The following is a 72,089-nucleotide window of genomic DNA, read 5'->3' as shown; positions in this document are numbered from 1 at the left end:
CTGAGACAGGAGGAAGAGCAGGTCTACAAACCACAGTCTGTGGGGCCACCTGGGGACCACCAGCAGAGCTGTGACTTGTTCTTACCTGATCTTCCCCAGGACCACTGGGAGAAGGGGAAATGGCGGGAAGGTGTAGAGGAGACAGCACAGCCACCTGTGGTCTAGCAAGTCAATCCCCAGCATTCTGGATTGGTCTAGGATGGAGAACCAAAATGGGCCATGAGTGGACTCTTCTGAGGCAAAGAGGTCCACTTCTGCCCTGCTGAAGAAGTTCCACCAGCGAGTGAAGGTGACAATGGCGGGGGGATGTGAAAGTAAGCATCTTTCAGATGCACCATGGTGAACCAGTTTCCAGGCTTGAGTGCCTGCAACATGGTGCGCATGTTGAGCATCTGAGGTGCAACACTTTGAGGTGTCAGTTCAAGTGTCTCAGATCCAAGATGGGGCTGAAACTGATGTCTTACTTGGGCACTAAGAAGTATTGGGAATAGAATCCCTTGTGCTGCTCCCGATAACGACTCAAAGCACCGCACCCTGGAACAGGTCCCTCACTCCACCCCTCTGAAGTGGGTTGGATGGGTCTAGAACTGTAGGGAGTAGCCAGCTGTTATATTTTGGAGCACCCAGGAGTCTTGGGTGAAGCCTTAACAATTGTCGAGTTGCTGGGGGGTGTAGGGGTGGGCTAGAGACTTTTGGAATGTGTCAGGGTCAGGGCATGGCAGGCAGAGTGGTCCACAGCCTGTCTGTCTCACCCATTGCTGACTGCAGTGGTCCTCGGTAGGTGCCTGCTTACCAGTGATCCGGTGGTCGGCAAGGGGGTGGAACTGCTGTCTCCTGAAAGCAGCTAGCCTCACTCTTGCATTCTGCCTATGAGGCTGAGCCTGAGGCGTGACATGGGAGTAAGCCTGTGCCAGCTGCTGTGAGTGCTCCCTCTCCTCAATAGAATGGCTCTGCATCATCTCCACCGAAGGGCCAAAGGTGAACCTGGAGGATATGAGGGCATCCTTCAGATGGTCCCTACCTGCTCTGAGACCCACCTCACTTGTGAGAGCCATAGTTGATGGCATGCTACCACTATGGCTGCCTGGGTTTGACCTGTGGCACACGCAACATGGTGCATGACAGTCACCAGCTGTTCAGCCGCCACCCCTATCTCCCGGATAGGTGACGGGGACTCTGGCGTCACGAGACTTGCAGGGGGGTTCTCATGTTAATTAATGCATTCTTACTATATTCTTATGAGTAACGAACATGTAGTTACTGAGTTCCTACTATGTTAATACAGTGTAACTAGGGAGACTTAGAGATTTGTAAAGTGTTACCCAACCCCACCTATAAATCTACCTCAGCTCCATGGACATACCACCCCCCACAATGTAACACTTGTTACAGTTCCAGATGTAAAAAGATGCATTGATTGGTGCCACATTTACTTCCTCCTGTTTATCACTGTTAGTTAGGCTACCCAGGAACTGTGTTGGCTGTAACAAAGGTCAAAAGATACTTCGTCCCCCTACTGAGGAGCACACATGGGCTCCCCATGGTTGCTTCTGCTCCCTAAACAGCACAGAGCATGAGGGCAGTCTATGAACGCCCATGATATTGTGTCAGTGTTGTGTTTGCAGTTCAGCAACAAAGAACTGGATCTATCCTGAGTTGACTCGGTGTGACTGAACTGGAGTTTCTGTGCATTCGCGTGAAAGGGGCACGTCCAGCAATGCAGGCTCAGTTTGTGCGCACGTCTGTGTGCCGTATTGTCCCCGGATCAATGCATGTTAATAATGTCAGGATTTGAGGAGATTAAAGAAAGGTTAGCGGCTAAATCTAACACCGTGGCAACAATGCCAGGGAGGATTGTTGGCAGTGCATTGCCGTCAGTAAATTCATAAGAACAGTATTCTTGTCATATGTTCTCTATTTTGTCTCACGGATTCTTCGTTTATTTGTTATATGATTGAGATGTAAGGACATGTAAAACAGTCTATCTAAATATGTGAAAACAATTAGGATAATTTAATTATACCATACACATGGGCTACATCTCTGAAATTGTCCCGTTACCCACTGTTATTATCTGTGTTATTATCACACAGACACTCACACAGACACATGTAAAACCAAGGTCAATATTATTAATGCCCTCAGATGAAGAGGTAGCACTTATGCACCTGTCGTACCACCCCCACTTCTCAGTGTGTGATTATTATCATGAAACTCCAAGAACACCCCCCCCCCCCCCCAAACCCAAGACCATTTGTTTTCGCCTCTACCGGCACAAACTCAGATGGACCTTGAACAGCACATTCCTAGCAATGAAAGTCTTGCTGGTGACCTGATCCACTCCATCTCAGCTCTGATCTACTAAGAATCAAATCCTAGCATCAAGGCACAGAGGTCACACAAAGTTATTGCTAAACAGGCTTCAGCAGGAAGCTTGGCGAATTTACCTTGAAGAAAGCCATGGCCAAACTGTAGAGCTTTACAACACATCTGTAGTTTGTCACAAACCTGGTACTCTTGGGATTGACTGTTTCCATTTACAGACATACATATACACATATAGAGAAACTGGTGTATATTATTATTATTATTATTATTATTATTATTATTATTATTATTATTATTATATTTAAAGCAACTCTTGATATAATCAGTGAGTGTATAAATTGTTGACTTGTTCTCTCCAGCAGGCGGACATGGACCCGCGGACGTAACAACTGAGCTCTGCCAAGTACCAGTTGTTTACTTTATTTAATTGTATTTTTACTGCACCTATATTCGTAAGGGCACCTAGCGTATGTTAGTTACGGTCTTACTTAGTGCAGTTTGGACTACATATTGAAACAGTTTCTCTAACCATAAACGGCTGCATTGCATATACTATTGTAGAGAGAGATAGTACAGTGTTGTGTGCTTAGCTTCGTGTTTCCTGCAATCAGAACAGGCAGTTATGTAGAGTTTGGCATTCCAGACATTGCAAGCACTTAGTTCGGCTGACGCTGTACTAGGACATGACTTGCAAGCTCTGGACAGAGCAGTGTAATCCAACGCAATTCAGGTGTGCTCTCTCCTAATTAGTTATAAGTGGGCTATTTAACAGCCCCCCAGGACCTCCACGCCAGCAGTCAGCACCAGCAACCTCAGTGCCCCCCTTCCGAAGGGCCACGTTTACAAAGGACAGGGACTTTAGCTGTGGGACACAAAAGGGCCACACTTACAAAGGGCAGGGACTCTAGCTGTGGGACTCCAGTGAGGAGAAGACTGCGAGGAGACACTGCACATCGTCACCAGGCAGCCATGACTATCGCTCCGATTCCTGTTCTGCTCTCTCCTTCCTCTCGGCATGCACCTGCATGCCATTGCCCCCCTAATCCCTCTAACCTCATATCCCTGCCTCTCCCCTCCTCCTCCCTCCCCTCTATTCCACTCTCTTGAGGTCTGTGGAACTGCCACACAGCTTTCAACAAGGCTGACTTCATCTCCACCTTTGCCTCCTACCTCTCTCTCAATTTCCTCGCTCTCACTGAGACATAGATCTCCCCGGAGAACTCAACCACCCCTGCCACCCTATCTTCTCTGTTTGTCCTGTCCCACTCTCCTCATCTTACCGGATGGGGAGGAGGAACAGGGCTCCAGCTCTCCCCTTCTCTCCTCTTCTCTGTCCCCACATTTCTCTTCTCTATCACGGATAACAGCTTTGAATTCCATGCAGTAGAACTCACCTCTCCCTCTCACGTCTTCCTTCTAGTTCTCTATCGCCCTCCTGGTCCACTCACCTCCTTCCTGGATGAACTCGACTTTCTTCTCTCCTCCCTCAGCTCGCTGTCCTCATCTACCATCCTCCTGGGAGACGTCAACATCCACCTCTCCAACCCCTCCCACTCTGCCAGATTTCTTCCCCTCCTCCACTCTTTCAACCTCTCTCCCCGTCTCCCCCCACTCACAGGGCAGGCTGCCAGCTAGACCTCATCTTCTCTAGAGGCTGCTCCCACCACTTCATCTCTTTCTCCCTTTCTCGCCCCTCCCCCTCCTCTCTCTCTGCTGATGATTCGTTCTTCTCCTCCAAGATCACAGACATCCACAAACTCTTCAACAGTTCCCCCTCCTCTTCCATCCCACCCAAGTCTCCCACAGATCAAGCTTCCTTTTCTTCATTCTCACCTCTCTCGGACTCTGAACTTTCCTCTCTCCTCCTATGTCACAAACCTACAACGTGTGCCCTGGACCCTCTCCCCACTTGCCTCCACCAAGCTACTGCTCCTGATCTATTCCCCTTCATCTCCTCCCTCCTCAACTCCTCACTCCTCTCTGGCTGTTTCCCCTCTGCTTTTAAACAAGCTGCTGTCATCCCATTCCTCAAGAAACCAACCCTTGACCCCACCTTTCCTCAGAACTACCACCCCGTCTCCCTACTCCCCTTCCTCTCAAAGACCCTCGAGTGTGCTGTCCACCGTCAGCCCTCTGCATTTCTTTCCTATCACTCACTCCTTGATCCTCTGCAATCCGGTTTCTGCACAGCTCACTCCACTGAGACTGCTCTCCTGGCAGTCACTGACTCCCTCAGCTGTGCTTGAGTGGCCTCCCTCTCCTCAGTGCTCATCCTCCTTGATCTCACTGCAGCATTTGACCTTGGAATCTCTGGGACTGCTCTCACCTGGTTCACCTCAGTGACCGGACCTATCAAGTGACATGGCAAGGTTCCTCATCCACGCCCCAACCTCTCCTCACAGGCATACCTCCTGTTCTCTCTCTACACTCGCTCACTGGGCCCCCTCATTGCATCCCATGGTTTCTCTTACCATTTTTATGCAGATGATGCCCTGTCTTTTCCCTCCTCTGACACTCTCACCCCCTCTAACATCTCTTCCTGCTTGTCTGCTATCTCTGCCTGGATGCACTCGCACCACCTCAAGCTACAACACTCTCTCCCTCTTCTTCCCATAATAACCTAGGAGTCACCCTCAATCCTGCGCTCTCCTACACTCAGCACATCACCACGCTGACACGCACCTGCAGATTGGTCCTGAGCAACATAGGCCGAATCCGTCCCTTCCTCACCGACTACTCGACTCAGCTGCTCTTCCAGTCAGTGGTCGTCTCCCACCTGGACTACTGCAACTCCCTCCTGGCCGGCCTGCCTGCAAATACTATGCATCTGAAGTCCTTGACCTCCTTCCGGCGCTTACTCAAAACACATCTTACACATAACACATATTACTTGTAATATTAGTCCTTTACTCTCCAGTAAGATAGCACTTCACAACATTTTATCATACTTCTTGCGTTACTAGTACTCTAATTGTTATTTTGATTTCCCATATGTTCCCTTTCTCTTGGCCCTTGACTGTGACCTAACATCTTGTCTGCACTTAGCTTTTACAATCCAGGATGTAAGATCTCATTTATTGTATTCAATTGTGTAAATTCAATTTGTAAAATGTATTTTGCTTTGAATTGGACTTTATTATGTACATTTGAATTTGTAATGTTTTATGCCTTGTACTGAACTGTATTTTTGCACTTTGTATTTCACTTATATTCTGTAAGTCACCCTGGATGATGATGATAATAATAATAATAATAATAATAATAATAATAATAATAATAATAATAATAATAATAATACCTGCCCTTTCCAGCTCATCCAGAACACTGCGGCTCGCCTGGTATTCTCTCTGCCAGATTCACACACACTACTCCACTCCAGGTAACAAAAATGTCCACTATAATTACATTATGTGAGGAATAGAACTAGATGAAGAAATGTATGAGAAAGACCTACTAAGTCTACCTACTCCTAAGTCTACGTGGACTCCTTACTTTCTCCATCCAAACAATGTGGGGAAGCAATAAAAAAGGAAAACAGAATGCTAGGGTATATTGTCAAAAGTGTAGAGTTTAAAACAAGGGCAGTGATGTTCAGACTGTACAATGCGCTAGTTAGAGCTCATCTGGATACTGTGGACAGTTCTGGGCTCCACACTTCAAGAAAGATATCGCTGCTCTAGAGGCAGTTCAGAGGAGAGCAACCAGACTTATTCCAGGTCTGAAGGGAATGTCCTACTGAGAGACTGAGGGACCTGAACCTTTTCACCCTGGAACAGAGGAGACTACGTGGGGGATCCAAGTCTTCAAAATCATGAAAGGCATCGACCACATCAAACCAGAGGAGCTTTTCCAGATCAGCAGGGACACACGCACCCAGGGAACACAAATAGAAATTGGGCTTCAAGGCATTCAAGACAGAAAACAGGAGACACTTCTTTACACAGAGAGTTGTCACAATCTGGAACAAACTCCCCAGCGATGTGGTTGAAGCTGAAAATTTGGGAACAATTAAAATCCTCCCATACCTCTCGCTGACCCCTGCACCCCCAGACTCCAGCCAATCAGAGCTAAAGAAATACCCAAAGAATGCCCAGAAACCACACTCACAAGCACAGTCCTGTGGTTTTGAGAGGCACATTTTGGGCATGGCTACTATTGCCTATTGGGTGTCTGTCTGTTTGTCTAAGTGACTGAGTGAGTGAAACTGTTGGATTGCAACTTGAGTCTTCTAGTGCACTTTTTCTATAGCCCCCTTTTGTAATTGGATTACTGTACTGTAATTGTTCTATATTCGTATTCTAACATGACAATTGCAAATTGTATAGAGAGGTAGGTTTGACAGATCCTGTTCTTAGAAATAAAACAGAGAAAAAACAGGCCCGGCGGCAGGATTAACTCAGCATGGGGGCATTAGAAATAAGTGAGCACAATTATTTTCACTAGATAATAACACAGGATGGATAATAATCGATAGTAGAATTACACACAATATACACTCACCTAAAGGATTATTAGGAACACCATACTAATACTGTTTGACCCCCTTTCGCCTTCAGAACTGCCTTAATTCTACGTGGCATTGATTCAACAAGGTGCTGAAAGCATTCTTTAGAAATGTTGGCCCATATTGATAGGATAGCATCTTGCAGTTGATGGAGATTTGTGGGATGCACATCCAGGGCACGAAGCTCCCGTTCCACCACATCCCAAAGATGCTCTATTGGGTTGAGATCTGGTGACTGTGGGGGCCAGTTTAGTACAGTGAACTCATTGTCATGTTCAAGAAACCAATTTGAAATGATTCGACCTTTGTGACATGGTGCATTATCCTGCTGGAAGTAGCCATCAGAGGATGGGTACATGGTGGTCATAAAGGGATGGACATGGTCAGAAACAATGCTCAGGTAGGCCGTGGCATTTAAACGATGCCCAATTGGCACTAAGGGGCCTACAGTGTGCCAAGAAAACATTCCCCACACCATTACACCACCACCACCAGCCTGCACAGTTGTAAGAAGGCATGATGGATCCATGTTCTCATTCTGTTTACTCCAAATTCTGACTCTACCATCTGAATGTCTCAACAGAAATCGAGACTCATCAGACCAGGCAACATTTTTCCAGTCTTCAACTGCCCAATTTTGGTGAGCTTGTGCAAATTGTAGCCTCTTTTTCCTATTTGTAGTGGAGATGAGTGGTACCCGGTGGGGTCTTCTGCTGTTGTAGCCCATCCGCCTCAAGGTTGTACGTGTTGTGGCTTCACAAATGCTTTGCTGCATACCTCGGTTGTAACGAGTGCTTATTTCAGTCAAAGTTGCTCTTCTATCAGCTTGAATCAGTCGGCCCATTGTCCTCTGACCTCTAGCATCAACAAGGCATTTTCGCCCACAGGACTGCCGCATACTGGATGTTTTTCCCTTTTCACACCATTCTTTGTAAACCCTAGAAATGGTTGTGCGTGAAAATCCCAGTAACTGAGCAGATTGTGAAATACTCAGACCGGCCCGTCTGGCACCAACAACCATGCCACGCTCAAAATTGCTTAAATCACCTTTCTTTCCCATTCAGACATTCAGTTTGGAGTTCAGGAGATTGTCTTGACCAGGACCACACCCCTAAATGCATTGAAGCAACTGCCATGTGATTGGTTGATTAGATAATTGCATTAATGAGAAATTGAACAGGTGTTCCTAATAATCCTTTAGGTGAGTGTATTTGCAGCAACGCACAGCTGTCTTGCCAGAAGAATACAGGCTACTGCACCACTTTACAGCATGGACAAATTCATAACTGGGTCAAAAAAATTGAAGTTATGACAACACTACACTAAAGCCCTGCACGGGCCTCAAATCTAGGCCCTAGCCCGGCCCTTGTCCGACAGCTGATCACAATCTCAGCCCGAGTCCGACTGGAGCCTATTTTTTTTTTTCCCCCATTAAACAGCCCAGTTTTGTTTGTAATGGCAAAGTATTTATATTTATTTTTGTTTCTTTATTAAGTTAATTTAGAAAAATGTTTGGAGCATTTTATGTTTGTTAAATGAAAGTTTTCGTTTTTTAAAGTGATGACCAAGCGGCCAGCGGCCGACAGTGAGTTGATCACATTTGATCAATTTAGACTCTCAAATCAACACTTGACTTGCCTACAATAAAATCCATAGATATAAAACACTTCAAGCATATCACACAATGTTAGTTTAAATGTTTAGCACCACCACAGTAAAAAGGCATTTTTGATAAGCTGACCAGGCTGCTCTGCTGCTCACAACGGCATGTGGAAAAACAAGTGAACTAGATAGATCTAAACACATAAAAAAACACGCAGGTTATCTGACCTCAAAAATCAAGGCGTCGCCACAGAACATGGCCATTCTTATTTACAATAGTTTCCAACAGTTAGACTAATGAAAATAAAGTCCAATCAAATGAAAAAATAGACAGCCTCCTGCTGCCGCTGGCGGGGACACTAAACACCGTGTGAGCAGGTCTGTGCAGGCACGGTAGCATGTTCTCCGTGGGAAAACTGTGTGCGTGTGTGCGTGAGCAGACTGTCATGTGTTATAAAACATCTTTATATGTTTGTCTTACCATCATCAACTTCTCATAGTTTCATTTAATTAATTAATGTCTAAAATATAAAAAGGAGGAGGAGCCTAAAACAGGCCCGATGCCCGGCCCACGTGTGAACTATGATGTGAAAATTGCCCCGAAGCCCAGCCCGAGGGGCGTAAATAAGTCAGGGCCCGTCGGGCTCGGGCTGAAATGCAGGGCTCTACACTACACAGCTACATGCACAAAAATACCCATCTATGCAATATACAACAGCTGCTAATTAACATAACTGTCACGGCTGTCTGCGCACAGCCAAAGCAGAGATGGACTCAGGTGCGGGAAGAAGCAAGTGTGTAACAGGCTAGGTCAAAAAGCCAGCAAATAAGGCAACAGGGGCAAGGCAATAGCAGTGGTAGAGGTCACAGGCAGTAGATCGGTCAATCGATCAGGCATACAAACAGTCAGAGGGCAATCCAGGAGTCAAACACGGGGAGTAAACAAAGGTCAGGTAAACAGGAGACCGGTAAACTGAAGGGACACTTAGAAATGCAGGATAACTGACCAGACTTAGCATATAATGAAACTAATTGAGGGTTTAAATACAGAACAGGGGAAGGCAGGGAACAGGGAGGTGTGGTGCTGAACCAATGTCAGTTGAGTGTTGATGGTGAATGCACATGGTGCTGAGGAATGTTAATTGAGTGATTGATCATTGTGCTGGGGACCTCTGTAGGTGAACTGGGGAAGTGTGGAGAGCTGATGTAACAATAACACTTCCCCATGCCGACACAATGCATTTCTAATCACGGAAAGCAAACAATACTGTACAATGCAGTTTGGACAGAGCTCCACAATTGTTTTTGTTGTGGACATATGTAACTTTGAAAGTGGTCACATTCTCTGTGTGAAGGCCAATCCAAATTAGTTTTTATGCAACAGGTAAAATGTGTGTGAATATAAATACACACAAACAAATGCATACGAACCCCCAAGCAGTACCCACTGACTCACTGAGCATGCTAGATGTGATTATGTAAAAAAAAATCATAGTGCATAAGTATTACAAACAGCCCCAGACACAGAATCCAGGAGAGAGCAGTACAGAACCATTATCATTACACATCAGAATCCCGTCTATGATCTCACAAACAGACCACCTCTGGGATCAACAGGTCGAGTGAATATGAAAAGGCGTCAACAGGAGCCAAATACTGGAATGCACTGGAAACCTGTATTCCACCATATTCCAAACCATATTCCTCCGGCTGTCCATCAAATTCACTGCAGTACAGAATAACACAGTACAGTACAGTCATTAAGGCAAGGGGAGGAGCTAGACTCTATTAAATACATGTGAAAAGCTGAACACTGTTATTAACATTGTGTCTGTTGTTGTCCTGCAGTTTTAAACTGCAGTGTTATATCAGTTATATTACTATTATTGTACTGCAATTTTTTTCTGCAGTAAAAATCTCCATAGAAAATAATTTTCAAATAAAATTGTGTTGTATCCCTGAGTACTCACAGATCATAATACCAAGCATCCTAGTTCTTTGTCAGTACTGTGGGCTCTATTGGTGTCTGTCTGTCTGCCTGTTTTCCTCTCTGTCCAATGCAGTGGTTGCTACCCTGGCCTTTGAGAACCACAGTTCTGCGCTGTGTGGTAGAAGATGACCAACTTGATTACTTCAGTCAGCAGGTGCCTATTCTGGCTCCTGGAAGGCTGCAGGATGGTGATTGTGAGGGGTCTTCAGAATGGCCTAATGGAGTGTTAGGCTCCCAAAGTGAGTCCACTGCCCTTTGTCATTTTCTTTCTGGCATACTGTAAGCTTTGTGTATTTTAAAGAGCCACTTACACTGGTGCTCTTCAAAGGACAGGGCTGGATATAACATGTCTATCTATGTCTATGTGGTCCACCTCCACACTACAATACAGTGCATCCCTCTCGGGAAGTTGCACTGAAGAATGCATCAACCCCCCTGCTCGTTCTCTTTTAAATCAGGAATGGGCCACTTCAGTCCCTAAGGGCTGGACTCTTGCAGGTTTTCAATGTACATTTGTATGACCATCTGATTAACACCTGGCGATGACAGGTGATTGGAGTTCTTGAAACAATTGGCTCAATTGAGGAATTAAGTTGTGGGGATGAACTGAAATACTAGATGACATTGCAGTCACTGAAACCCCCAAGCTGTCCATGCCTGTGGTTAGACCTGGAAAGAGCTAATGTATTTGATGGTCAGTGTCTTGGTACCAACTACCACAGTAAGCATCACAGTGAGCAGTCTGCCATTCCCTGCAGCCTGCCAAGCTGTCCCATTGCATGAGTCACGGTCAGTGCTGATGGAGGTGAAGGTGATGAACCCCGGCTTGGAGGTGGCAGAGGTCAGCTGAGAGTTGATCCAGTCCTGGTACTGTGACACCCGTGTGTACACGCCTGGATAGGGGGGTACACGCAGCGCACCCCGAAACTCACAATCCCAGCCAGGGTCCATACAGAGTTCTGCTTGCATACCAGGGGCCCCCCTGAGTCACCCTGGACAGGCAGGGAGGGAGGGACATAGCGAGAGAGAGAGACAGACAGTTTTTGTTGTAAACACAGCCTTCATGGAGCAGGAACAGGATAATTAGTTAGACACAACTACCATGGAGAGATTACCACATCTCCTAATTTATAGCTTGGAGGCACATCTAAAACAGATTGATTAATATAGATCAGGACTGGGCTTGGAGGTCATTGCTTGCAATAGGGTCTATTTCAATATCTCTGTTTTAGAAGTGCCTTTTGTGTCCATATTAAGCTGTGTATTGGACTGTACAGTACATGCACACTGAACTGTGTCAGCAAGAAATAGGGAGACAGAGAGAGTGGATCAGTGTTAGCTGGCATGAACCTTTGCCCCCCAGCGCATTCCAGCACAGATCATGTTGTTGGTGATGTTGCTGATCATTGTATAGAGATAGCTGCAGTGCTTGTTCCTTATAATGGGCAGCTTCACCTCCTGCATGGTCCTGTTCCCAGAGATAGGGACTTCAAGAGAACATGGTGTTTCCCAGGTCACCTCTGGAACACTTATGCCTCAATTCCGCTGGTTTAAGCCTCCGTGTCGCACCTGAGTCCAGAGCTGTTTGTAAAGCAGCCGCTGAGATCCGTCCTGACTAGCAGCAGCGACTGTGGGTTTGATTTGTGTTCGTGTTAAAAACAGACAGAAACACTGCAACTCACCTGACGAGAGAGGACTTTGTGTCTGTTTTATTATTTGTGATTTACAGGATTGGAAACAATGCCATAAATACACGTTTCTGTTAGAGATATTAGGAAGAGCTAAACGTGTAGAGACAACATTATATTCTCACAAGCATGTTCACATAAGAATACTGTCACAGTTCCCTAGCCCTGACCCTCTTCCTCCACTAGAGGCCGCCAATGTTCCCTTGCCTTTTCCTGCTCCCTTCACTGCTTTCCTTTTTTCATTCTATCAATTAACATTCCTCCTCACCCTTCTGCACTTCTGCTTCTGTCCTTTGTTCTCATTGGTCCTGCTCTTGTCTTCCTAGTTTCTGCTCTCCTTTATAAACTCCTCACTGCCCTCACTCTTGGCAAAGTGTTGTCCTGGGCTCCTTGTTGTCCTGGGCTCCTTGTTGTCCTGGGCTCCTTGTTGTCCTGGGCTCCTTGTTGTCCTGTATCTGTTTCTCTTGACCTCCTAGATTTTGACCTTTTGTCTGTGACCTCGACCTCACCTTTGGATTCTCCTTGGTTTCTGTCTGCTCATTGCAGTAGCTCTGCACTTGGGTCCTTTCTCTATCAGCTTAACGGTCCTCTCACGAGGTAACCGTGACAAATACGTTTCCATGTGCAAAAATAATACTAAATAGCAAATATGTATTGTTATTATTATCATCTGTGCTGGTATATATGTATTTTAAACGCACAGTGTGACTCCCTTCACTTATTACTCTTACTACAGATTTGTAATGCAAACGATACTTTTTGCCGTATTATTTATAATTTACTTAACAGATCCTTAACCAGGGCAAGTTACAGTTGAGACAAAATCCACACGTTTCACATTAATCAGATACAATATAGCAGCTTTAACTGAACTAAAGTGCGCGTCTCAGTCATGGTGTTTATGGACGCATTTATTAAACCCGTCCTTAATGTTTTAGAGGAAACCCAGATCTGCTGTATTAATTTATTAATTAATTAATCTTGTAAATGGGCACGTTAACTGAATCGTGTTTGCCTTCCCAGCAGGCAAAATACATTAGAAACAACGTTTCTGTTAATCTGGGGGGAGAAGAAAAGAAAACAACTAAAATACACTTTCTTGGTGTTAACTATACAAAAACAGTAGAGGAAAAAATGAAAACTCCAAACATCGTTTTTGTGGCTGAAATTACTTTATTTTCATGTGTTAGAAGAAAGACAGAACCCTGCACATATTGTGTAGAAAATAACACAAAATGTGTCATAGGACTATTAACACATTATTTGTGTAGAATTTCTACACATGTATATTAAACCTGAAAAACAGATTTTAAAAATGCTAGCACTTTTATACACACCCACAGTTTTTCCAATATGTTTTATACAGGTTTCCAGCTGAATTAAAGTTGAAGTAAAAAAAAATATATATATGCACCGACATTTTTCAAATTTCAAATATCATCAACAAATATCATCATCACTCATAAAATATTTTAATTGTAGTTACTATTTTGATAATGAATTTGATTAATGCACACATAATACAGTTTTGTTACCCTGTACTGAAATATTTTGCTAATAAAACTAGCCATTAATTACTTATTTGCATTAACGAAACTCACTCATATTTTTCCTTTAGAAGAATGTGCTTAAATTGTAATTATATACCTTCATCATTTTCTACAGTATATAGCAGTTAAACATTTAAGCAGCAAATACCCTTTCAATAGCCTACACAAAATATATATATATATATATATATACACTTTTACTTGAGAAAAACTTCCTCCATACAGCCGCTTCAGTTACAATGGAGGCTCTTCCCAGGCTGTTCAAGTGTGTGTGTGTGTGTGTGTTTTATTTATGAGTGGGAATTTTGCGAATTTTTTACCATGTCACTCAAAATACACCCATGAAAAAAGTACGGACTGGGGAAATACATGTGTTTGAGAGGATATTGTGTTTGTTATCTGGGGTCTGTTTGATTGTTTTGACTGTCACAACGTCTATTCAACCTGAAAGCAACGTATATTTTGACGTTGATGAATCTTTGCCATAACCACGTTGAAGAGTGGTTGTATTCTTGTTGATCCACGTCAAAACTACATTTCAAAATGACGTCGAGTGCCTGCTGGGACCGGACGCGTCCGCCAGTGGAAACGGGGCACTAGGTGACAGATAATCCATGCAGAGAGCAATTCCGATAGTCATATATAGATACAGAGATACAGACAAACTGAGAGGGTGACACATAGACACAGAGTTACAGACAGACTGAAAGAGTAATACAGACATACAGAGGCACAGAGGCACAGAGATACAGATATTCAAACCCACCCTGTAACACCTACTCCCACATTATTTACTCTCCCATCCCAGTAATTCTTACTCCTTGTTTTATCCAATCCCACCCCCCTAACCCTCATTCATCCCATCATTGAGGCTTCCAGGGGTTTCCAGTCAAAAAATGTATGGTTTCACACTCGTAAAAATATTAATCAGACGGAGGCAGATTTTTATACTTTTTGCGTAGGATAAGCAAGAGCAGCAGAGTTTACATGGTCAAGTAAGCAGCGCTAACCACCGCACCACCGTGCCACCATCTCAATAAACCAACTACACTTATTTAATGTAAATATATCCATTTTAAATCAGATAGTTATAATTAAAATAGCTCTGGTATACTATTAGATTAGTAAATACTTTATGCTTTGTTTGTGTACTGGTTTAAAACACAAACAAACAAACTTAAAAACTTTAAATAGCTTACAACTGCTGCAAAGTTTAAATTTGCAGTTATATTCTAAATCAGTGTTTCATTTGGTTGTCACAGTGATTAATGATGTGTGCGTTATATATATTTACAGCTAGAAAAACAAAGCATATCACTAAGTGGAAAATAGCTAATTTTAATGTTATTATACTGCCATTTAAATGTCTTGGAATGGCCTAGTCAAAGCTCAGACCTCAATCCAATTGAGAACCTGTGGTATGACTTGCTGTACACCAGTGGAACCCATCCAACTTGGAGGAGCTGGAGTAGTTTTGCCTTGAAGAATGGGCAAAAATCCCAGTGGCTAGATGTGCCAAGAGACGTACCCCAAGAGACTTGCAGTTGTGATTGCAGCAAAAGGTGGCTCTACAAAGTATTGACTTGGGGGGGGGGTTAATAGTTCATGTTCAAGTTTTCTTTTTCTTTTTTTGTGTTATTTTTTGTTTCACAATAAAACATATATTGCATCTTCAAAGTGGTAGGCATGTTGTGTAAATCAGATGATACAAACCCCCAAACAATCAATTTTAATTCCAGGTTGTAAGGCAACAAAATAGGAAAAATGCCAAGCGGGGTGAATACACAGTACCCCAGTATTATGTATTCCAAGCCAGGGGACAGAGAGGGAAAGTAAACGAAAGAAGCAGAGAGGCAATGGCCACATTTCTTGCCAAGCATGAAGCACCAGGTATGACAGGCGAAGCTGAACGTAGCGAAAGTGAGGAGCTGGTAGACTTGTAGCAAATAAAACTTCAACTCGCTGGTGTAACCTTTATATAACATTAGCACGGTCAGTTCACCAGATAAGAAAAAAAGCACTGCTTCACTGCCCTTATAAGTAGGGATGGGTACCAAAACCCGGTATTAAACGGGCCCCGGTGCTAAATTCATAAAGACCATTGTATTGATGAGCGACGGTTATTTTTAACATTTTGGTGTAATTGATAATCACGCAGCCCCAGCCTCTCTGCTCTGTGTCGGGGCTGAGCTCCACACACACACACACACACACACACACACACACACACTAGGGTGACCAGAGCCCAACAAACCAAATGTGCGACAAAGAGTATGTTTGTGTGGACAATGTGCGACACGTTACCAATGCTGATAAGTAGTATAGATAGTTTTTGCCATTTGCGTTTGACTGGAGGGGTCATGTGGGGTGTGTTTATGTCACTTCCTGTGTGGTTATGCAACTTGCTTAGTTAGTTCCGGGGGTCAGGGGTTGGCCCAGCGCGGGAACACAGGCCGCGCTGTGATTGGGGGAGCCAGTCACGGGGTGTAAACTAATAAATAGGGGTGCCCGGTTCCCGCCTGGCAGTTGGTGTTGAGTAGAGATGCAGTAGATTAGGTGTGTAATTACAGTCGAGCTTCAGATTTGAAGTCAGACAGAAGTCGCTCCAGCCTAAAAAGCCTGTTCCAAATAAAGTTCCTGTTTGGTTTGCATCCTGCACCTCGTGGTGGATCCGCAAAGACAGCCGGGGAAAAGCGGTGATCGTTACAGTATATATAATATATATTTTTTAAATTTAATACTGATCCTTGTTGTATGCATTTCTCTTTTGTATACTCGAGAAGGTTTTTGTATTAAACGATGATTCTTTTGCACTGTTTTGGTGCCACAACTAGTATAACCTCTATGGGCTGCATGTACTGTGCAGTCGCAAGGCTAGTAACCTATGGATTGTTTTCATACGGGTAATACAAGATTGATTTGCCACTTCAAATTTGTGTTTTGTACTTGGGGTGTTTTGCTGTTCTTTATTTCTTTTTTTTCACTTCATTCTATTTATATTGGGTTTTGCTCACTTGCCCTGCGTCTGTGCTTCATGCTTTCTGTGGAGTGGTTAATTTTATTTAGATTATTGCTAACATTTTTTTTTTTTCCAACCTCAATTCCATCTGAAACTGCTGAAATTTAATTCGCTCAAAGCCAATCTGAGAACTACTTTAACAGTCTTTTTGTACTTTGTTTTGGGATGGTCTGGGACTGTGGACATGTCCATCAGGTGTTGGGAGTGGGAGTGGTCTGTAGCCCATGCATGTTTTGGTGCTAGTACTTGCTGTTGCATTCTTAAACTGCATTCAACAGAGTTCATCATGATGTTCATGCCACCCTATCCCCCATATCTATAATTTCTAGCTGGAGGGGAAGGTGTCCAACTGCCACCCTTACCAGCCAATCAACCTCCTCCAGGCAAGAGATTCACGGGGTTAAGACATTAAAACAGTTTTTTGTTTGTTTTTCAATCTCCCCACTGTGCCTTGCTAATGAGTACATCGGCATGAAGTGGGCTTTCAGGCACCTCCCCTCTGAAGAGAGACTCGATCAAGGATGATTTAAATGGTGTGTAAAACTACACAAACATTTTACCTTATTTGGTTTATTTAAAATGTTTTCATTATTTTGTTGTCATTTATATCACTGTATGATAAAGCTGTATCTTGAGTTTATATTGCGATTTTGTTCTTAAGAATATTTGTGGCAGATTCCATTGCCATTTTGCTTAAATTATTAAAATAACTATTTGTACTGGTGCTATTACTTGCTTTTGCATTATGTATTGATCATATTTCATTTAACAAACCTGCCCTTTCAACTGGTTACAAGGGTTCTGAAGCTGGAGTGAGTAATTAGCATTTTTGTGTAAAACAAAAATAATATTGGAACTGGGCATAATGAGTCAAAAAGGTGATGTGATTTAGAGGAGACGGAGGAAAAAAGTAGGAACAGGATAGTCGACCACTGGTTTCGTGGTTTGTTCATAATACACAATGCAGGCGATCTGCTTGGGATGAATAATACATTTTATTTATAGCCGCCTTTCATGACACTCAAGGTCACCTTACATAAGGAACACAAAACAGTCATCCATAACAGCATGAACAATAACATTAAGCAAACAATACTATGATATACACTCACCTAAAGGATTATTAGGAACACCATACTAATACTGTTTGACCCCCTTTCGCCTTCAGAACTGCCTTAATTCTACATGGCATTGATTCAACAAGGTGCTGAAAGCATTCTTTAGAAATGTTGGCCCATATTGATAGGATAGCATCTTGCAGTTGATGGAGATTTGTGGGATGCACATCCAGGGCACGAAGCTCCCGTTCCACCACATCCCAAAGATGCTCTATTGGGTTGAGATCTGGTGACTGTGGGGGCCAATTTAGTACAGTGAACTCATTGTCATGTTCAAGAAACCAATTTGAAATGATTCGACCTTTGTGACATGGTGCATTATCCTGCTGGAAGTAGCCATCAGAGGATGGGTACATGGTGGTCATAAAGGGATGGACATGGTCAGAAACAATGCTCAGTATGCCATGGCATTTAAACGATGCCCAATTGGCACTAAGGGGCCTAAAGTGTGCCAAGAAAACATCCCCCACACCATTACACCACCACCACCAGCCTGCACAGTGGTAACAAGGCATGATGGATCCATGTTCTCATTCTGTTTACGCCAAATTCTGACTCTACCATCTGAATGTCTCAACAGAAATCGAGACTCATCAGACCAGGCAACATTTTTCCCGTCTTCAACTGACCAATTTTGGTGAGCTTGTGCAAATTGTAGCCTCTTTTTCCTATTTGTAGTGGAGATGAGTGGTACCCGGTGGGGTCTTCTGCTGTTGTAGCCCATCCGCCTCAAGGTTGTACGTGTTGTGGCTTCACAAATGCTTTGCTGCATACCTCGGTTGTAACGAGTGGTTATTTCAGTCAAAGTTGCTCTTCTATCAGCTTGAATCAGTCGGCCCATTCTCCTCTGACCTCTAGCATCAACAAGGCACTTTCGCCCACAGGACTGCCGCATACTGGATGTTTTTCCCTTTTCACACCATTCTTTGTAAACCCTAGAAATGGTTGTGCGTGAAAATCCCAGTAACTGAGCAGATTGTGAAATACTCAGACTGGCCCATCTGGCACCAACAACCATGCCACGCTCAAAATTGCTTAAATCACCTTTCTTTCCCATTCAGACATTCAGTTTGGAGTTCAGGAGATTGTCTTGACCAGGACCACACCCCTAAATGCATTGAAGCAACTGCCATGTGATTGGTTGGTTAGATAATTGCATTCATGAGAAATTGAACAGGTGTTCCTAATAATCCTTAAGGTGAGTGTACAATAAAACATTGGAAGATACAAAATATGAACTCCATGCATACACAATCATAAAAAAGCCAATTTAGATTTTTTTTTAATCAGTTCGGTACTTAACCAGAAGACCAGGTGAAATGTGTTCGATAGAGGGAGTTCTAGAAATGATTCGTGCAGCGGAGTTCTGGACCAGCTGGAGTTTATGAAGAAGTTTGGATTAAAGACCAAAAAGAAGAGCATTGCTGTAATCAATACGGGATGTAACCAGTGCATGAATAAGAATGGCAGTACTGTTCAATGTGAGAGAGGGATGAAGATGATTAATATTACATTAGTGAAAATATGCAGAGCGAGTTATGTTATTAACATGGGCTTCAAAAGATAAGGTGCTATCAAGGACGACACCCAGACTCTTAACCTGTACAAGGAGATTTTCAGTTTTAGCACAATTTAATTTAAGAAAATTAAATTGGAACCAGTTTTTAATTTCAGATAAACAGCTGGACAGAGAGGGCAGAGGAAGGGAAGAAGTGTGCTTGGAAGACAGGTAGAGCTGGGTGTCGTCGGCATAGCAGTGAAAATTGACACTATGTTCCTGAATATATGACCAAGGGGCAGTAAATAAATAATAAATAGAACAGATTGGCTGCTTCCACTCACTCCAACATATATATATATCTAGAAACCTATTATCATATATTCAAGGCAACTGTTGATATAATCAATACATGATGCTACTCCACATTATACTATATTCCCAAAGAGCAAAAAAAAAGAATAATAATAATACATACAAATATAGCTCCAGTCCTTACCTGACAGTGATAGCAAAAGTCCAGCAATGACCCACACAGGGCTCCTCATTGTACTGCAGTTGACCTGCGTGCTTCTGTGTCTCAGTGGAGCAGGAATTTGTCTTTATAGTGTCTCAGTCAGTCTGTGTCAGCTGTGTTACTGTCTTCCTGTTTCACTTTGTATTAAACTGCCACCTGCTCTCTATCTCTTTTGGTTTCACTACTTTCTTAGTGTGGTGTTGAGATGTATGTGTGCTATTATGCAAAGGCAAATTACAGCTCTGTCACATACAGGGGACTTTACCACATAAACCACCTCAGTAAGTTTAACTGGCATGGTGGCATGGTGACATGGAGGCAAAAAGGGAAGTTAAAATTCACTAGTTATTCCATTTTAGTCCTGTAAACATACATTGTGTCTTGTCCACACACACACACACGCATATCCAGGGTGCTAACACAAGCACAAGTAAACACACTCACACACACTCTCTCTGTCACCTCTCTTATTGTTTATTGCTGCAGTATCCATCCCCTACAGTAAGCACAACTGCAGTAAAAATCTACTACTAAAGACAGACAGATATACTTTGTAATCACTGCAGCTATGTAGGCAATTACTGCAGTCATTGGCACTGGTGTATGGACACTTATTGGGATCAGTTTACTGTTTCTTTATAACTGCTGTACAGATCGGTATAAAAGCCATTGTCTTCATACAGCCTATGTAAAGACTTTTACAGTGAGAGCACAGTTTCCAAAAGTTTATACATTTTACTTCATAATCAACTACATTCAAATGATTTGTTGGATTGTTTTGTGCATCCATCACACAAATTAAAAACAAATAATGTGATTTGGAGAGATTGACCCACTTACCAAATTTGCTTTTATTATTATTATTTTATTTATTTATTGTGCAACATTTTGCAGCTCAGGCTATTGTGCGTGTGTTGTAACAGTATGTATATGCTGTGTGTGTGGGTGCTGGTGTGATCTCCTTTTTCAACTAGCTGTCAGGATGTAAACATGGTAGAGTGGTCTCAAGCAAGATGTGACACAAGTCCCAAATGAGAGTTCATAGCCTTTTGGCAAGGTACTTTATTGCAAGCACATCAAGTGTAGCTAACACCTAAATCATCAAACAGCATCAAACAACTCCCCTGCTATTTCAGATTAACAGTTCTTTACCTTCCTAAAACCCTCCAAAAAGACTCACCACCTAGGTCTCATTTTAAGTCAAACCCTTCTCCTGGTTACCAACATACTAACCCATTTATAGCTGTGGCAATATCCACCTCCTCCCCAGCTAAACCAATAATCAGATCCAGTTAGACTGTTGCATAATTATTAAATGAAATAATAAACAGTTCAGTTTTGTTATTGCACTAGAAACTATTAATACATAATTTAATAAACAAATACATATATATGGAATCACAGTATCAAATACCTTAACAAATAGCAGCATATACACAAATAATCAGTCAATTGTAACACCTCCCGCAACCAGAATGCACTCTTCCCAGCTCGTATATGCACGGGTGAAAGCCGTCATTTCAAGATATCTTTAAATCATTTATAGATATCTGCAAATCATTTAAAGATATCTTAATAAGGTGCTTTTTAAAGATATATCTAAATGATTTGCAGATATCTCTAAATGTTAATTTGGCAAACCAAATCTGCCAAACTGTCATTAACATATACATATATTTGACTTAAAATTACACGTATATCATTTATAGATATCTGCAAATAATTTATAGATATCTGCAAATCACTTCTTGTGGGTTAATGACAATTCGTTGTCGCCATCATTATATATTCTCCACTTGTTTATTATTATTATCATTTCTTAGCAGACGCCCTTATCCAGGGCGACTCCCAAAATATAATATAGTAGGCTATATATATATATATATATAAATACACACACACATCTATTTTGTATTATTTATTATAATTAATGTTTTAATAATACATTTATTTGAAACAATAACCCCAATAATTACGTTTTATACAATTAATCACGACAGCTGAAGACTAGTTAAAATAGGTTTCACACAAAACCTGTATATCAGTTGGTGCAGTGGTTAGGGAATACCACTGCAGACTGAGTGATCTGGGTTCAATTCTTGATTGGTATATAAATTTGTCTTGTGTGTACATAATAATTATTATTTCAATTTAATTTGCCATTTGATCTTTCAATTTCATTAGGCAAACGAACTTCTTTTTTTAATGCTTGTCAATCACCCAAGGGGGCGGGGTTTGTCCTTCTGGAGGCACCAATCACACGCAGGGGGCGGGTCCACTCGATGGCGCTGTGGTTGTGGGCGGGGCTGCTGGGAGGGACGAGTAGTGTTGACAGTGACGAGTCACTGAGTCCGTTTGACCCGCGATAAGTGCTTTAAAGTCTCCTAAGTGAATGTCCAAAAAGCAGGACAGGCCCGTGGCATAGGCGGAATATGCAAATTCTAGGGGCGCTGTCCATCCATAGGGGCGCCCGAATGAGTGAAGATTTTTTTTTTACTTTAACAATTTTTTAATAATACTGTTTATATTCTAATAATTCGAAATATTACCAAAAAAGAGCCCCCACAACAACGTAACTACATAGATTATTAGGCCATATTGTCTGTGTTGCCTGCAGCATCACCCAGGCCAGCTCATCAATCGATCCCATCTCGATCCCCTTGGAATCCACCACACTCTCTCCTTCTTCTTCCGCTAAAAATCTAGGAGTCACCCTCGATCCTGCACTCTCCTTCTCCCAGCACATCACCACGCTGACACGCACCTTCAGATTCTTCCTGAGCAACATACGCCAGATCCGCCCCTTCCTCACCGACTACTCAATTCAGCTACTCGTCCAGTCACTGGTCCTCTCCCGCCTGGACTACTGCAACTCCCTCCTGGCCGGCCTGCCTGCATCCACTACCCGCCGCTCCAGCTCATCCAGAACTCTGCGGCTCGTCTGGTATTCTCTCTGCCACGATTCACACAAGCTACTCCACTGCTCCGCTCCCTCCACTGGCTCCCGATACTGGCACGCATTCAGTTCAAGACTTTGACCCTCACCTACTGCTGTCTCAACCACACTGCACCAAGCTACCTTCAGTCACTCGTCTCTCCATACATCCCCTCCAGACCACTGCATTCAGCACTTGCATCACCTCAAGCTCAACCTCTCCAAATCGGATCTCTTGTTTTCCCCCTCTTCCTCAGCTTCTGCTAACCTTTCCATCTCGATCCCCTTGGAATCCACCACACTCTCTCCTTCTTCTTCCACTAAAAATACAGGAAACACCCTCGATCCTGTGCTCTCCTACACCCAGCACATCACCACACTGACACGCACCTGTAGATTCTTCCTGAGCAACATACGCCGAATCCGTCCCTTCCTCACCGGCTACTCGACTCCAGGCTGGACTACTGCAACTCCCTCTTGGCCGGCCTGCCTGCAACTACTACCCGCCGCTCCAGCTCATCCAGAACTCTGCGGCTCGTCTGATATTCTCTCTGCCTCGATTCGCACAAGCTACTCCTCTGCTTCTCTCCCTCCACTGGCTCCCGATAGCGGCACGCATTCAGTTCAAGACACTGACCTTCACCTACAGCTGTCTCTACCACACTGCACTAAGTTACCTTCAGACACTCGTCTCTCCATACATCCCCTCCAGACCACTGCGCTCCTCCAGTGCCAGAAGACTAACTCTGCCTCCTCTCCACTCTCCTTCCTCCAGAGCCGCTCCTTCTCATCCCTGAACCCTAAGTGGTGGAACAACCTTCCCACTGAAGTCAAAACAGCAGAGTCCTTGACCTCATTCCTTCGCTTACTCAAGACACATCTCTTCTGACAGTACTTGTAATATTAGTCCTCTATCCTTGCTAGATAGAACTTCAGCTTATTATGCTCCTCGCGTTCTTGATTGTTTTCCTCCTTGCTCCCTTTCCCGTAGCCCTCGTCTGTAACCCTACATCTTGACAGCACTTAGCTTTCACCGCCCAGGATGTAGGAAGTCTCTTACTGTACTTGTGTAAATTGTAAATTGGAATCTGTAAAATGTATTTTGAATTGCTATGTTTTAGCTAAGTTCAACTTGTAATGATTGATGCCTTGTACTTCTCTGTATTTTTGCACTTATGTTGTAAGTCGCCCTGGATAAGGGCGTCTGCCAAGATATAAAAATAATAATAATAATAATAATAATAATAATAATAATAATAATAATAATAATAATAATAATAATAATAATAATAAAAAATAAAACTATCTGCAGCTGCGCAGAGCAGCGCCAGAGCAGCGCTCCACTCCCGGGCGGAGCTCTGACCTGCGGTAACAGACTTTCATGAAGTTGGCACCCCATGTGTTCAGAATATGAATTAAAATATATGCATTCGTTTGTGCTGCATTTGTGCTGGTTTGTGCCGCAAAAATCATCGTTTGTGTTGGTATGGTTCCCGAGATATTAAAGATTATATTTTATGAGCTGTGACGTCACTCAGCACCCCATCAACGTCCAAATCGCACCAAAATAGTCTCTTTCGTTTGTGCTACGTTAGTGCCAGTTTGTGCCGTATTTGTTTTCATCAGTGCAGTTATAGTTTTTTACATAGTCATTTTTTAATGATCAGCAATGACGTCACCTAGCACCCCATCAATCTCCAAATTGATCCGAAGTGGTGTCATTCGTTTGTGCTACATTTTTGCTGGTTTGTGCAGCAAAAATAATTGTTCCCTTTCAACTAGAACACATTTGTGTGGTTCCCCTTCAGTTACCTCCAACATCATGCTGGCAGGATTCAAATTCACATCTCTTATGACCTGGACGTTCACATTTTTGGACAGCAGGGTAACTTGGCTCTTTGAGCATCCTTCAATGATTTGATTCAAGCATTATGCAGAAGTGCTACTACACTGTACGGGGTGTGACTCTGTAGTCTGAATGGCCCAGGATGCACAGTCAAGGGCCTGCACACAGGGCAGTAGGCCCTTGCCTGCTCCAGGGATTTTGGCTGAATAGTAGCCCATAGGTCGATAGCAGTCTCCATGTGTTTGTGCCAAAACTGCACATTTGTCCACAGATGGAAAGGTATAGCACCATTTGACAGTCCAAGAGCTGGGGCTGTAGCAAGGGCCCCTTTAAGGTCTTCATAGGCCTTTTTGGTTTGTTCACTCCATTGAAGCAATTCTGCTCCTCCCTTCCCCCCTTTCAACATGTTTACACATGTGAAATGTTGAATCAGCAGGCCCTGTTGCTGACACATGTGTCATTTCATCACCACTCTCTTCTTGTCCCCATGTTACTGGAACTTTAGTTTTATCTTTTCCTTTATCTCTTTTCTCTTTCCCTGTCACGCTTTTTTGTGTTAATTTTGTTTTCCAATTCAGTGGCCCATTTCATGACTACATCATAATCCTTTCCCACTGGTATTCCCATATCTACAATTTTCTTGTGCTCTGGACCCAGGCCTTCCTTGAGTATTTTACAAACATGTGATCATTCTGGTCTACTTGGCGCCAGGAGTCACTTGCTTCATTACATTCTTCATAAGCTTGAAATTTTCTTTCCGCAACAGATTAATCTGGTTTCTGAGTTATGCCAAGAACATAAGACCAATTAGCATGTCCATTGCCCAACACACCTTGCATTTCCTCTCTCAGTCTTGATATTGCCTGCCAGTATCCCACTGACTCCCCATCATGTCCTATCCATTCTGGCCATGTTCCCCATCTGATTATATCAGACATTTCTTCCCATTTGTCACGTGGACACTAAGCTTTGATCAATGTTTGAACAATCTTCAATGTTAACTCATGTGTTTCAGTCAAAACTTCAATTCCCTCCCAAAATGTGTATTAGGGTTAGTCCGTTTAAGATTAGGAAGGCTGTTCAACAGGGCTCAAGGGATATGTTGTCTGTAATTCCTCCCCTCCTGGGTGTTCTGTTACCCGATATTGTGCCATAGGGATGCCTCTTGACCTGCCGCTTGGCGGGCAGCTGTTTTCTCCTCTCCGACAGCTACTTTCTCTCTCTGTATCTGAGTTCAGCCTGCAAGCATACAGTGGGGGAGCAGAGGCTGCAGCTACTGTAGCTGGCCCCCCTCTCCCGAGAGGTGGATCTTATCCCTTATCAGCTTGGTACTGCCTCTCTGCTTCAGCTATGATGTCATCCCATCCTCTCTCCCAGTCTCCACCTTCCTCATTCCCCTCACTCAGCCTTCCTGTTTTGAGTCGCATAACTCTGTACAGTTTCTGTACCCATTGTTTCCCTCATCGCAGCCTCCAAGCTACAAACTGTGCCTTCCACTCCACAGCAGACTCCCTCCTGTCCTCTATCCACTGAATAAACAACACCACGGCATATTTTTATTTTTCCACCGACTTAAAACCTCTCCACCACTGAACTTGTAACTGAACTGGAGATTCAGCGTCCCACCCTTCACGTACTGCCTTTCATGAAATGTACAACCTCCATGGAGTTTGGTAACTTTAAACTTGCCATAGTCTTCTGATTATATTTAATTATTATATATTGTTTTATTATAATTATATATATATATATATATATATATATATATATATATATACATATATATATATATAATATTATAATTATAATTATTATTGATTTACACCTCAAATTAATTCCTTACTCTATAATGCCGTCCAGCTAGCCTTACAGAACGGACTTCTATGTACATCAGAAATCACCTGATCACAATCACTGACTCCGGCTGCCATATACAGAGGCACTCCTCTGCGCAGCTCGGACCCAGCAGACTGTTTCAGTGACCTATGATCACTAGCTGCACTCCCTCCAAATTCCAGACACACACACAAAAGACAGAGTAAAAACGGTTACAACGTAGCCCAAAACTCTATCAGAGCACTCTCACACAATAGCGACCAGTCACACACACACACAAAAACACAAGTATCTTCCTAGAAAGGACACTTGAACTTTACCAGGGAGATGGACAATACTAAGACAATACAAACATTTTTCTGACAAAGTACACATGACTTTGCCAGGCGACACCCTCCCCTATTATCCCTGGTCCGCTCAATCCAACTAATTTTCACTCCTGATAGCCGTCAACTGTCTGAACACAAATCACTCTCACTATCCCTAAAAGGCAGAAAAATAATACTTCTTACCTTGCTTTGTTGATATCTGCGCAGACAGTATGTTGGCTTCCTGGGTTTTGGCACCAAATGATAGGGAGAAATTTTACTCCCTCGATAAACAGGCGGACTAGGAATACTCAGGACCCCATTTAGCTGAAATAATACCAAAATAGTTTATTCAGCTACAACGAAGCGCTCTGGAGATGGTCAGTCGGCAAGACACATCTAAAGTTTTTCTAAAGAACAAATTATCATATACAAGATGACTCCCTTTGGCTGCTGGGCAACTAGATGATGTCAATGAGGTGCACCAAACTTCAACACACACTTCTCCTTTGTCTTCTGTCCTCTCTATGGCCTTGGATGAAAATGTTTTTCTAAAAATCAGCTACACAGAACTACTGCACCTGGCTTCTCCGGAGCAATATACAAAGCTTAAATTCATACATGGGTTACACAATCTTGCTGCAACAATGGTGCAAATATAATGTATTTGGCAGTCAGACAGGACACTGTCCCGCATCAACTGCATCCCCTGCATCAACCACTGCATCCCCTACATCCACTACAACCACTGCAACCCCTGGTGAGCTAAACCCCAGACGCAAACTCTTATTAGAAGCCTACAAAAACACGTGACCCAAGACAGTAAAATTAATCATAATGATTAAAATTAGAAAAGCGAACTCCACACACCATCTTAAACAAGGGAAACTAAGCTTCAAAATGACATGAAAAACATTGATCTAACTCTAATCCATTACTGAGATACAGCCATGCAAAATCATCTAGGTCTAGTTGCTATCATTCGCACCACTCTCATGGGCTGAAAATAATGTTGATTATTATGATGTTGCAAGAAGAAAGGAGGAATGTGCTGCTTTGTGTTCAGTGCTGCACAATAGGGAGGATGTGGGACAAGCTGCAGAAATCTGTGGATAGTCCTCTCCCAACAGGTGCATCTTCCTCCTCTCTCATGGCTTGTTACAGCACAAGCAGTCAATTGAAGTGCTGATCTGGACACTCTTTCTCTAGATGAGGCAGAGCCCGGAATCTGGGGTCTAATGCAGTGCACTCCAGCAGGTGGTTGTACTCTGAAGTGTATCTGTCTGAAAGGTTGTTCAGTATAGCTCTCTTCATGTTGCTCACAGTGAGGGAGTCTTCTTCGTTGGATGCCATGTTATGCTTGATCATATGCTTTAAGGGCACAATGAGAGACACAGTTGGATTTTTTTCATCACACAGCACAACGGTGGCCATTTTGAATGACTTAAGAAAGCCTCACCATGTCCTCCGCATCATGAAAAAGTATCCAAAGTATTGATGTCACGGACATTTCGTCGAACGTCGTTGCTCACGAGAGTCACTGTCACAGCCGCTTGCTGTTTGAGATAGCGTTCAATCATATCCAGACTGCTGTTCCAGCACATAGCAACATCGAAGATTAACTTGTGCGCTGGTTGAAGCTCCAGTAGTATCTGTTTGGCTGCGAGCGCAGCTGTGGCTGTGGAGCTTCAGTGAAAGAAGGCAGTCACTTTGCCCAACAAACGGCGGGGCAGATGTCCTCTGCATTTTGAAGTGCCTTCTCTTTCTACACGCTGGCTTAAAACATGGATGAGAAATGTATTATTGCGGTGTCCGGTTTCCCAGTTATTTATGATAGAGATATAATTCTAAAAATGGATGCATGGAAGAATGTTTCAGAGATCATTGGGAATCACATTTTTAATACATTTTTAGTAGTGGAGTCACAGAAATAATAAATACTTATTAATAATTGCAGAGACTGATGTTTCCCCTATATTTTCAGGTAGCCATGGAAACTATAACCATGAACACTACATCTCTACTTGAGCCCTACCTGTTATTGCACAAATAGGATGGTTAGACCACATGTGAGTCAATGTGAAATGAATGAGTGGAGCTGTTAAACCATTTTATTATGTGATAGCATTTTAGTTTCCAAGAGAATGTTTAACTACACACAAACACTATTATATTGACATTACATACAGAAAGCAATCTATATACTGAGGTGCACAGTGTTTTTGTTTATAAAAGTTGACAAGAGCAAGAAAAGATGGAGCTCCAGGAGTGTTTATTTTTTGCGGGAATGCACCCCATTTGTGCATTTAGGTTTGCCGTCATTTTACTGTTGACATAAAATAAATGCTCAGCTTCCTGGTTGTCACTGGCATGAATTAGGAAGACACGCTGTGTGCACGCATTGCAGGACTCAGCAACAGCGCGCCGGAGACTGATTGACTTGTGAGTTGAGCGAGCGGGCAGTGTGCACGTAAGGCGACGCTACAACTTGCTCGCTGCTATCGCACCTGTAAAGCGAGGTCAAAGTATACAGCTTCAGCGCCACTGCTGTTTAAAACGTGTATCACGATTCGTTTAACATCTCAACTCAACCGACTTATGCATTTTAAATTCCCTGATGTTGTTTGAAAGGCAGGATCGCAAACATAAAAGAGTTATAATCCAATTTAATTAGGTCCACACAGTTAAATTCTCCAGTGTTGAATTGTCTCCAACAGTGTTAATTTTAACACAGATAAAGTGTTTATATAATCTACACTTACCAGAGTAAAGTGAACACTTTCAACAGAGTTTGCATTTTTACACTGCCCCAGAGTTAAAAGTTCTGCTCTAAGGGATTTAAAAAAACCAACTCTTACATGTTTTATGGGACATTTAAAACTTACAGTGTTAACTCTACTCTGAAAGGTAACTCTCCTCAGTGTTAAAACATTGTCATTGTGTTGAAGTGTTAAAATCCTGTTTACTCTGCTTTTATCAATTGAACGATAGGTAGCATTACCACGGGATTTGCTTCTAAACACTCCGGATGATCAGAAATGTGTGCATGTGTAGCACTGATACTGTGCAGTAAAATCTAGCAGTTATCAGTTAATAGGGCACTTATTAAAATAACTGTAACAGTCTTTAAGTGGTTGTGCCACACAGTAATACTTTAGTCAATACTAGGCATTGATATTACAGTATAACAATGCTGAACGGGAATGGTGAAAAAATTGAAATGTATATTTAAAAAAATATATATTATAATCAGCAAACTAAATTAAAATCACCACAGTGTGTTGTGCTCACACATTGTGCTCAGGAATTCCTCATTCCTGTTTGCCCTCATTTTGCAACCCCCCCCCCCCCCCTCTGCAAATTCCTGGCTACTGCACTGTATGTAACATTGAATTATTTAACTTAGGAATGGCAATGGAAATACATTGGTCAATTGACTGCATCATCTAAGTTACTTTAACACTGGCAGCAGGTTCAGTGTACAGGGCATCTCAATGTAACAGTGGAATAAGAGAGTTCATGAGGAAAGCTAATAAACACTTGCACATCAGTCCTATTGTTTTCTTTCACTTTTTTTAATTTGCCTTTGGTTTGATCTGTTTATTGTATTATTAATGCCTTATTTTGTGTTGCACATTATTCTCTATTGCACGTGTGAATGTATTGACAGATCTCAGATCTCAGTTCGACAGAGCAGCACAAGAGACAGAGAAGGAAAACAGTGGTTCCTAGAGTGGGCGGAGAGGGACTTTGTGACTGACAGCCGGTGACGGGCAGACAACAGTTGCAACAAGGAAGCCGGCCTTGGGAGGACCGGCCCATATCGAAGTTAAGTATAACTCTAGGTTTATGGTAAAAGAAGCACACAGACTCGATCATGGAAACAATTTCATTTATTTATTCTTCCAATACATAGCTGTTGCTGTTTCCTCTTGCTATGATTTTCTGTTATTGTTTTTGTGATCAATTTTTTTGTATTAATGACAAAACATTTCAATTGAAAATGTGACATTATTTTAGTATATATAGAATCCCTTCCCGTCCTCCATCCCCATTTCCCACTTAATTATGGCTACCGATCCCCACAAACAAAAACAGAAATAAAATAAAATAAAATAAAAACTTTGAGAGCATACTTAATTCAACTGCTGTGCTTTTCCAGGCTTTCTCTCTAGCACCATGGATTCGAGCTGTGGAAAGCACAGTGCCAGTATTTTCTTAGCTGCCATTAAACCAGATAACCAAATCCGCTTCTGCTGAACTGATAAATTAAGGGATGAATCATCGTTCAGCAAGAGCATTAGTGCAGAGCAAGGAATATCTATATTCAAAACAGTAGATAAGGTAGAAGAAACCTATGCCCAAAATACAACCACATTTGTACAATCCCAAAACATATGTAGAAACGTTCCCAATAGTTCCCTGAGGACATAGTGTGTATTGAGGACTGGGAGTAAGTTTCATTAGGTGGAATTTACGAGGTGTTAAATATGGTCTGTCGGAGAAATTAAAATGAATAATCTGATGATTTGGATTCTTGGAGGCAAAAGCCATATTGTTCCAGACATTTTCCCAACAAATGTCTTCGTCTACATTAATATCCTTATTCCAGATTGTAAAAGCCACAAGAGGTTTATACAAAGATGTAACCATAAAGTAAAGAAACCAGCCACTTAGGCCTACCCCAAGTGTCCAGCATACCATCAGGGGTGTAAAATAACAAAGTGCAAATACTTAAGTACGTTTTTCAATTATTTGTACTTTACTTAAATATTTATTATCTGTGGCTACTTTTACTTTTACTCCACTACATTTATGAACAAAATAATGTACTTTTTACTCCACTACATTTCCCACAGACGACTCATTACTGTTATTAATTGGAGAGAGGAATGACATACATCTACGTGGAATTAACATGTTTCAGGTTTGCTAGATACCTGTGACCAATCACACTGTAGCATAATGAGCAGCGCTGTAGTGAGCCATCAGTGAGCTGGATCCGTGGCAGACCCACCCCTCTCGTCCATTAGCGCATCAGCTCTTTGTTTTCCTGGTCAAAGACGGACTCGAACCCGTGGCCAGACAAGACCCTCCGCACTGAGACACATGGTATAACTTTTCAGAGGCAGTTCTCTATTGCTGAAGGACCAGCAGTGTGAGTTATTGATTGGCCTGATCCATGCATTTGGCAACAAAGGCTGTTTTTGAGCATTCAGAGGCTGTTTGGGGGTTTGAAAGAGATCAGCCTAAACTCTCCCTAATTTGGTTCATGTCTCCGACCTTAACAGTTTCATAAAATTAGCAGGATGCACATCCTTCTAAAGGCTCGTCCTGTGTCAGACATGGATATAAAGTGTGTTGGTGGTTCAGTACAAATCGTAGAGCTGCTGTATTTCAGTAGGAGCTCCACTGCTTTAAGGAGAACTAGCATCGCTCAGATGGAAACGGTCTCCTGTCTTGATTATTGCGCCACGACTGGACAGAATCTGACCAATCAGACATATTTATTTTACATATTAACTTAATTATTCACTTTATGATTTAAATACAGTTGTATATGAGAAAAATCTAAATCCCAAAATCATGTCCATGGTGATGTTTACACTTTATATAAAACACAAGTTGTTTAAGATGGCATACGTAACATCACATTTTATATTTATTTTATATATAAATTATATACATGTTATATATATATAATGAAAAAATGATTTTATTGCAACACTCTCACATATTATGCATTTATAGCTCTGATGATAACACGGTAGTGTCGAAAGGTGTTGTTATTCATTTATTGTTATAAAATTGAACTGTTAATACAGTTAACGCGTCACTGTTCAGAGAGTAAGATCATATCTTACTTTCATAAATGTAGTGGAGTAAAAGTAAAAGTACATTATATATACAGGGGTACATATTTTATATTGTTTATTTTGATTTGTGTATTATTATACAACTGTTTGGGATATATGTATATGTGTTTGTGTGTGAACAGTTAGTTTGCTAAGAAAAGCTAAAAAGAAAGTAGAACCTGGCAAGTTAAACTGCAACTGTTAATCCTGGAATGCACGAATAAAGTAATCACTCATAATATCAGAAAAAGTATGTATCCCCTTGTTCCTCCACTGTGGAAAAGAAAAGGGAGGGCCATAATAATAAGGAATAATTATGAAAGATAGGTGTACAAGAATGCCATTTTATTTTGAGTTTTAAATGTTTTTCCACAGAGTGCCAGATTGTGATTAAATGCGTAATAATGGGACAAAAACGTAATCTGCACTGTCTAAGAGGAATGTCGGAACGTACTAAATCCTGAAGCCTGTGAGGAAACACCAATTTCTCCTCCAGAGTCCACCACGATATTGGAGCATTAGGAATAAACCACTGTTAGTGGACGTAATGTTAAAGCCCAAAAGTAAAATTTTAAATTTGGGAAAAATAAACCACCTTAGGATTTGTCACATTGCAGAGTAGTTAATTTAATGCGTGGACGCCTTCCTTTCCATATAAATAAATGCAGGATTCAAACTGCACACCTCAGGCACTCAAGAGCAAGCCAAGTACTGTGTCACACCTACTTGGCCAATCAGGTAAGTATTTGACACAGTTATCTCTTTTAAAGAAAGGGGAAATTGTTTAATTACATGTTCTTTCATGTTCTTTCAACAAAATATGACATAATAATTATATACTTACCTGCAGCTTTTGTTGGGTTCGTGAAGAAGACTTGTGTTATTTCAGGTGGCTCTAGAGCTCCTGTAGAAGGAAGCCATCCCTCCATGCACATCTCCAGGTCCTTGTCATGGTGGTGGTGGTGCCATCCCTTGCGTCCACATTCCCTCACCTCTGCGACACCGAATAGGGATGCTCTCATTCCCTCCGCCTTCCTCCCCTGCCACTCCGTTCATGTTCCAGCTGCCCCGTCTCTCCACATCAGCACCTGCACTTTCTCTCCACGTCTTGACACCAGCGGGTATTACTACAGGGGATGGGAACACAGGGCATGGCTCTTCTCCAGTGAAACGCCCAGCCACTGCCCAGTCACACAGCCTCCCTGTTCATTACTGCCCAGTCCAATCCTCTGTGAAACATCTTGCACAAAAATAAATAATTCAATTAGTCTGGTTTCATGCCACTCACGTGCGATAACGCCAGTCCGTAATTTTAAAATAGCCCGCAGCCTCTAAATTAGCTGCAGGTGCACTCATTGGGGAAATTATCAATTAACTTAACCAGTGCTCACAATTTAGAAAGACAAAAAAACTCACATTTCAAAGAAAATTCCCAGTCAATATAAACTTATGAAATAAAATATATACTCTTATGAAAACAAATAATTTATAATGAATTAGTGCCAATTATCCTGTCACCTCCTGTAACACTGAGCTATAGTTTTAATTTAGCTATAGTTTTAATTAGTACATTTTTTCCTTCATTGTATTTAGTTTAGTAAGGGTAGGGTTTAGTGAGTCTTTTTATCACCCATCTTTTTATTAAAGGCGGTTTAGCTATATTAATTTTCCCTGATATCACTTGTTCAGACTTCATGCCCAATGTGAGAGAAATGAAGAAAATATATCCTACCTGTGTCTCCTTTTCTGTGGTGGTTGTCCGAGACCTGGGTCAGAGTTTGAGTGGGGAACTAGAGGGCTTTTAAGTTCCCCACCTCATTAAAATATCGGGGTGGCGTAGTAGGGGTGTAAGTGTCGTTGTCAACCATGACACATCCCAACCCCCAGAAAGCACCAAAAGGGGTAGCAGCTAGAATGGAAACATGTATCTATCTGGCTATTGGTTCCATCTCTGTATGTACTACTGTGACCCTGAAGTACAAAACACAAACACATTTGAAAATGCAAACAAATTAGAGAACCAGACAATTTTGATAAAGTGTTAAAAGTTGGCCTTAAAATGTTCTGGGAGCATCTATGGAAATAAGGAGCACATAGAAGAATATATATATATCAAGTGTGTAGCCACACAACTGTAATTGTCTGAAATGAGATGGAAATCTGCATAACATGCAAAGTATGCCAGGAATTTGGAAAAAAGGAAATTGTACTTTGACCAGCCTCACCAATATAAGATTATCCCTCATTGCACACCAACTCCAGAGATCTACCGAGCGACAGTGACTGACACACCACTCGGCACACACTCCACAAGGACAGCACTGACACACATCAGCACGGGAAAAAGGTTTTTGTATACTTAGTTTATTTAATATTTTCCTATAGGACAGTATTTGTTATGTGCATTCAGTACTACTGTGCACCTACTGTATACATGCTTGGGTGCTTGTTGGCTTAGTTCTGAGGGAGAAGGGAATGAGGAGAGAAGTGTGTGGTAATTACACAATGCAGAGAGAATATTAAAAGTTTAAATTCACTGAGTAGTTCATAGCAGACTCTTTTATTTTATGTTTTTTTTTTTTTGATATAGCAGTGCTTGGGTGTTTTATGTGGGGCAAAAAAACTAAAGCATTACCTCTTCCATCAGTCCCGGTCTTTTAAATGAAATAATATAGAACAACCATATATAAGCATTTCCTCATTACTGAGATATATTCTGTACACCACACTTAATCTGATGCTGTTGACTCCTGAATTATTATTCTACTTTGACATCCTGACATTAGGAGACAAAAAGGTTAGTTAGGGACTTAGTCATCATGTAAACTGGGTAATGTTATTTAGTGTCTCTGCAGATCCAGCAATACAGTCCAGTGCACCTCAGGGAGGGACAAAATGATCTGTTTTACAGCAATTCTGCTCCTGATCCTGTGCCAAGGTGAGGTTAATTTATTCAAGCTTGATCTTCTCTGATGCCCTGAGGTTGTAGTGTTCCACCTATGTGGAAGACAAGTTTATATACATTCAATTAATGCGTGCTGGGGTCTATTATGGGTGCCACAACTCCGCTAGACTTGGAACTGTGTGCAAAGCACTAGTGTCAGGGGATCCACTCTTTCAGTAAAGTGTAGTGTTTGTATGTTGTGCTGTATGGACCAGGTGCTCAGAGGTGTTCAAATCTGGGGGTTGGGCACATACACCAAACTAGCCAAGTCCTGGCACTGAAGAGGAGCACAGAATTCAGTAAATGTAATGGATCTATAAATCTCGATTCTTTAACAAAGATAAATAATGTATAGCTGATAAATGAAAGAGTATGTTGAGAGGTTGAAGTAACATACCTCGTTCTAGGTCATCCAGTGATGCAGGTGTTAATGTCCCCTCCAATTAGTCTTTTTAACTGTAGATTGTAGTATGCAGATCACGAGTTAATGATTTAGGGTTATGATATTGTTTACAGAACCTGATCTTGGCACAGCAAGTTTTAAACTTTCCATTTGTATTATCAGTTACAAAGGCTTAGAACAATATCATTTTTTTTTCCCTGAAGCAATTTGATCCAGGCCCTTGCTTAATTGCAAATTGTTAATAACTCTCTCTCTCTCTCTCTCTCTCTCTCTATATATATATATATATATATATATAGTCTTACGTGGAACAATAACAATATTGTCCCTGTGACCTCGACGCTGCCATATTTTGAGAATTAAAAATCATTTATTTCTCTCTTTGTCAGTGGTGAGAGGCATTGGGGGCGGAGAGAAAGCCAAGGAAGGCGAATGGCCATGGATCGTGTCCGTGTTTTATAAGTCAAATACAGATAAAAGCTACTCATTCATATGTGGGGGCTCCCTTATCGGCCAGAAGTGGATCATCTCTGCTGCTCACTGCTTCCTAGACCGGGCTCCTGATGCGTTGAGTATTTCTTCATCCTAAGCACGGTTTCACGGGTACCCTGGTGAAACCCTGGTGGAACAAATATGTATTTCTTCTGATATATGATTTTGATAGATGAAGAGGAAAGAATGGGATTGCTGTGTGTGTCATGTGTATGATGCCATGAGGTAAACTTGGCTAATGTTTTTCCTTTCATACATGTAGGACAAATGAAGATAAGAATAAATATGTCTACAAAGTGCATCTTGGAACACTGCAAACGGATGCCATTGACACCAATGTTGTGATGAGGAAATTGAAAAGAATCATCCCACATGAAAAATACAGTTTGAACTCTGTGCACTTCGACATTGCAGTTGCGGAGCTTGAAGAACCAGTGGAAATGCATGACCTCATCAAAAACGCTGCCTTGGAGGCACCCAACAATGTAGATGTCAAGGACTGCATGATAGCTGGCTGGGGGAAGACGGCCCACAATGGTATGAGCCAATGTGCAAATCTTAGCTCTACTGTCCTAAAATGAAATCTTCCAAAGCATAGGCACAGATTCATCAATTCGTTTCTTAGCTAATTAGTTATTCTTTGTTGATATAAAACAAAAGGGTACAATAGCTTGTTTGCCAGGTATGCTACTATAGAGGTATGTTTTCGGTTTCAGTTTTATTTTATTACACAGACATTATTTGTAAAACAAAAAACTGCATATAGTGACAATATCATTATTTCAAGGGAGAACACCCTGATGAGAGAACTTTTGAACATAACCAAAATGTTCCAAAATATCTGGTCTACAGTTCAGTGGTAGTTATGGATAAATGAATGTGGAATGATAATGAACAAACGTAAACCTTTAACTGAGGAATAGAAAACAGGTAAAAAAAATATATGCAAATCAATTATTTACATGACAAAATCAAATCTGTGTTTGAAATGCATAAAACTATATAGCGTAATATGATGTACTATGGTACTTACTATGGTGCCTGTATTTTTCTGTAGAGAATGACAGTGAGTTTCAGAAAATAATATAGCAAATGTTGCTCTGGATCAAAAACCCAGTTAATATGATTAAATTGTTCATATAACATAAACTATTGCAAAATACTAAAGCATTATTTACTCTCTCTTTTTCAGGCCCTCTGTCCACTCATCTCCTGACATTGAAGGTGCCTATTGTGGAGCATTTAGACTGTGTCAATATGTACAAAGACATAATGCTCTCAAATGATGTTATCTGCGCAGGATATGTCACTGATTGCAGAGGAACTTACTATGTAAGTGTCTCTACTTTTACCTATGTTTTCCTTGACCTAACAAGGTAAAAGCCCAGAAAATGCAAAGGAAAGCACAGTGCAATGGTGCTAAAGCAAGTAAAGTTAAACATTATATGAAGTGTAGGAGATCCCTTAATATATGGTAAATTATGTATGCGCTATATATTTTTCATATACAAAAATTGCCCCTTCTTTCTAGATTCAAGAACCAACTGTAATTCATACATTTATTTTATATGTTAATAACATATGGTAGATGCTACCCTACGAAACATTTTAAACATACAAAAAAAATATATATGGTCCAAAATACATTTGAAATATACTTTAAACAAACAGAAAATGAGGCATTTTGTGGTTTACAGAACAAACATCAGGGTCAAAAATCATATGCCATATATTAAAAGTTTGGGTTGTGAAAGCAACCTATGTTATCTGAAATGAAGAAACAGTTCCCCAGAGGGTGTTGCGAAATTACCTTTCACTTTGGAGACACTTGAAAAACCTTCATGAACAAAGTCACTGTTAGACCCCTGTGTGCAGTCAGTCTGCCCTGTACTGCTGCTGTGCTTGAATTTGATTCATTCACCCAGCCTTCATTGCAATTCATGTATATACACTTGGAATATTATTGTATATGCAGTGAGAGAAACAGTAAAGACAGTGAGACAGGCCAAAGAGAGAGAAATGGAGGGATTAAAAAAGACAGTAGACCTCCAACAATCACCACCCAGTCTGCCCTGCTGTGTGATACCCTAAGAGGCCCTGTGATCAGAGAGAGGGAGGTAGAATAATACATCTTCAACTAAACACCCACCTAGGGAGCCTTTTTATTATTATTATTATTATTATTATTATTATTATTATTATTATTATTATTATTATTTTTATTATTATTTGTATTTCTTGGCAGACGCCCTTATCCAGGGTGACTTACAACATAAGTGCAAAACAAAGTGCAAAAATACAGTTAAGTAAAGGCATTAAACATTACAAATTCAATTTACATAAAACATAGCAATTCAAAATACATTTTACAACTTCCAATTTACACAGGCAAGTGAGGTCATACATCCTGGACAGTAAAGCCAAGTGCTGTCAAGATGTAGGGTCACAGTCAAGGGTTACGGGAAAGGGAGCATGGAGGAAAACAAACAAAAACACAAGAAGCAAAATGAAACTCTTTGAAGTGCTATCTAACAGGGATTAAAAGGACTAATATTACAAGTACCATCTGAACAGATGCATCTTGAGTAAGCGCTGGAATGAGGTCAGGGACCTGTTTTGACTTCGGTGGGCAGGTCGTTCCACCACTTAGGGTTCAGGGATGAGAAGGAGCGGCTCTGGAGGAAGGAGAGTGGAGAGGAGGGAATGTATGGAGAGACGAGCGTCTGAAGGTATCTTGGTGCAGTGTGGTAGAGACAGCTGTAGGTGAAGGTCAGTGTCTTGAACTGAATGCGTGCCGCTATCGGGAGCCAGTGGAGGGAGCGGAGCAGTGGAGTAGCGTGTGAATCGGGGCAGAGAGACACCAGACGAGCCGCAGAGTCCTGATGAGCTGGAGTGGCGGGTAGTGGATGCAGGCAGGCCGGCCAGGAGGGAGTTGCAGTAGTCCAGGCTGGAGTCGAGTAGTTGGTGAGGAAGGGACGGATTCGGCGTATGTTACTCAGGAAGAATCTACAGGTGCGTGTCAGCGTGGTAATGTGCTGGGTGTAGGAGAGAGCAGGATTGAGGGTGACTCCTGGATTTTTAGTGGAAGAAGAAGGAGAGAGTGTGGTGGATTCCAAGGGGATCGAGATGGAAAGGTTAGCAGAAGGTGAGGAAGAGGGGGAAAACAAGAGATCCAATTTGGAGAGGTTGAGCTTGAGGTGATGCAAGTGCATCCAGGAGGAGATAGCAGACAAACAGGAAGAGATATGAGAGGGGTTGAGGGGGTCAGAAGAGGGAAAAGACAGGAAGATCTGGTCATCATCAGCATAGAAGTGGTAGGAGAAACCATGGGATGTGAGTGTAGAGAGAGAACAGGAGGGGGCCCAGGATGGAGCCTTGGGGAATGCCTGTGAGGAGAGGTTGGGGGGTGGATGAGGAGCCTCGCCATGTCACTTGGTAGGACCGGTCACTGAGGTAGGAGGAGAACCAGGTGAGAGCAGTCCCAGAGATCCCAAGGTCTGTGAGGCAGGAGAGGAGGATGGAGTGATCTACAGTGTCAAATACTGTGGAGAGGTCAAGGAGGATGTGGACTGAGGAGAGAGAGGTGCCCGAGCACAGCTGAGGGAGTCAGTGACAGTCAGGAGAGCCGTCTCAGTGGAGTGAGCTGTGTGGAAGCTGGATTGCAGAGGATCAAGGAGTGAGTGTTGGGACAGAAATTCAGAGAGCTGACGGTGGACTGCCCGCTCAAGAGTCTTTGAGAGGAAGGGGAGTAGGGAGACAGGGCGGTAGTTCTGAGAAGAGGTGGGGTCAAGGGTTGGTTTCTTGAGGAGTGGGATTTTTTCCACATTATCCTGGGAGCTGCTCTGTGACATCCTTATACACAGGTAGGCTAGCTCCTATGACACACACTAATAAACACAAGAGTGCAGTACATTTGGGCTCAGCCACAGCTTAAACTCACCAATTCTCATGCTCCACCTCCCCTGCCACAGATAAGTCATCACTGATATATTATTATTACTCAATTCCTTAGCAGACACGCTTATCCAGGGTGATTTACAATTGTTATAGTTGTTATATATTTTTTTACATTCTACCCATTCATACAGCTGTGCTATTACTGGGGCAATCTAGGTAAAGTACCTTGCTCAAGGGATGGAACCCACAACACCAGAGTCCAGAGCCCTAACCACTACTCCACACTGCTGCCTATACATATATATATACTGTATATAAAATAATAATCCAAATGTATATATTTGAATTGCAATGAATGCTGGTTGAATTAATCAAATTAAAGCACAACAGCAGTAAAGCTCTCATGTCTTGTGAAAAAGGAAAATATGGTGTTTGTCCTGGGTGCAGTGTACTTGGGCTGGAGGCCAAGTGACTGACTGCACACAGTGACCTATCAGCGACATTGAAATCAGGCATTTTCAGTGTTTCAGTGTGGAAGGGTCAACACCCACTGGGGGAACTTTTTTGGAATTGTAAGATAACTATACGTTTGCTCTATATGGGGTGTGTGCAGTCAATAACTAGTTAAAGCAGTCTAGGGTCCAACCTGCCTTTGCAGTCTAGCATATATAATAATTGGGTGTTTTTAACTGTAGGATGTTTATCTATTAGAACACTCTTTAGAAGCTTTTATATTGGAGCGTGGTGTGATTCTCCATTTAAATATGCTTAGCAGACTTTTAGGGAACATTTACAATGTATAAGGTCCTCTAAGGCTTCTTTCTTTTCTCTTTCTCAGGGAGACTCTGGGGGCCCTTTGATGTGTAAAGTCTCTAACGCATGGGTTCAGGTTGGTGTTCTAAGTTATAGTGACAGCTGCCCATCTTATAATGATTACAAGCCATCAGTGTTCATCAGAGTGAAAAACTACATAGGTTGGATTAATACAAATACTGTTTAGTATGTTCCTGTCCTCATCAGCAAACAATGACTGCAATAATAATTTAGCTGATGCTTTTTCTAAAACAAAAAAGCAAAGTCTCATTTCATCCTATAGATGCATTTCTATTGAATGTCAAATAAAATTGCATTGATTTAAAACATTTGTGTTTTGTGGAAGCTTCAGTCGGATAAACTGCTGGAAGATGACAGCTTGGGAAGAAGCAAAGTGCTCCCAAACTGTTCAACCCCTGTTCACCAGCAGAGGGCGATGATGACTGTGTTACTGTTGCTAGAACTGGGTTGATTTTTCCGTTCTGGATATGAATTAACCACTCAACTGTATACACACCATGTACATTTGATCAGGATCAACTTCCAGCCACAGGGGTCTTCGCAAGCGAATTAAGTCCAAACTTAATTATATTAAAAAATTAAATTAGTCCTTTAGAACACAGAGCTTCATCAAAAACTATCGTTTTATCTCAGTATGATTATTCTAATGTAAAACCAATGCATTTTAAATGTATTCCAAACAACCAAAGCTTTTGAAATTATATATTTTTTGTTAACATAAAATATAAAGTAATACAGCACTGATGTACGTCTGCTGCCTACTTTTAAAGCAAACCCCACCGCACTAGCACCCAAGTCCAAACTTAATTATATTGTAGCAGTACAGTTGAGTAACGAGAAGGTTAATAACAAATTACATTGTAGCACCTTTATAAAAGGGGAAGGAAACCCCATTCATACGAGCCATGTGGTTTACTAGACGGAGGGTTTGGAGACAGGGCCCTATTTATCAAAGTTTCACAGTCTTATTTACACCTTTTTCTGAAATCAGGAGCGATTGATCAAACATGCAGTTCGAAATAGCGACAGTTCTAAAGACATTTCTGTTGGAAATTCATGCATAAATTAAAAAAGGGACAACATACAGGCCACTTATGAGACAGCACAAGAAAAAGGGAGCAAAGTTGATGCACGAATTGTGGATGAAGGCGAAAAGACACATTAAATCATTAATGAAGCCCGAATCAATTGCAAGGTAAAACACTATCCGTAATGTTTTTAGCAACCATTTGCAAGGTTAAATTATGATGCTGGTGGCCATTGAACGACAAATATTATAGGTTTCCTTTAACTATCAGACCCTGTTTCCTGTTAAATTCTTGAGTAAACTAACATTTGTTTTCCCGTATGAAACTGTACGTGTGTTTACAGTAGTTGTCTCAAGTACGTAATTTTCCAAAAGGAATTACTTTACCATTGTATGAAGTATAAATTGTTTTTGTTAAACTATACATGATAGTAACATGTATTTTAAGTGTGTTGAACAGTGTTTTCATAACATTGTTTCAAATAGTGCTGAACAGCAGTCAAAGAGGGCAAAGTGCAGCTATTTCTGCAGGGCTGAATAGTGAGAGATCTTCTTCAGTCCTACAGGAAGCCAACTCCAGTAACTTACATGAAGGGGGAAAAAACTTAAATTAAATTATGAAACTGTAGACTTATTTGTGAATGAGGACTAAAAATAAAATGATCCTAATTAGCAAACACTAGAAACATTTGTCGTATAGAAATAACATGGGACTAGGCAACAAAATAAAGGGGCATGTACATGATGTACAGAACAAATATTAGCAACACTGAAGGGAATTATCCAAAAAAAAAATGTATTTTGTTGCTGCCATTGTTGTTCTCAGCAAAGAAATGTAATTGTCTGCCCGTTTCACCAAAGTTGCTATACCTTGATGAAGCACACATGACATTGTTTAGTGGCTCACCATGCTGATCCCCTCCCGGTCTCTGGCACAATACAGTAGCATAAATTCCAAGCCCCATTTAGACGGTAATGTGCACTGGTATTCACAACTGAAGCATTAAAAATAAACATACTAAAAAAAAATCTCTCTGAGAGGTAGATTTCATATGATCGACCGAACATTTACACTGCCATTTCTGAGCAGGATCAAATTCTACCAGAGACAGAGATCAGAGACTTTTAATTATTTTAAATAGTAGGGGTTTTATGTTAAGTATAGAATTATATTAAAAAAACGTATTGAAGAAACAACTATTTTCTTACACAATTTAAAAAGTAAAATCTAAGCAAATTATTACTTCAATTAAGATTCAATTAAGTAATTGAGAGCTCGGTTGGAACAAAAACCAGTAGGGTAGGGGGTCCCCCAGGACCAGTTTGGGAACCACTGCTAAAAGGGATACTTAATACAGTGATTTTACATATAAAAACAAACACACAGCTCAGAGTTTCATGAGATGTTACTATTTTACATTTACTGTTAGAAGTCCCAGTTTTCTAATCCAATCACATACTTATAATAGTAATCATAATAATAATGGTATTAAAAAGTATATATTGGTGCCAATATTGGGAACAACATTGGGGACATGGATAGTGTGAGTAAAATGGATCTAGTTTACTTTAAAAATATAACTAAATAATAGAAGGCAATACAAATTAGTACAGAAATCACCTGAGACACTTTATGACAAACTGCAGGCCAGTTCTTCAGTTGTTTTTTGTTATTGTATGCATCAAATGCACTTACACTGAGGATCTCCACAATCATTTGTATGTCCTATACAAACACTACAGATACTGCTGCAGTACAGGGTTTGGCCTTTTGTTATGGCTTGGGCGGGTACAGCATTGTGCAACACTTGATAGTTTCGATCAACATACAGAAACACCCAATATTAACAAAGGCAGAGTCTCATGAAGCATTTTGCAATCGGATCTGTGACTGACAACCTTACAGACTGGTTCATATCGGAAAACAATGATTACAATAAGCACTGGCATGTGAACTATTACTGTAAATATAACCAAAACCAGTTTTTGACCAATTGTTGTATCTGTTGGTTTGAAGATAATTAAGGAAAGGTTACTAGGACTAAACTATAATCTGCAGTCCTGATATTTGTACTTTGCGTGGAATCAAATGCTCTAACGATTTCACTGTGGGGGCTTTGATTTTCTTCTTGTAAGATATCACTTTTTCCTATTTGGGCTGCTTGACGAGATGAAGCCTGAATGATTATAGACTCACACGTTCTGGGGATTTGTCAGTTGTTTGTCTCCAAATCACTATGATCTGGAACAATTAAGTGTTTTTGGAGTTTGATTACCGATTACATTTCAGCATGTACCACTGTCTAGGATGGAGATCCCAGAGTAAAACATAGGCAGGACTGATTGGTTGGGGAGGACTAGAATAATGCAGAATCCTAGTGTCTCAGCTGATCTGTCTGGATGATCCCATAACTCCTAATGTTGATTTCTATGTTGAAGTTATTGTCTCTTATTGTATAGGAGATTTTGGGAAAGGGGACAGTAAAGCAAAGCAGAGCCCTTCTGGCTGAAAAAACTGAATGAACGTTGATGTGTGAAAGGATGAACAGGGGAACAAAAGATGACTGATTTCCCACTAGAAAGAATACAACCAGATCTCCCACTCTGATGTGAAAAGAAGTCTTATAAATAGGTACTTTTTACTTGCATGTCCAGTAGCTGTGCATCTGGAGATGGCCTATTCGTTGGACACATTCTGCTGCATCCATGCTTTGAGATGTATATATGCTTTTATATGTAGGAGGGGTTGAGTTAAACACATCAGATCTGACAATGGAACCAATTTTGTTGGTGCAGAGAAAGAACTAAAAAAGAGCATTCTCTGATCTGAGTGAAAGTAGAATCCAAAGTGCCATGCTCCATGAAGGGGTCCAATGGAGTTTCAACCCACCAGCAGCCTCTCACCATGGTGTAGTATGGGAGAGACTTCTTTATTTATTATTTTTACATTTATTTTATTAATACAGGGAAAACCAACTGACACAGAGGTCTCATTTACAGTGGTGCCCTATATTACAACCATATACAATAAAACAAACAAAAACATAAACTTTTTTTTTTTTAATATATAGTTAAAACACTTTAAGAATTGCACACACAATTCACGGTAAAATGGTCACTCAACAGTCATTTACAACGGTCTCCTGCAGAGCATTCCATGAATGGGGGGCATTGAAGTGAATGAATCTCAGAATGAGCACAATTCATAGGTGCTTATTGTCCATCTTAATTTGAATGTAAGATAATTAGGTAGTTTCTGCAGGACAGCTTTATAAACAAACAATAATCAATGTCTGGCCCTTCTAGAAGATACAAAATCCCAACCAACAGAGGTGTATAAAAGACAATGGTGTGTACAAAAGCTTGCACCAGTAATAAAATGTAATGCTGTGTGATAGACAGAGTCTAAATTTTTTAAAACAGATGCAAAAGCATGCATATAAAGTATATTACCATAGTCCAGTATAGACATAAAGGTGGTCTGCACAATTTCCCTTCTATGTCTAGATGACAGACATGCTTAGTTTATATATACACTCACCTAAAGGATTATTAGGAACACCTGTTCAATTTCTCATTAATGCAATTATCTAACCAACCAATCACATGGCAGTTGCTTCAATGCATTTAGGGGTGTGGTCCTGGTCAAGAAATCTCCTGAACTCCAAACTGAATGTCTGAATATGAAAGAAAGGTGATTTAAGCAATTTTGAGCGTGGCATGGTTGTTGGTGCCAGACGGGCCGGTCTGAGTATTTCACAATCTTCTCAGTTACTGGGATTTTCACGCACAACCAATTCTAGGGTTTACAAAGAATGGTGTGAAAAGGGAAAAACATCCAGTATGCGGCAGTCCTGTGGGCGAAAATGCCTTGTTGATGCTAGAGGTCAGAGGAGAATGGGCCGACTGATTCAAGCTGATAGAAGAGCAACTTTGACTGAAATAACCACTCGTTACAACCGAGGTATGCAGCAAAGCATTTGTGAAGCCACAACACGTACAACCTTGAGGCGGATGGGCTACAACAGCAGAAGACCCCACCGGGTACCACTCATCTCCACTACAAATAGGAAAAAGAGGCTACAATTTGCACAAGCTCACCAAAATTGGACAGTTGAAGACTGGAAAAATGTTGCCTGGTCTGATGAGTCTCGATTTCTGTTGAGACATTCAGATGGTAGAGTCAGAATTTGGCGTAAACAGAATGAGAACATGGATCCATCATGCCTTGTTACCACTGTGCAGGCTGGTGGTGGTGGTGTAATGGTGTGGGGGATGTTTTCTTGGCACACTTTAGGCCCCTTAGTGCCAATTGGGCATCGTTTAAATGCCACGGCCTACCTGAGCATTGTTTCTGACCATGTCCATCCCTTTATGACCACCATGTACCCATCCTCTGATGGCTACTTCCAGCAGGATAATGCACCATGTCACAAAGGTCGAATCATTTCAAATTGGTTTCTTGAACATGACAATGAGTTCACTGTACTAAACTGGCCCCCACAGTCACCAGATCTCAACCCAATAGAGCATCTTTGGGATGTGGTGGAACGGGAGCTTCGTGCCCTGGATGTGCATCCCACAAATCTCCATCAACTGCAAGATGCTATCCTATCAATATGGGCCAACATTTCTAAAGAATGCTTTCAGCACCTTGTTGAATCAATGCCACGTAGAATTAAGGCAGTTCTGAAGGCGAAAGGGGGTCAAACACAGTATTAGTATGGTGTTCCTAATAATCCTTTAGGTGAGTGTATATATATATATATATATATATATATATATATATATATAAAAAAACTGAACTTCAATTTTCTCAACAACTCAATAATGTGGGTTTTAAAAGATAGTTTGTCATCTAACCAAATGCCAAGGTATTTGTATGAAGTGACACATTCTAAAACCAAATTGTCCAGAGTTGTAATTTAAACATTTTCCAAACTAATGCTTCTAGACCTTGAGAAATCCATATACTTTGTTTTGATTCCATGTAAAACCAATCTAAGATCAATTAAAGAATTTATCAGGTCAGTGAGACAGGTTCTCAACTCTGTTATTCACTAACAAACTCTGGATGATGAGAGACTTCAGACCGTTTTATGTGAAGCAGAAGCAATATTGAACATCCACCCAATCACGACTGTATCATCTGATGCACATTACCTAGAGGCTCTTACTCCAAACCACATTCTCCTTTTAAAATCAACTCCTATTCTCCCTCCTGGTGTATTTCTCAAATCATATCCCTATGCCAGGCACCATTTGGAAACAAGCCCAATATATGGCTGATTTGTTTTGGAGGAGATGGACACAAGAATACCTCACTGTTCTGCAAGAGCGGCAGAAGTGGTCAAAAGTCAGAAGCAACTTCAAAATTGGAGATATCATCATGGTGGTTTATGCCATAGCCCCCCGTTCTTCATGGCCACTGGCAAGAGTGCTGGAGACTAAAACTAATTCAAAGGGATAGGTCCTGTCAGTCAAACTCCAGACCAAGACCATCGTTATAAGTTAGGACTTCTGCTAGAATAATGGGCCCATCATCCAATGAGGATGGATCATAGTCAACACTTAATGTATACATATATTGTTGCACTACAGCACATTTAGGCTCCTTTATGAAATGTTATGTAAGTAATTGTTTTCTGTTATGTTTCAAACAATTAGTGTCTGAATTTGTAGGAGCCAAATTAACCATTTACCTTGTTTTTATTGTTTGTGTGTGTATTAAATATCTTGTGAATAGAGGCCAGAGAATACACTTAAGTGGCCTGGGGAGGTGTGGCTGAGAATAGTGGCAGACAGTCTTTTGACCACACGCTTCCCTGAAGAAGCTAGACATGTTGCCATAATCTTTCATTTATCTTTGTAATCCTCAGTTTATATACTTGAACCTTCCTTATATTTTATGTTTTGTATGTCTTGGATCATTTTTTCACTATCAAATCAAATTCTGGACATTACTTTTTTTACCAATTTTGGGGTTTCAGAGTGTGTTAAAACCGGTCCCATTTTTGGTCACCACAGTGGATTATATTGGAAATAAAAGAAAACACAAGAAGGAAAACATGAAATTACTCAATACTACAATATTTCTTATACAGCAAGAGACATCATTCACACAATGTATTAACCCATTATACTGTATAACACACTGTAAGGATTAGACACACAATTAAACACAAGATGTAGAGGAACAAGAATGTTTTACTTTACAATAAGTACCACTTTCAGACATTAACTAATATGTTAGTTAACATGAACAAACCAGTAACTAATGCATCAACAAGTCATGAAAAATAATTTGGTAATGGTACCCAATGAATTATCATGACTCATTTCAAGGACGACATATTTAGATGTTTGTTAATCCTAAAAGTTGTCAACATAGTCACCAGATTTCCCATAACAAATGTAATGATCTTATGAAATAACATTCCCAAAAATGTGCCAATTGTGGAATTCTGAATCAAAGCAAAAGACTGAAACAGTGCTCCACATGCAAAATAACTGCACTGCTCTACAACATGTCAAACACATCACTGGGCTGATCACAAAAGAGACTGTGCTTGTTTGCCAAAACCAAATTAACAATATTCACGTATGAAAGCTAGTGCTCACATTTCTTCTCCCGCCCAAGTAAACCAACACTCCACTGTCACGTCATTAGTGGGAAGGCAATGTCTTGTTGAATGTTATTTGCAGGGCAAGAGAGTTCACGCTCGATGAGATACCGGATCTCAAGTGTGCATCATTGATTAACCGTGGAAAAATTTGTATTTACTGGATGTGATGTTGAGAAATGTTTTACAGATCCTGGATATGCCTGATGCACTAACACTGTGGCTGCAAATGGAATGAATATACCATACACTGGATGGATTGAAGTTTCTTTCAAGCTTGCTTCTGAAGCTGCTCACTCAGATGAGTTACTGATCCCAGTGCTTGTCATGAAAGGTACACATCTCTCTCACCCCATTATAAGATTTAATGTAATTTAGCAGATTGTAAAGAGTATGGAACAGGAGCAGTCACATAGCAAAATTATTGGTCAGTTGAATCAAACTGTGAAAGCAGCTTTTCCCAGCCTTAAGAAACACAAAGTCAGTGCCTTCATAAAACTGATTGTTTTGAGCCAGTCAAAACAGCAAAAGAAGAGCAAGTCATTGTCCCAAAACACAGCAGTGTTCAAATCCAGTGTCATGTGTACTCACAGCCTTTCAAAGATGACTCAACTCTCATGTATGAGCCAGATATTAATCCTCAGTTGGAAAGGACTTGAACTGTGAGACCCTATTTAAACAAAAAAAAATGTACTTCACCGCACATATACATTATTGTGTATAATGTTACCGATCATGACATCACGTTAAGAGGGCAAACACTAATTGGAACAGTACAGCCAGTGAAAACAGTCTTTCCTGCTATAATCTTAGGCATCCCACCTCTCATTCACAGCGCACATACTGACATGACTCAAAATGCTGCAATCACTGAAGATGTGTGGGATCTGCCTGTAGACCTAAGTCACCAGAGTGAACATAAGAAACAGATTGTACAGCAGATGATCAGAGAAGAGTGCCATTCATTCTCAAGGTCAGATATTCACATTGGTTGCATTAAAAACCTACAATTGAGCATTGCACTGAAAGATACTGAGCCAGTCTCACACACATATATGTCTGTCCCCAAGCTTTTATATTATGAGATGAAAGAGTATTTGCAGGATCTCATAACACAAGGCTGGGTTGAGAAGTCTACTTCCCCGTATTCTTCCCTCCTAGTGTGCATCAGGAAAGACTTTGCATTGATTACCAAGACTTAAATTGGAAGACATATCCAGATCACCAACACATCCTCAGAGTCCAGGACATCATAGACATCCTTGGAGGTAACTGTTGGTTCACCCTAATGGATCAGGGAAAAACATATCACTATGGGTTTATAGCAAAGGAAAGCAAGCCTATGACTGCCTTTGTGACCCCCTGGGGGCTATATGAATGGGTGAGGGTCCCATTTGGATTGATGTATGCCCCTGCAGCCTTTTAGCGTTGTATGGAAGAGTGCTTGGAAGGTCTAAGGGATGAAATCTGCATACCATACCTCGACGACACCTTGGAAATTCAGCAAAACCTTCAAATCCCATGTCAATGTAAGAACAGTGCTGAAACACCTCAGAGAGCATGGCATTAAACTAAAGTCAAGTAAGTGTGACCTTTCCAAACCTGAAGTCTGCTACTTCAGACCTATTGAGCTACTACAGGCAATATATTTGAGACTTTTCCCATATAACCAACCCCCTTTATGACCTGCTTAAGGCAAGTCCAGGACATGGCACTCCTGTACTGCATAGTGCTAGAACAGCCAAGTCAAAGAACAAACCCAGTTGCACGCCTTCTAGTAAACCAATTATTTGGACTGACCTGCACCAGAGCACACTAGAATGGCTCATTGAATGTCTGCTACACCCACTTTTCACAGCCATGTATTCTACACACAGACACATCTAACCAAGGCCAAGGAGCAGTTTTATATCAAAAGAAAGACGGAAAACTGCCCTAGATAATGCTGAGAAAAACTACCATCTCCATTCAGGAACGCTCAAATTCCTCGCCCTGAAATGATCAATCATAGAACAATTTTGAGACTATTTCTATTATGCCCAAAGTTTTTAGTGACAATAATCCACTCACATATGTTTTGTCTACAGCCAAGTTAAATGCAACAGGGTGCAGATGGGTAGCCAAACCAGGTAAAGAAAACATTGATGAGGACACGTTGCCGATTTACATTAAAACGATGATGAAAGAGTGCTCTGAGGAACTGCCTTCTGATGCTATCGGAGCCACAGTCCAAGCTGTGAAGGTGCAAAAAGAATCCAGCATCCTCTGGTCCTTGTCCATCTCAGCATCTGGTGAGTGTCCCTCAACTAAAACTCCATCCACAAACATACCTGTCTTGCCTCTGTGAAAAGAGGAATTGAGAGATGCACAAGAGAATGATCAGAGTATTAGTCCTGTTCTTAAATGTAAACAGTCAGGATCTAAGCCACGAGTAAAAGAGCTTACAACACTCAGTGCTAAAACTGCCTGTTTCATGAGTGGGAGAAACTAATATTGGATGATGATAATATCCTGCAGCACAAAACAACAGCCTGCACACAATTAGTCCTACCTGAGCAATACAAAGCTACAGTGCTTAGAAAACTCAGTAACAAGATGGGCCATCAAGGTATCGACCGTACCACATCCCTTGTGCAAGACCGTTTCTTTTGGCCATATATGCAAGCTGACATTGAGTATTACATCACAAAAGCCTGCACCTGTCTAAAACAGACAAAGCTCTGTCATGAAATACAAGCACCGCTAGCAAGTATTGTGACCACTCAGTCTTTCGGACTTAGATCGATTTACTCCATCTTGACAGATGCAAAGAAGGATATGAGTATATTCTCATCATCAAAGATCAATTTACTCATTTTACCCAAGCATATGCAACCACATCTAAGTCAGGCAAGACTGCTGCAGACCACATCTTTAATGATTTTTCATTAAAGTTTGGCTTTCCTCCTCGTATTCACCATGATCAAGGTGGAGAGTTTGAAAATCAACATTTTGCACAGTTACAGAAGTACTGCGGTGTTGCCGGCTCCAGAACGACGCCCTACCACCCACAAGGGAATGGACAGGTGGAGCATTTTAATAGAAAACAATTGCAAATGCACAAAACACTCACAGAAACACAAAAGTCCAATTGGAAAGAATCACTGAACAAGTTACTGTACACCTACAACTGTATCACTGGATACTCTTCATTTTACTTGTTATATGGGAGATCTTCAAGACTACCAGTCAACATGCTTTTTGGGCTGAACTCTGAGACAAGTGTCAGTAATCAGAGAGATTATGTGGAAAAGTGGAAATGTGGAATTGAAAAAGACTACGAGATTGCAAGAAAAAGTGCTCAGAAGTCCACAGAAAATAGCAAGAAAGGTGAGAAGTTCTGTGCTCCAGCCAGGTGTTCGAGTTCTCATCAAAAACCTTACACCCCGAGGAGGCCCAGGTAAACTTCACAAGACTTCATTCACATTCTAGTACATCGGATGGCAAGACTTACCTATCTATGAAGTAAATTCTATCAAATTGCACGGATTCAACGTAATGCTGTGACATACCCCTTGTTTACATTACCAGTACTTTCCCTTAACTCTTAATGATACCTGCACTTACTAGCATTTACTATCTAGGATCTAGGACTTGTATTGTTTACTGTATATTTCCTATAGAAGCGTGTAAATTGGAATTTGTAAATTGCATTATGCTTTGAACTGTACTGTATTTTTGCACTTTGTATTGCTCTTATGTTTTGTAAGTCACCCTGGATAAGGGCGTCTGCCAATAAATAAATAAATAAAAAAAAATAAAAAAAAAATAAATAAATAATAATAATAATAATAATAATAATAATAATAATAATAATAATAATAAGTGATGGCAGTGCCCAGGAGGAACAAGTCTACTAGTTACCTAGGAGATAGTGACGTCCACCTAGAGTCTTATTCAGCTGGGTTCTTCTAACTGCTACAGTGTTGGCCAAGAGAACTGTGGTTTGCAACCCCTGTTCCAGACTGTGCCATATGTCACAACACAAGGACCGGCTACATGGCTGCCCCCTTTTCAGACATTTTTATACCAGCCCCCTTATACTTATGGACTCCAGTATTGAGAGCCTAAGGACTGTTTTCTACATTGACTGTTTACCCCTTTGTCATAACCCATGGACTGTTCATAAAATGGACTGTTGACTTTGGATATGGACTGTTGGACTTGAGAAATGAACTCATGCATTAGTTACTGGTTTGTTCATCTTAACTAACATATTAGTTAATGCCTGATAAGGGGTACTTATTGTAAAGTGTTACCAATGTTTGGAAATGCTGCTCTCTGATTGTCTGCTTTCAGATATGTGATTTAGAATGTATTTTAAACAATATGTCAAAAGCAGGTATAGACGTCTGAATCGTCTTTATTTAAGGGCAAGAAGAATCTGATAACGTGGTGCAAGGGAACCATAACTAATCATCTTGGATAATATTGATTTCTTTGAGTGTTTATGTGATCTGCATCTTCCTCAGTTGCTCCTCAGCTTCACGGCATCTGTGCTGCTGTGTGTTTGTTAACGACCAATTCAGTGGCCCCCTCCCATTCTCACGGGGTCATTTTACCTGATTTGCTGCAATTATCCCAGAAGATTTCCACACTTCTGCCTCTCTTATGCAAAGGTGTTAATCCCTGAAGAAATTGATCTCCTTTCCCTCAAGCTATTTACCCCACCTTACAATTCAACGACTGGATTTACTCTTATTTCAGACACAATAAGCGATTGATTATACTCTTCAAAACACCACTTCAGAGAAAGAGAAAGAGAGAGAGCAAGGGGCATTTAAAGCTAAATATATATAATGGTGAAATGTGAAGGTAAAAAAGGAGGAGGGATTCAGTATGACAATAGAGAAGCAACAGTATAAAAAGCTGCATCCATACATGCTTGTCATCAGGGAAACCGAGTGAGGGGAGGAAACAGAGAGAAGACAAAGGCGAACTGGGGACAGAGCTGTCACACATATTGCTCTTTAGGACCATGGCACACTGGATCAGTTTGGTTTTATTCGTGTCTTTGATCTCGGTCCAAGGTAAGCAATGGTCTTCAGATGCCAATAACAGCATAATTTACCTGGAGGTGTTTGTGTTAGGTTAGCCTTGCTCTAGCCTCAGCACTGTCCAAAACTCAGAGACCTGGGTTAATGGTTAGAACTCATGGGGTAGGGCTCAAGTGTGACCATAAATACATCTCAGAAAAGAAAGAAAGAAAGAAAAACAGCTGCAGACCTGGTTGTCCAAAATCTCTGTCGGAGAGCAAGGGTGGAACAAATTGTCAACTAAAATTAAATTCAGTGTTGTACACATAATGTTTCACAGAGTCAGCATATGAAAAAAAACACACACCCATAAATAATCTGGATTAAAAACTTAATGTTTTTTAATCCTATAGTTTAATATTATATATAGTTATATATTCTCTTTCTCTCTGTCTGTCTATATATACACACATTAAAATCATGCACAACAGTTAAGGTTATCCGTTATTTAACAAAGAGAAAACTGAGAATGTGATCAAATACACATTATATACAGGTTTCTTCCTCCTTGCTCTGTAGTCCACTATCTCTGAAATGTGCTTTAAGGAGACCTATCTCTATGATTCTCACTGAGTACCATCTCACAGTGGCTACAGCTAACTTTGCCTGGTCTGGGACAGGATGCCCCAGTGAGCTTAAACGTAACACTTTTGACTGTGCAGTATGGAGTGTCTTGTGCAAGTGTCCTCTGTAACATCACAGACTGTTTAGTGTACTTTTCACAATGAAGAGAAGATATTTCCCAGTAAACTATACTTCTACAGAGCAGGCACACATATTTTGACTCTTTTTAGACTAGAAAATGTTTTCAAATCATAGTTTTAAAAACCTTAAATGCGGGGTGTGTTATCCCATGTTTAAATGAAACAGATTATCATCTAATGGAAAACCATTCAAGGAATGATGGACAGCAGCTCCTGTCTAAAAACATATTCACCAGTGTCACAAAAAAAAATATTGGAGAAAAAGTGAACATCATGATACTTGTGCGTCTCGACTTATCTTCCTCAGAGCATCATGAAAAAAGGATGGGTGAATCTCATCTGATATAAATTAATCATTAGCACCACCCAACAGTAGGTCATTAATATTCAATTAACAATTATGCATCCACATAATTGTTTCAATAAAGTGTGAATATTTCATTATTAGATAGACAAAATTTACATATAATTAATGATCAATCCATTATTAAGTTAAAATAATTTAAAATATTATAGTACAAACCTTAATATTAATTTGTTGCTCTAGTGCTAACTTTAAATGTGGTCATTGCATACATTGTTCCAATACCCAAAATACAAAATATATCTCTCATCCTCGCTCTGGTAGAAAAATTAAGATAAATGGTTTTATCAATTGCAATACTGCTGGGGTTATCTATATGTTTGACGTGTCCTTTGTGCATTAGTCTATGTGGGACAGACTCAAAGACCACTTAGGATTTGGATCACTGAACACAAAGCAGCGATTAGAAATGTAGAGTACTCTATAGCCAAACACTATATGAAAGCTGGGCATGGATCTTCAAAACACTCACTTCGTTGTGTGGGTTTGGAGAAGATTAGTATACCTAAAAGAGGAGATAATCTGGTCTGAGGAGAGAGGCATATTGGATATTGGCATTATAGACATTAGAACCACTGGAACTTAATGAAGATATTCATTTGTGTCCTTTAATTTGAAAATGTATGTCTAACAATGTTTGAATTCATTGTCAATTATCTAATAATTGATTGAAAGAGCAACAAATTAATATTAAGGTATGTTCTATAATCTTTTAAATTATTTTAATTGAATAATGGATTGATAATTAATTATATGTACATTTTGTCTTACTAATAATGGAATATTCACAATTTGTTGAAACAATTGTGTGGATGTATAATTGTTAATTGAATATAGAAGGGTGGTGCTAATGATTAATTTATATCAGATATGTTTAAGAGATTCATCCATCCTTTTTTCACGATGCTCTGAGGAAGATAAGACGCTTAAGCATCATGATGTTCACTTTTTCTCCAATACATTTTTTTGTGACATTGGTGAATATGGACTGTTTTTAGACGGGAGCTGCTGCCCATCCCTCCTTGCACAGCCCATGACCCTGTCGCCAGTTCACCGCTTCTCCTTCCTTGGACCACTTTTGATAGGGACTGACCACTGCAGACTGGGAACACCCCACAGGAGCTGCAGTTTTGGAGATGCTCTGACCCAGTCGTCTAGCCATCACAATTTGGCCCTTGTCAAAGTCGCTCAGAAACTTACGCTTGCCCATTTTTCCTGCTTCTAACACATCAACTTTGAGGACAAAATGTTCACTTGCTGCCTAATATATCCCACCCACTGACAGGTGCCATGATAACGAGATTATCAGTGTTATTCACTTCACCTGTCAGTGGTCATAATGTTATGGCTGATCAGTGTACACACACACAGCAAGTAATAGTTGCATGCCCTTAATTTGATTGCACTTGTACACGTATTAATGTTTGAATTGGTTCAATGCAATGTAACTATACAGCCAGATAAAGGAAAGGAGAAGAGGTGAGAGGACAAATTGCACAAGTCTGAAAGCGATAGTGATCTGTTAGAGGATATGTAATGAATTCTTCCACACTGTGTTTATTTTCACAGTGAATGAATTGTACACTTTGTTTAAATTCTTACTAATCCTACTTATACAACTATCTAATATTAAGGGTGTTTCTTGGTACTGGAATATTTTGTTCTCTGCCAAGCCACAGCTCTGTCGTATGCCAAATTGTTCTTGCTAACTGGCAGACAATTGAACTTTGAACTCATTTTTAGTATTGCAAGTATGCATGGAATCTTCCTTGAGGCAATTCTCAGTGTGCCAGAGATTTTACGTAGTTGCTCAGATAAAGGGATAGGGGTTGAGCAGAGAACTTCTGAATCTCTTCACCAGTTCAGTCCGTTCCCACCTCACAGATAATCTCCAGCTTGTTCTGAGTTCAACTACACAGCTACTGATCTGCTGATTTAACTACATGTTATGTCTTCATCTAGAATCTTCCACGATTAAAATTAAAAGTCTACCCAAAATTAATCATAATCAAGAGATATGTCAGGAATAGTCCCAACTGTTCTTTTTTAGTTTTAATAGAATCATGAAGTAGGCCATTGGGCTATTAGAAATATGAATGTTGGTGTGCCACAGTATTCACAGTTAAGCACACCAAAGGCATGTCCAGCCCACAGGTAATACAGGTAGAGAGGAGAGCATAACCATGCTAAAACTGCATAAACCCTTTGTGTTACATTTACCATGAAAATGATAGGAGGTTAGAGGTGGCAGGGGTTGAATTGAGAGACCCCCCAGACCTATACCAGCATTCCTGAAATTAGGAAATGTCAGTCCATCCTATGTACAAAAAATAAAATAAAACAATGGTTGGGAACATGGAGCTTTTGATGTGTTTGAGTTTTGCTTTCCCTTTGTTTCTAATTATCTGTGGGAAAAGATCAGTGTATCAATTTTTACAATCTTTCTCTGTCTTTCTCGTTCTCTGAAGAACCTGCTCAGTTTGCAGTGTGTGCAGTTTGTGTGTGGGTGGTGGAAAGTCAGGTCTGACACATGTGTGTGTGCTTGTGTTCATGAGTGGAGTTGTATTGTTTGATCTGCTCATCGTGGTGGATTCTCAGAACAAAAGAACAAGGAAACATATTTTTAATTCATTAAATCGTATTGTTACTTGTTTCAGACCTCACCGTCCTGTAGGATAATTGCAAAGACAACACAATAAGTGTGCATTAGTAAGCAAGAAAGAAAGTTTGTTGAGTAACCAGGAAACACCCTTTCACAACCTGGAGATCAAAATTCATGTGACTTCATGTGGAGTCATTTGACTGCCACTCTAGAAACTAAACAAAGCACATTCCAATGTTTACATACTACTGTTTGAACAGCTTCACAATAAAAAGTGAAAAGATTATTAATAATTCTTAAACAATTTAGTTGCCAAGCCCCATCAGCACAATAGCAAAGGAAGGTTGTGTACACTTTCTGCTACAATGATATGACCATGCAGAGCTGTGGCTGAAGAAATGGTACAATGGAGACTCTCCTTTTCATTCAAATCAAGTGTATATATTATTTCATCACTGTTGTTGCCCTTGGATATCAGGAAGTCAGTGAATAATGATTTTTGTTTGTTTGTTTATTTTCCTTTCTTGTAGAATCACAGTCTAAGCCTAATGGTAAGATTGCTTTATTTATATATATTTTGTTTTCTTTTCCTATCATATATTTCAGCAGGAAAACACAAAAGAGTATTTAAATGAATCCCAGTCACAATAGAGAGGACAAGATAGAGAACAGGGAGACAGGAGAGGATTGCTAAAATGTTTAATACTATTACAAATAATAATGCCCATGATACAATATTAGATACAGAATAGTTGAATGGATAGGAAACTTCAAATGTACACAATTGTATCAGAGACAGAATTAGAGCTAGAGATGACATCACAGGATATTCCAGCAGATTATGTAAACTAAAACTTGTAAAGTAAAACTACATCAATTATTATGCTTGAACATAAGTCATCAAGACAAACAAAGAATAAATAATAATCATCATAATTATCTTATTTTTTAAATGCAGCACTGTTCTTTGTTTCCCAAATCCAGTTTGTGGACAGGCCCCCCTCAACACCAGGATCGTGGGGGGTGATTCATCCCCGCCCGGGTCCTGGCCCTGGCAGGCAAGTCTCCATCTGGATGGGTCCCACGTATGCGGAGGCTCCCTGATCTCCAGTGAATGGGTGCTGTCTGCCGCACACTGCTTCGAAAGGTAGGGAGAAAGAGATTGACACTTGTGGGCAGTAACAGTTAGAATAGACAGTAACTGTAGACAGAGCAACACTTAAATAAAGGGTATTAAATAAAGGGTATCCTGGTGGTTAGGACGAATGATTTCACACTCTAACCCTGGTCACCTGAGAGACTGTAACAATGCTGACCTCTCTTACTCTGTCTCTGTCTCTCTCTGGTAGTACTGCTCTTGGTCAAACTAGGGATTCTTTAAATACATTAGCTCAGTCACTTACATACAGTAAGAGTAGATATTAAACACAGTGTGACAGCGTGTTTAATGAAATGATTGTTTGGGCACCAGGTGGACAATTCCCACCAATAATACAGATGAAAAAAACACAACCACCACCAGGACAGCTCTACACCACGTTGCCTATCAGACAATAGTAATGTAGCTGCACCCTGTGCCCCACATCAGACCAACAAAACATATGCTACAATATCATAGCCAACCATTGATAATATAATGTAAATTCATAAATTCAAGAACAGGCCAAGGTGGTGGTACAGTACACAAAAGTCCAGTATACACTTGCTCATCAATTGTCCATTGAAGAAGTTTATTATTGGAAAATTGGCCAAACAAAACTGACTACTCTAAGCTCAAGATGGTCGAACTAGTCACAGAATGCAAAAAAGAAAAATAGCTAAGTAAACATGATACATTATGTAAAAAAGTGCAAAATAAAAAAACTGAACAATTAAAATTAGTGACAGTTTCAGTTCAATGCAAGTTGCCACAGAGAGACAGGAGAGTACAGGTGAGAGGCAGCCATCTTGTTGTTTTACTAGTTTCAGACAGTCTTAGCATTGCTCATTTTGTTTTAACTTTGCCTTAATTGAAGTTAGCTTTGTCTGTAGTTTGCCTATATTGAAGTCAATTCAGTTCAGCTGCTGAGTTTGTGAAAGTAACCAGGTTGGAGAAGGGAGATTTTGTCTAGGACTGGCAGGAATTCTGTTGCAGGAGGAGCCAGGTGTGGCCAGTTAATTGGGGGCAGGTAGACAAAAGCTACTTTAAACAGCAGTTGAGCAACAGCTGTGCTATTTCTCAGTCACAAAAGTTAAGCAGTTGACTAGGCAACAGGAACCAAGAGATGTAAAAAAAACAAAAAAAAATTTGAAGCATGTGGCTACTACATTGTCAGGTTTGCTGAATGATTGCCTTCCTGGATGAACTCATCCAAGAAGGCATAATCTGTGAAAGTTGTCAGCATGTTGAAATCCTAGAGATCAAGGTTTATGATCTGGAGGCCTAGCTTGTTGATCTGCGCTGTATTAGTGATATAGAATAATTGGTCAATCAGCCCATGAGAGAGATGGTGTTGCACGCCAAAACCTAGGAGAGTTAATAGAAGTAGTTCCAAAAATTTCAAGAGGAAGAAAATTTTGTATAGCACATACAAAAGGGATTGAGATTAAAATAAATACATGGAATATGTTGAGCTGCAAAGAGATCTTAAGAAAGAGATCAGGAAAGCAAGAGGGAAATAGAAAGAAACATAGCTCTCTCCTTGTCCAATGTTGATCTTCACCGCTTCCCTTCATGCAACAGCAAAAGTGTCACGAGACCATAGCATCTCAATGAGTACAGAAAAACTGCCACAATAGCAGAAGAAGCAGTGTCAAACCAGTTTAGATTCTGTTCCGGCTTCTGGTTGATCTCGGGATCTAAATGACGTTAGCAACCACATCTTCACCTTCCTCTCTGCACCATAGAGAACTGCCCCCCTTATTACACTGCCGCATGTAGGCTTATATAGACTTCCTGAAACCAAAGTTGGGTATTTGTCTTAAAGGCACAAAACCAGATTTTAAATGCATATGTAAACACATGATCAGCCATTATTGCAGTTGATTCATCACAACAGTAAGAGTGAGACTTGTGACTCCAGACACTAACCACTGCCGTCTCTATCTCTATCTCTGTCTCTGTCCAGCCCTCTTAATGTCAGTCAGTGGACTGTGTATCTGGGATTACACACACAGCAGGGCTCTAACCCCAACTCACAGTCCAGGGAGGTCCTGAAGATCATTGTCCACCCCAACTACAACACAACAACCAAGGACAATGACATCACCCTGATGAAATTGAGCAGCCCTGTCAACTTCACCAAATACATCCAGCCCATCTGCCTGGCAGACAGCAACAGCACCTTCTACAATGGCACTGAGTGCTGGGTCACTGGCTGGGGTGATGTTGCCTCTGGAGGTAATTGTACTGATTTAATCAAAAGAGTTACACACATTTAAAGGGCTTCTAATTTTAGGTTTAATCTATTCACTTTAATTTTTGATTGTTTATAGCCTCCTTCTTATGTGCACACCAAAAACTAACCTGATTTCACATGATTGTTATTCTTGAAAAATGCTACCTGATCTCAGAATCTCAGAATTTGGAAAAAAAAACATACAGATACCAAAACCACCTACCTATATAAATCAGAAGCTTTGCCAAACCCTAATAAGAATTTGATGGATGGAGTGTAATAATTGATTTAGATAGGGCTTGAACTCCTGATTAGTGTCCAACCCTTCCAACATATTGTTTATAACTCCACTTATTTAACTTTAGATCGGTGTGGGATTCCTGCTGGTTGCAGGCTTCTTCCAGATTCCTTAATGAAATTCTGAAAATTCGGCTTCAAATGGCTCCTGGAAATCCCTTAATTGCATTTTGCCATATTCCAGATGGTCTACATCTTGTCCTCCTTTGTCTCTTGTTAATAAATCCATACATAAAAACAGATGTACATGCAGTAAATTAACTTCCCAGCTGTGGTATCTTTCAGTGTCTCTGGGAGGGGAACAGACCCTGCAGGAGGTTGAGATACCCATCATTGGGAACAATCAGTGTGGCTGTCTGAACGACGTGGTGTTTGGAGCAGGCAGCATCACCAACAACATGCTCTGTGCTGGACTGCTGGAGGGGGGCAAGGACTCCTGTCAGGTACAGAAACTGCGTCTTCTGATTATGATTATTACTGGTCTTCTTTCTGATGTTCTATAATTTCTTCTAGGTTCCTACAATAAATGACTGGATCAAATGCTAGTGCTAATACGTACTAGAACACCAAGACAAACATAATGTCACCCTCTGAATCGATTACTTTCTTAGGTTCTTTCTTAGTCTTATAGTCTCTCTCTCTTTCTTCAGGGAGACTCTGGAGGTCCCCTGGTCTGTAAGCAGGGCCCTGCTTGGATTCAGGCCGGTGTTGTGAGTTTTGGAGCAGGCTGTGCCCTACCTAATCTTCCTGGGATGTACGCCAGTGTGTCCCAGTACAAGGACTGGATCAAAGCGCAGATGGGGGCCAGCATTCCGGGGTTTGCGACCTTCACTTCCAGCGGCACTGATGCCGACAGCAGTTACATATGTGAAGTAACCACTGAATTACCTATTGAGCCAAAACCAGGTAATCTCTTAGAGTCCGACTACATACAATTTTTTACTGTAGTAATGCTGGGATGTGGTGTAGGATGATATGTGAGGAATTCTCAGAATGCGATCAAATGGGACTTGTGATTTAAACCCTGGATATGATTTATAAGGGCTCTTGTAATATCCATGACAATCATTAGGTAGAATAGGGGGTGCAGACTCTAGTCCTGGAGGGCCACAGATTGTCTTAGTTATTTTTGATAGCTAATACAATTCTGTTCCTTCCACACACCGTGGCTCTGGCTGTGCTTTTGGTTTCAGATTCATTTCAAATAGAGCACTTTAAAAATAATAGTTGTGTTTATATAGTACCTTGTATATTCCAACTGCTTGGTGTGTTGGTTTTTTGTCTACAGGTCTTTTTCCTCCACAGCAGTGGCAGTAAAATCCGAGGCCTGGCTGCCCAGCGTGTGTCATAAGAGATCAGATCTCGCCCGCGTGAGGTGCTCCTCCGCTGGCTTGAACCCGCACTACAGCCCGTGACTGCGGCTGTAGGAGATCTTGCTCTCTCAGCTCTCTCCTCATCCATGTGTGCAGGCCTCTGTTTTAGGCCCTGCTTGAGCTGGTGGCCTACTATCCTCGACCCCCTTGGACCCTGGACCCCGCATCACCCGGAGTCCCCAAAAACCCCAGCACACATGGTGTGGGTAAGCCTACATGGCTCCACGGTGCTTGTATCCTACACCCCGGTGTTTGGATACATGGTGTTTTGTCCGGGAACAGCAAGATTGTGTTTGGTGGCCCCCGTGTCCATAAACGTTGCCAAGTGGAGAAGTGCTTACAGTGGCAAGTCCCATTAGGCACTCCACTTCTCATGGCAGTGTTTCAGTTATTGTGTGCCCCTTGGTGCAAACACTAACTGGCACCCCTGCTGCACATTTCTGGTTCATAATCCTTTTTCTTACATTACCCTGAATGCCTACAGCTTCCAATTTGAGGATCAATCTTTGGTGTGGAACCTTATCAAAAGCTTTATCATATCATATTATATCATATCATATGCTTTCACCTGATCTACAGCTGCAGTTGCATGTTCAAAAACTTCTAATAAATTAGTAAGACATGATCTGCCTCGTCTAAACCCATGTTGACTATCTCCAAGAATATGGTTTTCATTAAGATGCTCCTCTATTTTCTGTCTAATAATTTTTTCAAAATTTTTTCAGATGTTGCAGGTGAGACTGATTGGTCTGTAATTTCCTGGCTCAGTTTTGTCCCCTTTCTTGTGGATTGGTATGACATTTGCTGTCTTCCAGTCAGTTGGCACATCCCCTGTTCTAAGTGTCATTTGGAATAATTGAGTTAGCAGCCTATAAATAATTTCCCTCATTTCTTTAAGTACTGTTGGAAATATCCCATCTGGCCCATGTGATTTGTTTGTTTTTAATTCTGCTAATCCCTTTAGTACCTCCTCCTCATTTATCCTGATCTCTCTTAGGATTTGACTGGACCGATTGTTAACCTGTGGCATGTTATACATTTTTTATTTTGTAAAAACCTCTGTAAAATACTCATAGAGCAGCCGGCCTTGCTATTGAGAGCATAAGAGTTGAACTCTGTAGCCCCGCTTTGTATATGCTGATTCTAGACAGTTCCCGGTAAGAGCATGACTACAGTCCTCGCTTCTACAGGGCCCCTGGGATTACTGTCTGGAGTTGTGTTGCCGAGGTCCCTTAGCGGTACACCTTGGTGCAGGTTCCCTTATCAGCTCGCTGCCTCCTCCCTTGTGACTCCCCCTTGGGCAGGGCTTCCGAATAGAAAAATAACGATAGGTTTGCGAATGCAACCCCAGTTATCTGAAAAAGGAAACGCTCCTAGTTCCCGCCAAAAGAGGACGAACCTGCACAGACGTCACCTTTTATACACCAGGAAGTAGAAAGGACCTGTTTGAATGACATGCGCAGAGGCCAATGGCAGCTTTGATAGAGTAGAGTGACGTATTCGATGGGCTTCCTACAGAAGTGCACAGAAACCCCTCTCCCTTGGGCAGTGCTTTCTTTTTCAGATAACCAGGGTTCATTCACAACCTTTTACAACTGATAACTTAAAATATGTCAATTAGTCAAAATAATTCACCCACAGAAAATTCCACAGTCTGGAAAGAAGTATTCAAATTTCATCCAGATAATTATTTAATTAGACCAATTAAGGAGATAAGAGCTGGGCTAGAATAAAAACCAGGAGACACCCTGCCTCTCAGGATTGAAGTCTGCCAACCTTGTGGCAGTGCAGATTTTTGAAATTCCTAGAGAGACAAGTGTTTCAAGACTCAGACCCGAAGAGTAAAATCAAATCCGTGTTATTAATGTACAGTGCAGGAGAAGAAGAAGAAGGAGAAAATAAATAAATTAATAGCCAATATATAAATAGATTTTACAGACAAAAACTTTGAGAACAGAGAATAATAACTGAAAATCAGACATCTAGGTCTTGTTTCTCTGTAGGTTAACTCTTCTCTGTTGTTGTGTCTTACAGTAGACATCTGTGGGTGGCCCAGGGGATCAGCGGACTGGCCCTGGCAGGCTAGTCTGCGCCGCGATGGGAATCATGTGTGTGGGGGATCTCTGCTCACCAGCAAGTGGGTGATGACAGCCGCAGAGTGTGTTCCCAGGTAGACTCAGATCACCCCTGTGTCCACACAGCTCTAGTTATCAGCTGCCCTCCCTGCACTGTACCAGGGTCAAGTCATTAGCCAATTTTGAATTGCCATTTCTGATCTGTATCAAATGCATGCAGGAATAGCAGTGTAAATGCTTGGCGATCTGATCAAATTTTCCTCTCAGGGAGACGGTACAGATCCAGATCAAATGCATTGGTAGCATTTGATCCTGGCAGTGTAAATGTGTGACCAGCTTAATGTCCTGAGATGCACTGCGGCAGCTTGTGTTTTAGAGATGTGGAGCAGACAAACACCCTTCACATCAGTGGAGCAACACTTCCCTACTGCCCATATTATACATAAAATACTGTTCAAATTAACATCTAATGGCTTGTTATTTTATGTTAGCAAAAAATTATAATTGTATTTTAATTTTAAATGCTTCAGTTGTGAAAAAAATATGCAAGTATGTTGGTGTTACTTGTTAGAATAATTTTTAACAAGATAAAACATTTTTGTATATAGCTGTGTTATAAAGGACTGATTTAATATATGCATATAATGAAGTTTGGACTTGCATGCTAATATTCTGATGCATTTGATCCAGATCAGAAATGTCAGTGTAGATGCACCTAATGATACTATAACTACAAGTGATTGTAGATTCTGTAATACTGGTGATTATAGATGCTGCAAAACTGGTATTGCAGTAAAACACAAGTGAGGAATTGTATTAATCCAATTAATTGATACATTTTGTGAAATATAGAGGGGCAGGCAGGGGCAATTGGAATAATATATTTTTGCCAAGCCTTGAATGTTTATGACTTACTGGATATATGCTGCACTGTGTTCTTTAAGCTTAAACACAATTAAAATGGTAACTCCAAGCACAGCAACTCTGGGGACTTTAGACACTGTGACACCAACATTCCTGCCATTCTGTCCAGGTACAGTTGAAGTGTGGTGGTGCCGTTGACTTGGTGTAATATCCGTATGGGTCTGCATTGACCCCTGCTCCCCTGTGTCCCTGTCCGTCCAGCCCTGTGGATCTCAGTGAGTGGACAGTGTTCTTGGGCATCAACTACTATGAGGTGACAGTGGGAGTCGAGAGCATCATCCACAGCACCATCAGTGGCCCCAACATTGCCCTCCTGAAACTGAACACTACGGTCTCCTTCACTAACAACATCCTGCCCATCTGCCTGCCAGGCCCAGACACCTATATGGGATGGGATCTTGACTGTCGGGTTACTGGCTGGGGCAACATGACCGGAGAGGGTGAGTCAGGGCTCTGAAAACTACAGGGACGCTATTGATGACTTCACCTCTTTATTGTTCCATTCCACCCACCTGAACAATTGGCCAACCTCTGGGAGACCCATTTGCAATGCTCACAAAGCAGATATAGAGAGTGCTAATAGAGAAAGCTGATATTTGTTCCCTCTTAACAGTAATGACTGAAAACTAGTGTCTGCCTCTTTGCCACCAGAGATGCTTGAGCAAGAGACAGTGAGAATCACCCAGTGTGACGACAACTCCTCTCCCGATTCAATCTGTACCAAACCCCTGAACCTGAAGCAGGTACCAGCACCTCTGTCTGACCCTCACTACTCTTTCTTAATTTGTTACTCTGATGGATGTATTTTTCATCTCTCTCCTGGTTGCTCTCTCAACCTCTCTGTCTCTCTCTCCCACAGGGATACCAGGGTGGTCCCCTGGTCTGTAATCTGTTCTCAGGATGGGTTCAGGTCAGTGTCATCACTGTTGAAAAAGAGGATCGCGCCCTCCTGCCCAGGGAGTTCACCGACATAACCAAGTTCGAAAACTTCCTGCTGGAGAATGTGGGCCCCAGCCTGCCCATCCTTAGATCTATCTCGAGCTCTGCTCCCAAGGCCATCCAGGCAGTCTCACTTATTCTTTTCCCACTGCTGGCAATCTGGATCTAGGCAGTGTGACTGAACTCATGACTGGCCTCTTGTGGATCCTCATACTAGCACACTTACACTAAATGTTGCTCATAAAAATATAATCACTTGCTTCAAAGGATTTAAAACACATAATTTAGAATATATACTGCATCCATTTGACCCCCATTACAGGAACCTCACTTGTATCACCCATTCCACCACAGGACAGATCACCACTATCACTCACACTGGCACACAGTCACACACTCTCTATCACACGTCCACCGAAGATAGGATCACCTTTGCAGAAAAATCATCAATCATAAGTCACAGGCACAAGACAAACAGTAAGGTATGGTAGGTCTCCAATTTCTGGAACAAATACTTATTGAAACCTCTCTGAAGACTATACACAATTAGCTCTGCAATGACATGCCAATTTTATTTAATTATAAGTGTATCATGGATTTGGGAGAGGTTAGACTATTAACCTTATGGAGTAACAGAGCCAAGTGAAATGAAAAGTAATTAATTTGAATTAATTTTATTTTCATAGCTTTCATTTAATACCTCTAATTTGATTACACCTGTAAACCTGTTAATGTTTTATAATTCAATTAAAGCAGATATAGCACCATATATTTTTATGAATTTTATTTATTATTGTGTCATTAGTCTTTCTCACAGTTGATCTGGACATTGCCAGAGAAAGTTACTGAACAGTCCCTGTATTGTTCAGTCGGATCTTGTTGCTGGAGGCGGGGCTTTATTCAAGCTGGCAGGGAGCGGATTGGATGGACTGAAACAGTGCAGCATTTTGACTGTCAGTGACTTTTGGATTATGCTGAAGTTTAAACTGTTGACCAATTGCATCTTTCCTGTGATTTTGCTGTCCAGTAGCTGCAAATTGAGCTTTTATTCCGGTATGTCACTAACAATATTACCCTTGTCTCCAGACTAGTGCCAGAAAGTAGCTGATGTTGTTGCTCTTACAGTGGTTGGTGTATATTTTGGAAAGCCAATACACTCTGTGTAGTGTGGTTTCAAAAGAAAGAAAGAGTCAAAACATGTATTGTTGTTCATTTCAATAGATACAATTATTTAATCATATAATCATCTACACAATGAAACCCCACAGGAATCCCATTATACAGTGTACTGGATTAGCCATTAAGTGTACTGGATACTGCCCATTAGCTGTGATTGACAAATGGGTTTTCATCACATTGAAAAAGTAAAAGAAATAGAGAAGATGCTTTGAAATTTAAGCGCACTGAGAAATGTAAAGAGCAAAGCAGGAAATGGGAAATAAATAAATACATGTGTAAATAAATGAATAAATGTATAAATAAAGTATGCAATGAATGAATACATTTCTGTGCATTTATTTTATTTATTTTGACATGGATAGTCCTCCATATTTGGCTGGATTATTTCTACTAAAGACAACTACAACATCTTTTGGAGGGTGAACACATGTGCTCCTGGTGAAATAAGCGCCACCGCCCCCACCCCCACGAACAATGTCGGGGACCCCCTACCGTGAACGAACATCCTAACCCCCACCTCCCACTTGTGTGAATGCAACCCCGTCAGCGTCCATCTGGGCAACACAGACACAGCAATTTAGAGAGACCAATCAACCTAAACCACATGTTTTGGACGGTGGGAGGAAACTGGAGTGCCCAGAGAAAACCCACGCGGACACGGGTTGAACATGTATACTCCACACAGACAAGCCCACCGAGCCGGCACTCAAATCCCTGGAGCTGTGAGGCAGTAGCACTAACCAAATCGAATAGGGGAACGTGTCTTCTGAGTCAGTGAACTGAAAGAACTGAAAGAGCCGAAAGAACATAGAGAACCAGAGTCTCCAGTTCTTTAGTGAACTGAAAGAGAAAAACACAGATTTTGGAATCCAGATAAGCGTAATCTTGCTGATTTTGTGTAGGTTTTTCTGAAAATAATCAGATACAATCATTCTGATCCAGATACCACAAGATCAAGACTACAGAATCCAGATTTGAATAGGCCTCTGTTTGGCATGTTAGTGAACTCGACTAAAAAAGTATAACACAAAGTTTGTATGTTACTTTTATTCACATATACATACATATAATGCATAAGATAATGTATAGAAAAAATTCAACTCTCAATGGATAACAAAATAATTAACAACTCAAAACTTCACATTATAATTCATTAATTCATTCAAGGACTCATTTTATAATAATGGAGCATCTCTCATTGACCTTCCAGCTGGTCCATTTGGCTGCAGTGCTGCCAGTGGAGTGTCAGGGCCATCCACTTGGGGCTGTGGAAGATCACTGCTATCATCATGGAGAGGATCTGTGCGTGTTTGAGCTATGTTATGAAGGACAATACAAGTGAGAATTATGTTGCATGCTTGCTGTGGCTCAACACATAGGTAGTTCGGACATGCAAAGCGCCTCTTCCACACTCCATTTAGGCGCTCAATTGTACTCCTGGTTGTTCCATGGGCCCTGTTGAATCTTTCCTCTACATCAGTACTTGCTGTGGCAAAAGGTCTCATTACCCATGGTAATAGTGGGGACGCACTGTCACCTAGTATGATGCCATCTGGGGGGTTTTGTTGAAAGATTTGGAAGATATTACTCTCCCTCAGAATCTGTGCGTCATGGACAGACCCTGGCCATTTCACCATGCAGTTGGTGATGATGAGGTCTGCATTTCCCACAAGTTGCACATTGATGCTGTGCCACCCCTTTCTGTTCACAAACTCCTATTGCCTCTTATGGGGTGCCTGGATGTTAACATGGGTGCAATCTATCACACCAATAGTATTTGGCATTTTTCCTAAATCCAAAAAACTGGTGCAGTGGGCCCTGGGTTCCTCCTGGTGCAGGACCATGCCAGGCCTCATGTGGCCAGAATGTGTAGGCAGTTCCTGGATGACAAAGGCATTGATGCTGTTGACAGGCCCACATGTTCCCCACACCCGAATCCAAGTATGAACCTTTGGGACGTTATGTATTGGAGCATCCAACGTTGCCAAGTAGCACCACAGATTGTCTAGGAGCTCACTGATGCCCTGATCCAGGTCTGGGAGGAGATCCCGCAGGACACCATCCGTCGTCTCATCAGGAGTATGCCCAGACATTTTTGGGAGTGCATACAGGCACGTGGGCGCCATACACACTACCGAGTCACATTGTGAGTTGAAATTCTCACAAGTTGGAACAGCCTGTGATTTCAATTGTTTACTTGAGTTGGATTTTCAGTGAATCCAGCCCTCAATCAGTTGGTGATTTTGGTTTCCATTGACCATTGTTTCATCATTTTGTTCTCAACGAATTACATAATGTACAATAAAGATTTTGATCTTTAATATATTTTGTTCATCAAGATGTGATTTAAGTGTTCCCTTAATTTTGTTGAGCACTGTATGATAATTGATGTAGTTGTAGTTGAAGACACCTAGACCCTCCTCAGTACCATTTACTAGTACCATTTACTCTCATAATAAATATCATTCACCTTTACTTAATGCTGCTATTTGGGGATGCCAATCCAAAATCTTGACTAGGGTAGAATCAATCAAAATCAGCCCTGAAATTAATAGTACTATTATAATAATAAAAATAGAAACAGAAAAGACCATTGTGTAGGAATGTGACAAAATTATATTCTGTGTTTCATATCAAAGTCAACATAATATCAATAGGTGATAATATGACTTTAAAAACCTAGATAATTACATAAGTATCAAGTATTGTGGGCAGATACAAGATTTAATTTATGGGGGGCTCATGAGTGGTGAAGCCAATTGTGCGAGCACCATAGTTTTGAGGCTGGGGTGGGAGGTCTGGGGGCCCTCCCCCAGACAATGTTTGATTGCAAGCACCATAGCGTGCAAATTAGAGCATTTCTAAGACAATCGAACTATGCCTTTTTTAAATAGATTTTTGTCCTGAACTCTTCTATTACATGGGTCAAAATCAGACATTTGCAGTGAAAAAATAATGTCTAAGAGAAAAACCTCTTTAAATCATGCCGAAGACTATCCCTGAGTTCCGAGGCCAGAGTGACTTAACCATCTAGATATCCAGCTTCAATAGTGAAAGTGAAATTGAAGCAGAATCTACATTTTTTTTGTGAACTTTCATCTGAAAAGCATCAGACTGAGACTCACAGGTTTGGAATTTTGAATTGGAGGTAATTAAATGAACATCTTCAGTGGTGATTTTCTTTGTTGTATAGGAGGAAAAATATATTGTATTGCCATTTTGTCATGGTTTGAATTTTATTTTTATTTTTAATAAAACATTTTTCTGAAATCACAACATTTTGGAGTTAAACAATGAAGAACCCAGTAAAGAATTCTTGAATCACAGAGGATAATATATTTATTTAACATGCCTGGAAGGCATAACTGGAAGGCCCCGACATGGAAGCTCTCCACTTGAGCAGAGTCTCTTTCTGAACAATAAAAATGTAACAGCTTTTATACAATGCATGACATGTGGTTCTGTGGGCAGGGTCAGTCACATGCTCCCAAGAAGTGTTGCCTCAAGGTTGGGTCTCTGACCTTTGGAATGTTCATGGTTGTCTTCCTGGGGGAAGGTGTGGGATGCAGAAACCAGATGGCTTCCTTTAATATATTCCAGGAACTCTGGTCCCACGGTCATCATTAACAACTGCCAATCAATCACTATGATGTGACCTTTCCAGCCTTAAGATAAGCCACAGAAATCCAAGAAGAAAATGCTGGGAGGGACTTCTGGAGCGTCAGCACTCGTAAAAACCGCCTTGCTAACATTTGCTTGCTTGACAATTAATACAATTGGCTCTGTTGACATATTAGTATTTCAAATATTAATATAAAACATGATACTGGCTCTTCAGTCCCTCCTGTTGGCAATAGAGCAAAGTGGAAAGAAGCCAAAAGAACTGTGTTTGTCAGTTACAATAATTTCTTCCTCCTGAGGGGCAGATTGACCATCACTACCACTGGCCTTAGCGTACAACGATTTCCTTGCATACCATAGGGCTCAGTAGGCCTTGCTATGCCATTCATTTCACTTGGCATCAATCTCCTCAGATTTGTCTTAACCTGGACAAATCTGGACAGGTTCTCCTCACTGAGAACCTCCACTGCGCAGTCACCAACACACAAACTTTTCCCACTCTGGGGGTCTCTGTATGTGGTTTCTGGTCAATGAAATCTACCACATACAGTCTTAACACACATAACAAATAAACTGTACAGTCACACATTTACGCTTTATTCTCTGAGCCTCTTTTACTATACAGGTTCAACTTTAAATTACACTCTGAGAGCCTCAAAAAATCCTGAAACCAAATTTAAATATACAGGGTGGTAAAATAAAAACACTCACCCACTCACCCAGGAGTGGAGGCAAGTTCAGATCC

General features: G+C 41.0%; 2 protein-coding genes across 2 annotated transcripts; both read left to right on the top strand.

Annotated features, from left to right (window-relative positions):
- The first annotated feature begins 34,864 nt into the window (after positions 1–34,864).
- On the top strand, positions 34,865–41,406 carry LOC136768824 (plasma kallikrein). The gene is made up of 6 exons (XM_066723205.1): positions 34,865–34,941; positions 35,439–35,532; positions 36,331–36,508; positions 36,696–36,970; positions 37,626–37,765; positions 41,169–41,406. The coding sequence occupies exons 2-6, from the start codon at positions 35,490–35,492 to the stop codon at positions 41,328–41,330; spliced, it is 798 nt and encodes a 265-aa protein (XP_066579302.1). The 5' UTR covers positions 34,865–34,941; positions 35,439–35,489; the 3' UTR covers positions 41,331–41,406.
- Positions 41,407–53,773: 12,367 nt separating this feature from the next.
- On the top strand, positions 53,774–68,043 carry LOC136768810 (polyserase-2-like). Its single transcript, XM_066723186.1, has 10 exons — positions 53,774–53,883; positions 58,090–58,110; positions 58,544–58,706; positions 60,667–60,938; positions 61,519–61,676; positions 61,884–62,139; positions 64,641–64,776; positions 65,807–66,045; positions 66,257–66,348; positions 66,465–68,043. The coding sequence occupies exons 1-10, from the start codon at positions 53,832–53,834 to the stop codon at positions 66,711–66,713; spliced, it is 1,638 nt and encodes a 545-aa protein (XP_066579283.1). The 5' UTR covers positions 53,774–53,831; the 3' UTR covers positions 66,714–68,043.
- Positions 68,044–72,089: the final 4,046 nt, after the last annotated feature.

The sequence above is a fragment of the Amia ocellicauda genome, chromosome 14 (genome assembly GCF_036373705.1).
Source record: "Amia ocellicauda isolate fAmiCal2 chromosome 14, fAmiCal2.hap1, whole genome shotgun sequence".
NCBI classification, from domain to species: domain Eukaryota; kingdom Metazoa; phylum Chordata; class Actinopteri; order Amiiformes; family Amiidae; genus Amia; species Amia ocellicauda.
Note: the sequence above shows the minus strand (reverse complement) of the source record. Positions and strands in the feature narration are given on the sequence as shown.

Bases quoted from the DNA above. Each gene is read 5' to 3' on its own strand.
- LOC136768824 (XM_066723205.1), top strand. From the start codon at position 35,490: ATGATCTGTTTTACAGCAATTCTGCTCCTGATCCTGTGCCAAG. The intron at 35,533-36,330 runs GTGAGGTTAATT...TCTCTTTGTCAG, and splicing joins GCTCCTGATCCTGTGCCAAG to TGGTGAGAGGCATTGGGGGC. The intron at 37,766-41,168 runs GTAAGTGTCTCT...TCTCTTTCTCAG, and splicing joins ATTGCAGAGGAACTTACTAT to GGAGACTCTGGGGGCCCTTT.
- LOC136768810 (XM_066723186.1), top strand. From the start codon at position 53,832: ATGGCACACTGGATCAGTTTGGTTTTATTCGTGTCTTTGATCTCGGTC. The intron at 61,677-61,883 runs GTACAGAAACTG...CTCTTTCTTCAG, and splicing joins GGGGCAAGGACTCCTGTCAG to GGAGACTCTGGAGGTCCCCT. The intron at 64,777-65,806 runs GTAGACTCAGAT...CTGTCCGTCCAG, and splicing joins GCCGCAGAGTGTGTTCCCAG to CCCTGTGGATCTCAGTGAGT.